A 71,060-nucleotide genomic window follows, 5' to 3' on the forward strand; every position below is an offset into this window, starting at 1 on the left:
TGGAAACTACGGGTAAATTTTACTTCCTCCGAACACACAGTTAAAACATTTACCAAAATTGTCCAAGGCCTTTTCAAAAATCAGCCAAGTGCTCCACGGCCTGCCAAACCCAGATTCTTTTCAGAGAAGATTTAAGACTCTTCCTTGTTTGAATTGCAGTAATGAACTAATACTGTGAGTGCCTCCAGCTGCCAGCAGCTGGCTCAGACTTAATTGCACCCGGGAGCCTTTTCCGGGCACAGCGGAGCCACCCTGCGCCCAGCCCAGCCTAGCGCCCAGCCCTGCGCTCCTGCGCCCAGCCCAGCCCAGCGCGGGCGGCAGGAGCGGCCCACAGGCACCCCAAATGTCATTTAATGCAAAACCGAGCAGGTTGGGAAACGCAAGCCAGTGCCGTCCATACAGACTCCGGTGGAGATGGCAGAGCCGCCGGCACGGGCTCCAGCGCAGCTTTCCTGGCTTTGTTGACAGGTACGGCTTTATCGCTGTTAAAACACCGTTTGTTGCTGTGACTTTTTTCCTCCCTCTTAAATGTCAACTTGAAAAGAAAAATTCGGGAAAGGTCACTTACCAGAGAGGCTGGCACAACTCCAGCCGCTTGGATAAACACATGTAGGGTCAGCTGCTTCGAGAGGGGATTTTAAACCAGTTATTTACCTGATTGAACAAGTGTTGTGCTTCTGCAGGAGGGTGAGACTTTATGTACCTTATGGGAGGCAATCCATCTCCTCACCACACATCCATCTGCTGCCGGTGTGGTTAACCCTTTGGGACACCCAGGTGGAGAAGATGCTTCACTCTGGATGCCCAATTCCCTATTCTAAGGGGGCACGAGAACCCGTCAAAACTCCAGGCTTACCCCGCGGGAACCGGGACATTGCTGCTCTGAGCTATGGATAGCTGCTCACCAGCAGCCCTGTGTGGCGTGGGGCTGGTCACACTTGGCCCTTCAAGCCAGTCCTGTCACTAATGCTTGGCTGGAAGCAACATGCCAGAGACTCCACTAGTGAGGAGCAGCAACACACGCACACAGGTGTACATGGAGCGGATCCAGAGTCAGGTGTGCTGGGTCCCATTTTTAGCAGCAGTGTGAGCAGAGATCTGCTGCTCTCCTCAGCTTCCCCTAGATGGAAAGCAAAGAAGAACTGGGACATCCCACCGGTAAAAAGATGCCTGTTTAGCAGAATGGGACGGGGTTTTCACCACCCCCAGCTGAGGAACTGGAAGACGGGAGCTGGGCACTGCAGCAGTGAAGTCAGCCCTGCTTTCCCTTACTGCCTTCCCAAGGATGCTTCAGCATCCAGCAAACACCATGCAAACCCTGGCAACAGAAACCCTTCCCCTGCCACCCGGACGTCCTGGCTGTGCTCGGCACTTTCAGTGTGTGTCGGAGCGTGCGAGGCACACGCAGTCCTCCGGCGCCCACAAGCCAGCAGCAGTCTGCCCCTTCGTTTGCAGGTCGGCATCAAATCTGGTAACTGCTGCTGCCGACAGCTGTACAACAGGGCAGAAATTTGCCTGCTGACCTGGGGAGGGAGAACATTTGGCAGCCCCAAGCACGCCCACTCTCCTTTTCAGAGAGCCTGGGCAGCTTACCTGAGGAGGAACCGCAGAGGGTTTCCTGCATGGTCTCACCGATGCCGTGGCTCTGGCTGCACCCCTCTGCCCAAGCATTGCTCCTGTTTCAGTGCCAGCGGGGCACGGTCTGAGCCTCAAAAAATTCCCAGGAACCAAAGGCACAGGTAGCGAGGGGCCGCTTTCGCAAAGAGGTCAGCAGGCACGTCGATAAGGAGCAGCCCCTCCGGACACGGCCTCGTCATGCCCTTCGGCTCTACCTGCCGCTGCTGCACTTCATCAGCGGGAGGTTTGTCTCTCACCTGCCACGTTTCTGACCCATCGCTGAATGTGCTGGCTGCAGCCAAGTCAAGGATTTCACTAAAATAAAAAACCTTTTTCCATTTGGCTTCCCTGTCCCAGCCTCCATCCCATGGATTCTCGAGGGAAACTTTGGAATTTCATTGACCAAAATCCATTGAGTTTTGCCCTTATTTATAACCAATCTGATTGTTTATGACTAGCACAGAGTGCTCTGTAGCATCCAAACTAGCACACGGACCAGAGCGGTTCCCACTGCTCCCACCAGCTGGACAAATCTGCTGCAAGATGGGCCTTCAAACCACCAGCACCAGCTGAACCAGTCTGGTCGATCAAGGTCCCTAGACACCTGCCATTCCCCAGCATCCTCCTGCTGCGCATCCTGCACCCGATGCTGCAGTGAGGGCCTGGATGAGGCTGTCCCCTACCACAAGCTGGGAAGGCTGGGGTCACTCCGAAGTGCTGGTACTAACCTCACAGCAGGCAGGGAACGGCTTTGCAGGCACCTGCTTTGAGGTCATCTCCTGCAGCCACATTCACCAAGAGATGTCCCATCAGCAGCCCTGGCTCGGTCTGGGGAGAGACCAAGCCAAGGCGCACACTGAGCCAGAGCGAGGTATTTTGGTGTAAGCACCCTTCCTGCAGCAAAAAGGTCTCTGTCTGTGATCCAGTTTAGCTCTGGTGGCAGTTGCTGTACTTACTCCTAAACAAAAGCTGAGCAGATAGCCGTGTTCAGGACAGCCACTCGGCTGCAGGCGCCTGAAGGCTTATGCTCACCCAGTAAAGAAACCAGCACCGGCCAGGGACCCCACGCCAGCCCCATCCGAAATAGCCAATGCTGCTCAAACCTAATGGCTCAAATCATTGTGGGCTGCGAACAGCTTCACGGCCTCCAGCAGCTGCTCAAAGGGTACGGCAGCGGGGCAGGGCCAAAGCTGCATGGTCTCCGTGCAGTGGGAAACCACCGCCACGAGGCTTTCAGGAGTTCAGTGAGACAGAAGAATTGCCAGCAGCAGGAAGAAGGACAGCCGCGGGTCCTGCCAGTAAAAACACAAAAGGAGAAGTCAGCCCACCACCACTTCCGATCGGATGTGTCAGCGCTGTCTGAGGTCCCCAGCACACCCAGCCCGCCTCGCAAGCGCAGCAGGAGACCCGGGAGGTCCCGAGTGAGGGGAAGTGCAGAGCCCCAGCTCCAGGGGCGCAGGGGAGAGCCAGGGAAAGTCACCCCGCGTCTGCTCCTCCCCGCACCAGCACTGTGCACCGGCCCATGCCTCAGCACGGAGCCCAGGCCCCGGTTACGTGTGTGCCGCAGCCCCGTTAACACTGTGTCCCGTCCTGGCAGCCTTCCCCGAGCAGCGGGTGGGTTTCCCTAAGATAACCACAGACAGATCGCCTCGACAGCAAGTGTAGCTGGGGCAATGGAGAGTTTCTTGCCCCTCTGTGCTGGCCAGGACAGACGGCTTCGGGCAGGCCTGTTCCCAAGCACAGCAAATTGCTCCCACTGGGCCCTGCACGCCCCTCGAAACAATTCATTTTTTGTGGAATCCAGTCATTTAAAAAAAAACAAAAACAAAAAAAAACAACCAGCAGAAAATCCTTCCACAGGCTTGCAGCAATATTTTGTCTGTAAATAATCTAGAGAGCAAGGTCACATTCCCAAGCGAAAGCGGAGCAGGGAGGGCGGGCAGGGGCGGAGGAGGCGCGGGGTGCGGGGGGATGTGCAGCCCCAGGATGGCCGGGCTGGGGGACCCGGGGCTGGGGGAAGGGGCAGGGAAAAGGGGACCCGGAGCTCTCCTGGGTGGCTGCTGGGGTGGTTGCAGCAGCAGCTCCGGCACAGCCACCAGCCAGGCCACAGGGCCCAGCTTCGCCCTGACGAAGAGCAGCTCCTCCAGCAGAAAGGAGATGTGGATCTCGCCCGGCTCTGCAGTGCCAGCTCCGGGAGCTCAAAGCCCTCGGCAGCAGCGAGGGGAGCAGGAGCTCGATGGGAAACCACCCACGGCCCTGGATCGAGTGTAGAGCAGCTGGCAGGACAAACAGCACCGGGATTTCTGTTTCACATCATCTTTTGCCCTACTCGCTCCCACATTTAACCTTTTCCTCCCATGGAGCGGATCTTCACTTGGAAAAAGAGACCAGAAAGACTGGAAGGTTTTCAGAGCAGCAGGTGTTGTTTTGCTCTGAACATCACCAAGGACAATACACAAGACCTCAGAGGATTTTTTTTAGGTTTTTGGTTTTTTCTTTTTAAAGATTCAGGCTAGCTTTGTGCTAGATTTGTGCCCTTTTTTGCAAGATTTTATGAGAATTTTTTTTCTTTTTCTGGGCCAGGGAAGGGTAATGCTGCTGTGGCAGCGTTGCCTACCCGACTGGCAGCAGGAGCGTTTCAGGATGCTGTTTCCGTGCTACGGCTGTGAGTGACTCGGGCTGAGCAGCAGCCCCACGCAGGAGCAGTGCTCACGCTGGGACGGCCAGCATGGCTACTGCGGGTGCATCTTCTCCAGGGCACATAAGAGTTAGAAAAGAGAAAAAAAGAGAAAAAAAGTCAAATCCTGCAGAGGTTTTCCAGACTTCTCACACGCCGGAAAGCTCAGGGGGTTCTGTGGAGTTTTGGGATGGGAACCGTGCACTGACTGGCTGACTCTGCAGGAGGCAGTGGCTGTGTGACAGTCCCATTACTGAGGACACCATTCCCACCTAGTGGTGCCCACCTCGTATGGGTCCACATGAGGAGACCGGATCCAGCCCAGGGAGGAATCCAGCCCTCCTTGGCAGAGCTGGCACTGCCTGGATCACATCCCACATTCTGCCTGGACATGCCACCATCCAGGTCGGGTCCGAAACGCTCAAGGAACCACATCACGTGCAGGCTCCCCATGTAATGAAGTTCAACATTTAAAGCACTTGTCTGTATGGAGGTGCCCACCACGCACATGTTGGGTATCATGAAACAAGCACCTGCCCTGCGTGTCGGGCACCATCAGCTCTTGGCTGCTGCTGGCCTCGTCACTACTGTTTTACAAGACTGTTTCACACCCAGCTGGTGGAGTTCGTTCTTGCTCACGCATTATGATCATTAGACAGTCATCTAACCACCACCCACCAGTACAGCACCTATACGGCCGCTCCTTCGCGGCCTCGTGCTCGGCACCCAGGAGGTGGCATGGCCATGCTGCCCGGGGTACAGCCGCGCGTGGGACAGGACGACCCACAGACAGGCTGCCGGCACCTCCGGGAGTGCATCCTCTGCCCTGGGAGAGGCGGGAAAGCCCCAGGCTGGCAAGGGCACGGAGCAGCCGCATCCAGCCGGAGGAGCGGGAGGGTCCGGCCCGTGTGCCAGGAGGTGGGGCGCTGGGAGAGCTTTTGCTGGCAGCTCCCGGAGAGACGAGAGCTAACTCCGCACTGCAACACGGGGCTCTGCCTGTACTTTAGGCGTTTCCAGTGGGCTCATCATAAAGCTTCACAACTAACACTTAGAAATTAATTACAACAGTCTGGGATTCTCCGAAAGACACTAATAGCTATGAGGAAGACGCCAACCAGCCCATGAGCTCAGCACACTACAGACAGGGCTTTCTCTCTAGTGCTTTAATGAAGCCAAGCCCTGTTGCACCTTTACTATTTCGCATTGCAAATGAAAAGCGCCAGCAAGAGCTCCCAGTCTTGGTGCCAGGGTGCGGAGCGGGCTGCCCATAGCAGAGCTCCAGATGCCGTGCCTGGTCCTCCCCAGGATGCAATGCAGCACGGACAACTTCCCTACGGTTAGACTGAGCCAGGCTGCTGTTCACCACAGAGCTTGCTGGGTACAAGCCACATTTACAAAAAAACCCCAAGAGACAGTACTCAAAAGCTATAAGCAGGGTGTGGGGTTCACGCTGTTACTCACCATGTGCTGAGCTGTTCAGAAACAAATGAAAGAGCAGGTTGGGCCAAACACAGGAACTCCCTGAAGTGAACTGTTGTCACAGGTCAGGATCATTAAAGGGATCAAATCCAGAGAGCACAAACTTTCTGCAGTGGCTCTCTGCAGACAGGGCTCTCTAATTCCCTGCCCTGCAGCATCTCTTACTACAGGGCATCACGGATTTCAGTTGCCCCGCTGGCCGGCGCGGTCCCCAACTGAAGTAAACCGGCCATTTGAACAGGTTTAATCCTTAACTAACAGAAACATGTAACGCACGTCAGCACTGACACAAAACAGGTGAACATGCAGAAACCAGGAGACTGCCAATTTACGAGTATCAGTTACGGGCTGTAGCGCTAGAAACTTATCATGGGCTGGGCAGAAACAAATGGCCTGTTTGAAAGGAGAGCTATTTGACAAGGGAAGCCAGGCCCTCTCTTCCTTGTCTCATTTGAATAAAACAAATAGACCAAGCCCAGGCAGAGAAAAAATCCAACTAAACAATCTTGTTAGTTCAGCACAGAGCTGATGTTTAGAATTCCTACTTTTGACTTCAAGTAAATCAGGATTTTAGTTTTTTTATTTTTAACTCTGCTCTCATTTAAGAACTTCAGTTTGTCACAGGATAATTGTTAAAAGTTTGAAAGTAACATTTTAAAGTGCTCCTAATAACAGCAGCGTTTATGAAGGAATTACACTGGCTCTTTTTAAACCTGAAAGCAAGCCGTTGCCCAGCTGTGCCTGCTCGCCTCACACCGCATCTTGTCGTCGCAAGGACGACCCAGCTCGAGCCTGGCACAGAGAGCAGCCAGAGAAACATAAGTGAAACCCAGAAGTTTATTCTCATTATCCAAACTGAATGAACGCAAGAAATGAAATTATATGAATAAACGCCACAGACTTGATCTTTTTTTCTTTCCAATGATTGTCTGGGGGGTTTTTTGGCTGCCTGACTAGCAAGTCATTTGTAAGAGGGCTCTCTCATCCTGCCTGGGCTTGGGTACCACCCTGTAGGTCAGACCCTTGCTGCACCCCTGATGATGACAGCACGCATGGGCAGAAAAGGAGGCAGCATCAGCACCGATTCCTTCAGCGAGACACGCCAGACCAGATTTTTTGCATACCACAGCACGGCAGCTCACAAACTGCCATATAACACCATTCTGCAACTCACGTTTTTCGAGCTCTAACAGCTTGGTCTCATATTTTCCAAGTCAAAAAGAAACCCAGCGGCTAGTTCAACGCTCTTAAGAAGGCCGATGAATAGGTTACTTATTCCTTTAACGAGAAGGCAGCTGGGCTCCTGCAACCGCACTGCAACCTTCACCCATGGTTACAATGGATGCCCCTTCAGAAGGGAACCGCACAGGGAGCAGGTGCAGCGCCAGCAGATAACATTAACGGCTCCAGCAAGACCATTGTGAACACCACCATATACGGGAACCATCGCCTTCCTGGCCATCAGCATCCATAAAGGCCTCTGTATGGAGTGGAGCAGGAAGCACTCGAAACCGGCAGGAGAAGCCAGGCGATGGATGGACACCACTCAGCCAGCACCTTCATCACTTCCTTCCTCTCCCTTAAACACAAGACCCTGCCCAGCATTCGGGTGCCTCGAAGCACCTCACAACTGGTGGCTCCTGCCAGCGCAGGCACACCAGCAGAACCTACAGCAACTATGGCGTGCTAATCATTAGATCCGCCACCTGCCTGGGAAGCACACCGACGCTGAAGATCTGAAAGGGGTCATGAGGATTAGACACAGCCTTGTGCTTAAACACCACCTACTCTCCTTCTGCATTTAAAGTAAGGAACAGTGGAGTCTTGCTTCCCTTTTCTGAGGCAGAAAAGAGGATGAGCAGCAGTTTTCAATTAGAACACACGACTTCATTGAGACAAACGGTCAGGCTGAAACTGAAAAAAAAATAATAAAAAAATCAGAAGAGTCATGAAAATGCAGGTTAGTCCAAACAGCCCTGAAATCAATGGGGCTCCAGTGATTTAAGCCCTGGTCCTCAGTTCCACATCTCCATGGTCCCCTCAGCAGCAGAGGGCGGCTGGGGGAACACGGCTCCAGCCAGGACAAGCAGGTCACCCCCATGCCAGGCTCCGGTGGCCCAGCTGTGCCCACTGCTCTCGGGGTGGCCAAGCAGAGCACCCTTGGGTGCAGGCTGCCAGCAGAGACTAGAGCAGCCCAGCTCCAGGTGTTTGGGATACTACGGGCAGCATTGCTGCGGCACTGCTGAGCTGCGCTGCAGCCTCCTGACTCAGCCTTGCAGCTTTCCCAAATTACCCTGGTTCTGCTAGCTCTTAGGAAACCTATCCCCAGCTGCTCCCAGGCCAAAGAAGAGCGGCAGACACTCTTCAAGCTGCAGCTTGCGAAGGGTCAGGTCTACGCCAAAGAATGATGGCGACTTTATTCAAGGACATTTCCAGACTGTTTTCTTCTCTTTTCCAGAGCACTCTGTAAAAACCAGCATGACATCCTCTCTGCTATTGCTTTTGTGGTGCCTGCCAGATCAGGTTACACTGGAAATCAAGATACTGGTATTTTATCTTTGTCCTGCTTGATATTGGGGAGACATTGAGATCCGCAGCATGACGTTCCCACGCAACATTTGACCTCGTTGAGAGAATTTCTTGCCCTGTCGTTCACCATGCTTTTCAGCACACAACCCCCTCAGCAACCCACGTTTTGCAAACTACCTTCACTCCGCAGCACCAGCCAGCTCACTCCCACTGTAGCCAAAGCTTCAGGCACCGCAGCCTCCTGGCTGCCCAGGAGGACCAGAGGCACACAGCCGACAGCATCCAGCTGCCACAGCAGCAGGCGCCGTCCCTGTGGGAACTTGAGAGAGGAACTGAGCATGACAATCCCACACCGTGGGCTCTTAATCCTTTTGGTGAGAGGAGCCAAGCTGGAGTTTAGAGAACTGGAAGTCAGAGAACAAGCAGACGTTTGTTCAGGGCGGGCGATGCGAGGGGGAGGACCAGCAGCTCCTTCCCGCCTCCATGGGACTTACCATCCCTGAATGTCCCTTTTTGTCCTTCTCCCTGCATCTGTGGCGGGTTGGCACAACGCCACTCTGTCCAGCATGGGGCCACAGCCCCCGCTGCACCCCTGCCCCGGGGCCTAGTGGCCAGCAGAAGGAGAAGCAGGGTGGCCACTGCTGGCCCCAGTGATGCCGACCTGGTTGCCAGGCTGATCTTTCCCAAGAGGAAGCCTGCTGCCCAGCTGGTGCTCTTCCCACAAAGGGGCATATGCCCTCTGGAAGGGCAGAGCGGTGGGCTGAGGGGCAGCCAGGGAGAGAGGCTGAGTGATGAACACGCACCATTTTAACAGGCATTGGAGCTACTGGTGCCACAGAAACATCTGACTTGGAGATGGGAGAGCAAGACCACTTTTTAAAAGAGTTAAGCCCAACACCCTCAAAAATTACAACTGCTCAGTATTACTAATCTGAAAAGGGTTGAACTCCATCACCTATTGCTCAGTCGTTACCGTAACTCGTACCAGAAACTCCAGTTTCAGTAAAAAAAGCGTGCACGTGTGAAAGAGAGGCAGCGGCACATCTCGGCAGAGAAGAAACAAGAGCTCTGTCACTCTCTACAAGCAGGAGCAGCTCTCTGAGGAGCCTGTCTGCACCCAGCTATGCTGGTAAAATTTGCTAAGTTTTGGCCTGCAAAACCACCGGGTTATTTCCAGTCACAGTGGTGAAGATGGGCCTTTTGGACTGGATTTTCCCCGTAGGCTGTCTTACCCTAGTTCTGACTGCAGGACTCCTCTGCCGCGAAGACTGGTATCACGCTGCCCTGGTGCTGCTCAGCTCCTCGTCTCAGGCCAAGGCACCAGGAAGGTGGGTACAAACCCTGAAGGCACCCAGGTAACCACCGAAACACCGTCCGAGTACCATCACCCATCCGATCAAATAAGCAGAAGTTAATTTTTTTTAAAATAAAAATACTTAACATTTATTCACCTTTGAAGTCACCATAGTAAAATTGTACACGCTATGAGTAACCCAGGAACGTTATTAAAAGCTACCAGAAACATAAGGCAATTTGTACAACCATTGAAAGAAATACACAGCATGTTGAAAATAGAGTCAAATATTACTCAAACAAGACAACGCTTGATACGCACTAGAGTGACAAGAATCAGCATTAAGTTTTAAACAAAAATAAAGATGTAATGGCTACAAGTATTATACAGTGATAAATACTTCAAAAATATATTAAGATATATGGAAATTCTCGTTTTGTCAAGGAAATCCAGAGAAATTCCAGCCTCCACTGGATTTCAATATACCAATTAAGGTTTAATATTTAAATTCCTTTCCTTTCAGTAAGAACCAGTACTGCAGCCATTACTGTATCAATACTTATCTTCTTGTAGTGTAATGAAATCAGCCTTATGTTATATTAAGCCCTGATGCCTCTCACATCGTGGCCAATAATTGCTCTAAATCAACCATCGAGTTGCCTTTCGGTAACAAGTGCTGTGCATCGCATTTGAAGCCATAAACCACGTTAAATCACAGTCAATGCTCCCCCACTTTACAGTATTAATGGAAGGCGGGTTTGAAGGCTTGTCTCTACGTAAATGAGACTTCTCAAACAGAGGGTTTAGTAGCAAGTCCACCATAACGTTTTCCTAACATTACATCGAGCACTCAGAAGTTACAGTACATGAACCATGCTAAAGTTTAGGTTACACCTTCAAATAGAAAGTCCAGAGGATATTTGGAGACGACAGGTTTTGAACATGCACAAATGGTGGTTTAGTACACATTTGTTTGTGCTGTTACCGGGTAGCGAGTGAAGCAGTTTATAGCCAAGGATTTGGTGAGACAGTTTCCCGAGCCAGTTTAAAAATATAAACTTCTTCTTAGAGGGTCTGTTCTAGAGAAAATAGAGTGAAATCTGGTAAATTGTCAGTTTTGAGAGTACTTTCCCATGGCAAGATCCGTTCATCAGCCTACCGCACAACCAAGAGAAAAGCTAATCCTGCTATTCCAAACCCCGCCGCGGCCATGATTGCATTGCTTATGGTACTGCTCTGGTCTGCTGCCTGGGAGCCGTGGCTGCCGAAGAAGCGACAGAAGCCATCCTGGAAAAGCAAGAGAAAGGACATTGAGTTGGTTGGCTTACAATTAACAAGTCTTTGAGCACAGTTTGGTTCACACTCCCAGCACAGCGTTGTCAGCTGCAGAAGTCTCTATTTTAATCACGAAAGTCTAAGCCTGCTGCCTTGGGCACGCAAAAACGCTCTGTGAGAGTCCGAGCGCAAGGTGACCGAAAGCAACAGCTACAAGCGTTTGTATGCTTTGCTCAACAGACAATTGCAAACTTCCCATCGAGATGCTTGGCATGTCACTATGTTATTTTTGCCCTTTTAGGCGAGTTTCTGATGGGAGCTGCCAGCATTGTTCCCCCTCATTCAAGTTTGGGAAAGCATTTGAAACACAGGATATGGAAATTTTCACTTGAAAGACAGGAGCCTGAAGCCGGTCCCATGTCGGTGGATGCAGATGCGGGACTGATTACACACTCACTTGGAAGGGCCAAGTGGACACTGCTCAGAGCTGACCTATGACAGAGCAAAGCTGGCAGCTGCTCTCCCAGATCGTTATTTGCGATAATCAGAAGTGGCAGCAACACAACTCCAGATGGTCGTGTTTGAACTCCGCTCCGCAGATGTCTATGTAAACAAGTTATACTCTTAATTTCTTCCGGAACTTTGTTCTTTACACTTTAATTTGTGCGAACAGGCAATGCAATTTTGCCAAGTGACAGCGTACGTTGTAGCCAAGCACCACACCGTTCTGAGCAGTCAGATGGACCAGTGACCACTGGAAAACCAAGTTCATTTTGGTCTCTGGAAAAGTCAACGAAACCAGTGGCTGCTTCCCCCCCTGCCTTTCTATTTTTAGTGCTTATTTGTACTGGCATCAAATATTCCCCTAGGACTGAAAATAGGAAATGTGCAGTTCTGCGGGATGGCTGACATTTTGTTCAGCAACACAGGCAGAGCTGCACGGATGCCTTAAAAGCCCGTACTTTCAACGCACATCTCGAGCAGCTGAAGGGTTTACATCGCAACGTACATTAACGCTACTGCCCGCACGGTCCTGTGGCCCCGACCTGACCAGTTTCGGGACAAGCAGGAACCAGAGCAGCCGGTCTAACGGACGGTGGCTTCATACACAGGCGTATCGAACACCAGGCACGTCGGTGTTTTGTGTTTACACTGGGAGAAGACCTGTGTCAGCCTGCTCTCCAAAATCCAAAGACTGCGGACCTGAGGAGAGGGCAAACCCGCCCCTCACAAGCAAACACCATCGTTCCTGTATTTTTAGGAGGCTGCAGCTTGACACGGCAGCCGCCAGCACCTTTACAGGACTGGCCTAAGTCACAGCACAGGGCACCTACGGGCACCTTAAACACCCCAGCGCGCACCCGCTGCACGCCGCTATGAATTAACCAGAGCCCGCAGCCGCCTCCCCGCCGATGCCGCGCACGCCCGCCGCCGGTGCGCACCGCCAGCACGTTCCCCGGCACTACCCGCCTCCCCGGGGTACGCTGCAGCACGGCGCCGGGGGGCTGCCCTGCTCTGGCGACCGGGGAGAAGGGGCCAGGCCTCCCGGCGCCCACCCCAGGCCGCTCCGCCGGGCCGCACTGCCGGCTCGCCGCCCTCGGTCCCCCCGGGGACGCGCGTCTGCACGGCGCCCGGGCCGCCCCCGCCGCCCCGTCCCCACTCACCCATCCGCCGTGCGCCTCCAGCCACTCGCCCCGCTCCTCGGCCAGGTAGGCGGCCAGCGCGGCGGCCAGGCAGCGCGGCCCGTCCTCGCAGCCCCGCTGGACCAGTGCGGCCGCCAGCGTGCCCGCGAAGACCACCAGCGCCAGCAGCCGGCCCCAGTTGAGGCCGCCCTCGGCCTCCAGCTGCGCCGCCACCCGTTCCAGCAGCGCCGCCGCCTCCCGCGGCTCAGCCCGCGCCAGCGGCGCGCAGGAGCGGAAGAAGGGCCGCTCCTGCCGCTCCAGCTCGGCCGCCGCCCGCCGCAGCGCGGCCGCCGTGGGGCTGCAGGGCAGCGCGGAGCCGCCGCCGCGGTGCTGGAAGTAGTCCTCCAGCAGCAGCGCCGTCTCCTCCTTCAGCGAGCCCGGCATGGCGGCGGCCGACGGCGGCTGCGGCCCCGCAGCAGCAGCTGCCGCCGACTAAGAGGCGGGGCGGCCCCTCCGCCCAGCCCGGCCCGGCCCGGCCCGGCCCAGCGCGCTCCGGGGCGCGGGGGAGCCGCTCCCCTCCTCCGGGGCGGGGCGAAGCCGAACCCGGGGCGGGGGGAAGCGGACCCGGGGCCGGCACATCGCACGATCGCCGCTTCCCGAAGGGTCCGGCTGCATCCCTGGGCAAGGCGCCTCCGGCACAAAGCCCCAGGCTTCCCCGTGGAGTCAAGCAAAACGCGGAGTTACCGGATGCTGACTGTAAGATGCTTTTTTTCATGTGATGCGGTTGTTTCTTTTCCACAGTAACGGCCCGAGCCTGCATTCTTTGCATCGGAGATCCTTCAGGTTTTCTAGAACCATAGATGAGTGCATTTTGTATTTACCAAACATGTGGCCGTTCGGACAGAATTTAGGATTAGGACCTTCACAGTGCAAAGGCTGGGCCCTTCACCATGGGTGGTGTGAAATGTCTGAGAAAACACCAGCCAAGCGGTGGCATTTGCAGAGGGCACAGCACCAGGGAGACATCTCTGCCAAACACTGCCCCTGCATCCCCGCTGTGCCCTTCGAGCTGTGAGTACCATTGACCGCTTAATAAATCATCAAAACTCCCATAAAAACCACCCCAAGATTTATGGCAGGCCCAGCACAGGTGCACCCAACTCACACTTTCTGTTCAGCGCCTGCTTGCAGGGGAGGTTCAGACGGTGGCCTGGTGCAAAGCGCGGCTGCCACAGCGCCGGCGCTGGGAGAGGTGCTGCCACAGCTGCCTGCGACTGGGTCACACAACGGGCCTGAGGTGCCCAACGTGCCAGCACAGGACTGCTCGGTTTCACTCCGCCTACCTGGAGCTACAGCTCTCTGTTTCCATTTTACGTCGCCATTAGAAAATCTAAAAATAGATGGTTGGAATCAATTCTATTGCGATTTCTCAGATGACTATCAAGAATGGGCCTGAGTCATTCCCAAGGCAAACTCTTAAGTTTCACATCCCCATATTTGGCTTTTGTTTTGAACAGGAAACCTAGTCTGTGTTTATGTGCTAGAGCAGTAGCTGGAATGATATCTTTACTTTTCACCAGTGCTTTACACACATGCTTTTCTAACTAGGGTTTTCCTTACGATTGTTAATCCTGGAGCAGGAATTTCCTATTGCATTCCTCATGGCAGGAGAGCAAGAGGGAGAGGCTGCTCTTTCTCTAGCAATATCCTCTTCCACCCTTCCTGTTTATGTAACGTTTTTGTTTAACAGAGGGGGCCGTCTGACAGTGACTTTGCCCTAGCTATAGCTCCCTTGCTCTCCATATGTTTAACCAGGTTACAGCACGCTTGTGTAGTCCGTTGAGACGTTTTTCCTTCACCTCCTGGCCTGAGCTGAGGAGTGGGTCAGGAAGGTAGGGCCAGGGCTGTGTCTCCGGGATGCGACACTGCTGCTTCACTGCAGCACCCGAAGCTGCACAGCTGTTCGTCAAGCTGGGACACGTTAGGAAAAGGACAAGAGGCAGGTTAAAACCACTCCCTCTGGAAAGGAACAGAGCCGTTTCCAAGAAACAAATAGTTTTACAGACCAAAAGAGGGGTCTCAAAACACTGGGTTTTCCAAAGCCTCCCTGGTCAAACTTTAGCGAGTAAGAAATATAATGGATACTTGAGTGCCCTGTCCCTCTATCTTCATTTATCTGATGGGAAGTTGAGGCCCATCCCAGTTCATGGCTTTCACCGTTACCTCAGGAACAAAACGGTGATTTTCACAGGTTACAAATCCGTGCAGCCTGACTTAGGAGTCCACAGGCAGTGGCCCAGAAGTGCAAGAGCCACAGGATTTCTCCCTGCAAGAACAGAAGTGCAAGATGCAAGGTCAGCCTCATTCTCACTGGAACTGGTGACGGTTTGGTCACTGATGTTGCTCAGAACAAGCTAGCTCAGCACTTTCCCCAGCCCCTCAGGAAAGGAAATTAAACAATGTGCCTAAATTAAAGTGGTGCTTTTTTCAGTGTCTAAACCAAGCACTTCCACCAACCACCTTCATGCTGACCACAAAGCCTACACTAAAGTGGAGAGGACAGCTGACCCCAGCACGGCTCTCCTCTACTGACAAGGCAGAACGCTGAACTGGTGCATCTCAAGGTGATCTGCAAATATGGTTTATCCAAAAAGTGTTAGCCCAAGCCCTCAACAGCGTCTCAGTGCCTAGCTTTCACTGGCAGCCCACTGCCATGCGAGGAGAATCCTGCACTCCCACAAAACACACGCACTAGGAAATGCAGAGTATTCCTGGGTATGGTGATGAAGATCTGGAAAGAAAGCATCACGTTAGCTGTGATCCTTCCGATGAGGAACACACAACCTGAATTCTGGCCTCTTGACTGCAGAAGGAGCTCAGAGGGAGTTTCGGGTACTTTCAAGGACTACTCGCTCTCAGTTGCAGTGGCTCACCTTGGGTGTTTCCAGAAGATATTCCAGAAGCGATTTTGTGGTAGATCTGGATTTCACCCTAGATTTTTGCAGGACAAATGATCTAAGAAACTGTATGATGCAAAAGTAAATGCCAAAAAAACCCAGAAAAAATAGCTACCATTACAAGTACCTAACTGATGGGAAAAACAACTGTATACATGTTCTCAATATGTAAAATACAATTTATTGTATTTAGGCCATTCATAAGTATCAACACAATGTAGTATGTTTGAAACAAACATCTTAGCAATAAATACTACCTAAACATTAATATTAATCCTTTGATCAAATGTGTACAGTGTATTGACTTAATATTGCACAGTGAGCTCTATATGACATTTCCATAGTGCATTCAGTTTGTAACGGGATAGTTTGCCACAAATATTGCAAAGCATCAGAGTTGACTTTTCCAAGTGAAAACTGCTCTACTATTTCATTAGGGACTGAAGGCTGATACAAATGTTAGTGTCCTAGGTTAACTGGTGATGGATTCATGGAACCTAATGTTTTCATGAATGAGGAGACTGTGTTTCTAATACAATTTTTATAGAATTGTAAAAAAAATCCCACTTTCAAATAGAAGAAGGATATTATCATCACACTTAGGTGAACAGCCAACTCCAGTGATCAAGCTCACTCAAGTGAGCTTTTCTCCTGTTTCAACTTAAATATAAATAATATCTTTGATCTTTTCAGAGATGTATCTCACCACTTGCATTTCAAAGACCAGACCACGCAAGCCCCCAGCATCGCTCCAGCACTTTGCTCCCTATTTGCCTCTGCTCACATTAGACTCAGCACTCAGCATGAGCAGAGGTGATGCACTCTAGTCTCAATACTTTTAAATGTATAAATACAGATATAATTTCCCAACAGTTCTATAACTAACTGTATCTCAGCTTTATCTGATTAAATCTTCATGCTACAGCATCAGCTCCACATGGGGGTAGTCCTGCCAGTTTGTATTGCATTACTGTGCTCACACGGAGGGCTGGGTGCTGGCAGCAATGTGGCCAGCTCTGCTGCTTCCCCGAAACCCAGCAGGCTCCTGGATCAGGTGGGCTCAGGTGCTCTGCAGAGCACAGTGTCAAACACTGGCAGGACTGTGGCTCACAGCAGGTTTTCAACAACTCTGTTGTTCATTCTCAAGTCCAGCTATGACAAAACCACATCCAAGCCCGGGAGAGATTACCGTTAAAGTAAGGACTGTACGATTTGGCTTGTAAGGTTTGACCTGCATTTGCATGAACTTGCACTGCTCTGACATTGCACAAGGACCTATAAATGGGCTTATACTGTCTCAATATATATTTAAGCTACATTGCCCTGCCAAAGTGGTATGAACTGCTTAAAATGCAAATAAGAATCTTGATCATAGCATGACTATGACTGACTTGGAAAAGATCTGACCATCAGTATAACATTGCTTAGTGCTTAGCATGTAGTATCCCTTACTGCTTAGCATGTAGTATTCCTTTAAGTAAAAGAAAATTCACTCACCAAGTGATACAATTAAAAATTTCTAAGAAACTACTGGTTAAGTATTACCTCATGATTATGTAAATCATGTTTATATCCCTCCTCTTTGCAGTTTATCAGTTTGTATATATTTAGATTCTTTATATTCAGATAACAGAGATGAAATACTTACTTCTATCTAAAAAGACAGTAGGAAAAAGCAGGGATTGAAAGGACTCCTTTTTTGTACAAAAAATACATTTTTATGACAACAACCAGTACCTTCACAGTAGGTCCTTTGCTCCTCTACTTACTACCAAGGTTCAGTCATCCATAACGCCATCATAAAGTATCAGAATTGTTTTTCTTTCCATTTTTCAACACCAAAATTCAGTGCGCTACTATGGAATGTTTCCAAAGTCTTATGCTACATCCTGATAAAATCAGGAATCTTTTTTCTTTTTTTCTTCTCCCCCCCGCCCCTTTTTTAACTTTAAAAAGAAACTCAATTCATGCAAATAAATACATAATGTGCACTAAAATACCCAATTCTATGACATAGGTGACTTCAGAGAAAAGTCCCTTTATAATTATCTAAACTAGTTCTAATAAAAGAAGATAGTTTCAAAACAGAATTAAAAACATTTCATTTTACTACAAGTTGATGTTTGCTATGTGTTCAAGCAGACTACATTCTCTACCTAGTTGTGTTAATCTGTGGGTTCAATGTCACTCTTTTGTAGTGTAGCGAATATTTGATTTTGAGTGGTGGCTTTTTTATGCAGTTTTTGTAGTCCAGGGTTTCAATCTTCATTTGCTTCTGCATAGAGGATCTCAGGTTAAGCCCAGATCTGCAGAGAGAGAGTTAAACAATTGTTTATAGCATTGACTATTCTATCAAATGTTTAATTAAAATTTGGCAAGGCAGACAGATTAGTGGGTATCAATGATATTATTTAACACCTAAGTTCAAAATTTAACAGTTCTGCTAGCGCTTTGTGGGAATTTTTTTTAATTTGGATTTTCTGTTCGTGTTTTACACTGTGCGTTTATATCCTCTTTAGTCCCTCTAGAGTCAATTTTCCTGTAATAACCCTTCCCCCTCACCCCCTTTTTTGAACAATCAATCAAAGGAAGAAGCACCCAAAGTAGCTGCTCCCAGCACCTACCCGGAGAGTGTGGTCCCAGGAGCCCGAGCAGAACGCCGTCCCATCGGGAGAGACTCGCAAGGTGCTGACACGATTTTCGTGTCCAAACAGAATGGACACACGGGACCCTTTCAGCACATCCCAGACATTTATGGTGTAATCATTATAGCCTGCAAACAGTAGGCGACCTACAAATAGAATGGGATTTTACAAAGTGAGGTCTTAAGAAAGTAACACGTCTTGACTGCAGCAAGGGCTCTCTGCAGGACATCCATCCCCCAGCAAGCCACAACCTCGCTTTCCCGCGCCACCCTCCGCACACAGCGAGCCCTGGCCACTGCTTCCCCTGCTCCACCGCTGAGCTATCCATACTAAATGCTGAACCAATTCAAATTTACTAGTTAAAAATACAGTTAAAATCGAGTTAAATTATACAGAATCTGTTCAGTGATTAGAGATGAGGGATGACTCCAAATCACGACAGACTGAAGAGCACTTCAACAGCTAATGCAGGGTAATAACATTTTGCTCAGTCTTCACGCAAGATGTTGAATACAAACGGTTGAATGATTAGTAGGCAATTTGGTAAGTGATTCATTGTCCCCATAGGGACAAGCTGTGGTGCTTGTGACCATGACAGAGACATTTGCCTCTGTCCTGGGCGGAGGGCAGTTTGCCACCCACTCATCCTCACGCAGGGTGACCATAGGAGCTCTGTTTGTGCTGAGGCAGGAGAGAGAAGACTCGAGCTCATGTCTCCAGATCTGTAGTGAAAAATGGTAATGTCTCTGTCTTCACGCTCCTCTAACATGCTTTTACTGTCTATTAATCATTTATTATCCTTTTATAAATTATTTATGTTACGTGCGCTTAATAGTCTAGTTACATTTCGTGTTTCCTTTGAAATGTTTTTAATCATTATTGTGAAATTCTAGCCCAGCTGTAGTTAATGGCAAAATATTTCCTGACTTCAGTAAGGCCAGGAAAATACTTTTCATTGCTAGAACAAAGCAATAGTCAGCTAGGTTATTAAAAGAGTAACTATTTTTACAGAGGCAAAAAAAGGCTGCCATGTATTAATGTTTCTTTTGGTATTTAGTATTACTTTTAACAACTTTTAGTAAAAAATGCTTTCTCAAATTAAACTGACAAAATTTTACAGTCCGCCCCAAATCCCAACACCACAATAATCTCCAAAGTTCAGATCTTACCGCTGAGAGAAAAGTCCACACTGGATGCTCCAAAAATGATGCTCTCTTTGGAATAAATTGCTACTTCTCTGTCTGCACGAAGGTCATATAAACGACACTAGGATTAAACCAAAACCAACACACATGACTCAGTAAAGGCTGGAGTCAACGGCTACTACGTTTCATTGAAAAAACCTGAGTGGGAAGGACTGCAGCCTAACAGGCATCACGGGAAGTGGCTGCTTGGCTTCTTTCCTCTTGCTCTCCTATCTGCTGTTAACTGGGACTCCTCTGGAGCCTAACAGGGATCTAAGCAACACAAAGCTGTTTTGTATAAACTGAGTGAAGAACTTGCTTTTCCAAACCACTTCTCTAGCCTCCTCCTTGTCCTGCTATAAAGAGATGAGTGGTGGACTTTGGACCATGGCTACCCACTGAAAGTCCCCCCACTCTCTTGCTTCCCCACTGTGGCATCCTATGGATTAGAGCATCCTGCTGCTGAGGGGTGCATGAGGAGAGCCAGTCTCTAAGAGAGCAGTTTAGCCACAGCCAGAGCAGTCTGGGAGACAGAGGATTAAATCACTAGTCATCTTTGAGAACATGGACCACATGGCATGGTACTCAAGACAGTCCCTTGGCGTGGGGAAGCCTAGATGCTAGTCCTTGCTCTGAGTACGACAGGATAGCAAGCAGTCCCTGCCCTACCATGAGGCCTCTCTGTCTAAAAAGCCTATGTGGAAATAATTCAAGGGAAATAATACATTTTTATACAGATGTTTGCTTTTCATTCCTCATAGAAAATCCCCAATCACCTCTCCAACCTGCACCTCCTGTTTTCTATGATTTGCCATCATATTTAGGCTTAACACGGAAATAACGTATAAATAGACGAGATTTGGTTGCCATTCAGAAAGGCAGTCTGTTAGTCCTGAAATCAAAATGCACTTTTGAAACTGTTTGAACCGAAAAACTTCCTCAGTAAATTTCCACTGGCCAGATGGGTTTGCTAATGCTAAGACTTTGCTAATGAAAAATGGCTGGTGTTCAAGCCTGCACATAAAGAAGAGGCTGTTTCATTCGCAGGGCGATGTGAGGCTGCCAGGTATGTGAAGTCCAGGTCTCCCAGAGCTCCACACTGATCAATTATTCCATCAGACAGTCCTGATAGGGAGTCGGGTCACCGCAGGTGACAGCACTGCCATGTGAGCACACTTTTATGGTCTCCCTCCAGACAGTCAGGATTATCTCTTCCTCAAAATCCCTAAGTACATAAATCAGGTCAAGGATATCAGTCAGTGTATCAGGCCATAATGCTGAAAACACCAACCTCTTAATTTAAAGAATGAAGTAGATGGAAACCACCAAAACCTCTGTTAAAAGTACAAAGATGGAATTCCCCATTCTCCTGCTCACATCAGGGGTGTCAGGAGTAGTTAAGAGAGAAAAATCCCATCAAATAAATTAATAAGCACAGGAGTCCAGGGCCTGTGGTACTGGGCATAAAAAGAAAGCACTCTCATTGGAATTTAATGATGGACAATTTCTCCATCTCACTCCCTCGGCATCTCAAGTGCTCACAGTACCACATCCGAATGTGTGGAGTGGCACTGCACTCTCTGCAGAGCTAGAGGTATTAATTTGTAACAGCAGCTTTTAGGACCTAAAAGCAGTGTATGCTCTCTCCAGAAGAGCCTTCGAAGGTCTCTACACCCAGTGAAGACAAAGGGAATGTTTCTATTGAGTTTAGCTAGTATTGGAGGAGACTTAAAACACGCTCCGAGGGCACAGTACTTTAGAAAGAGTCTTCCCACTCATGCAACTCGGTGTTTTCTTTGAATAAACAGGAGAAGCAAGGTACCATGTGCCTCCCAAATGTCAGCTCTCGAGTTACACTTACTGCCAGCTCAGTTCCTGCAGGCTGTGGTACAGGCAGAGCCTGGTGCCCTATGAGGACCCACCAGCTGCAGTGAGAGCCACCAGCCATCTGCATCACTCAGGGGCTCTATGGTGCCAGGAGGTAAGTGGCATTTTGCATACAAAAATGACCAAAATTACCTGTCAATAGTACTGTGCTCCTCCTAGCAGCTTGCTCATAGATAAGAAACATCCATAAGAGCTATCGTATCATCCAGGATGACCTGGATGCGGTGACTCATGGCAGTGAAGAGCGTTGGCAGTGAGTCAGGCTGACAGGGAGGAGGTGTACGTGGCCAAGGCCACCCTGGGGCTGTCTGACCAGGTCTGTCCAGCTGAGCCCACCGCCCCTCTGCTTGCTGAGATGTGCGCACTCACATGCAGCCTGCCTTCATGCCCTTGCGCTGCTTCTTCTGACACAAGCTGCAGCATTTCATCTGGTTCCTCCAGATGATGTGACCAACAACTATATGAAGCCAAATCTCTTCCAGTAAGACAACTAATTTTGATCATGAAACTTCAAAACACAGAGAATCTGAAATGAGTATTTGGACAGTACCTCATGTAGAAAAGTTTGCAGAGGTGACCTACAAAGTGTTACTAGTTTTTCCCTATAGCATTATATATAGTAGTTAATACATATCATATTATATTCTAGCATTATTACTTCTGCAACTTTAAGTGACTAAAGTATTTGGGAATACTAAAGTGACTAAAGTAAAGTGACTAAAATAAAGAATTTGGGAAGTAACAGAACTTCCCTAAATTAGGTTGCTGAATTAACATACCGTGGCATCGTCTGAACCAGAGGCAAAAGCATCTCCACTTGGGTAGTATCTGTGCATGAGTAAAAAACAGACCAGAACACATTACACTGAGATCATAGAATCACAGAATCGTTAGGGCTGGAAGGGACCTTCAAAGGTCATCTAGTCCAACCCCCCTGCAAGGAACAGGGATATCTCCAACTAGATCAGGTTGCTCAGGGCCTCGTCCAACCTGGCCTTGAACGTCTCCAGGGATGGAGCATCCACCACCTCTCTGGGCAACCTGTTCCAGTGTTCTACAACTCTCATGGTAAAAAATTTTTTCCTAATATCCAACCTGAATCTACCTCCCTCTATTTTAAAACCATTACCCCTTGTCCTATCACAACAGGCCCTCCTGAACAGCCTCTCCCCATCTTTCTTGTAGGCCCCCTTGAGGTACTGGAAGACCGCTATAAGGTCACCCCGGAGCCTCCTCTTCTCCAGGCTGAACAGCCCCAACTCTTTCAGCCTGTCCTCATAGGAAAGGTGCTTAAGCCCTCTTATCATCTTTGTGGCCCTCCTCTGGACCCTCTCCAACTGGCCCATGAGGTCAGACTTCAAAAATAGAACCAGCACATTGCTCAACATCGCAAATGTGCCCTCTCCCAGAAACATACTGACCTGACACTGTTGATATCTGAATCGTGGGTTTCAAATGACTGGATGCACTGACCAGACCGCATATCCCAAACCATGGCTTTCTTGTCACATCCCTAATAAGGCAAAAAAATTCACTACAGTTGTGCAAACAGTAACATTCACCCCTCATGTTCCTGATACATGTCATCACGCCCAACCACATTCAAAGGCTCTGAACATCACAGCTCTGAGAGGATCTTACCAGCAAAGCAGCCCCAGAGCTGGCTGTTCTGGTACCCCAAGCCTGGTGCAGTTGCAGGTGGAAGCGGAGCACACCGTGAAGGCTGGATCCTCGCAGTGCCGCAGACCGGCACGCGTACAGGGCAGCTGTGCAGGGGGGGCACAGCCAGCCCAGGTGTTTGGGCAGGCAGTCCCATGCTAACCAGCACTCACAGCCCTGCTCTGCTGGTTGGGCTCTCATACCTGTGTCTGCAGTCCCACCGTGCCGCAGAGCTGCATAACTGACTCATCCCCTTACCACTTAACATGCCCAATATAAAAAATTAATAGTCAGCATTTAAAGTTTTATAACTAATTCTTCTCATACACTGAAATAGAAAATTAAATAAGTGTATCCGGAGGGTCTCCTGCCCAGTCTCCCATCAGAGTTAACCCTTGCCATGGCTCTGCACCCACATGCTCAATGGCTTGGCTGAGATAAGGAAAGAAGCATAACAGCATTTCATCTCATTGTCAAGCTCTAACTTGCCCTTCCAAGCTGTGCTTTGAAAAGATCATTTAACACTCAGTGCTTGCTGCAAGGTGCTCAGCACCCTGAATGCTCTGGGTAAGGGGCTCAGCACATGTAGTCTGCAACGTCCCCAGGGCAGGAACTGTCTTATACCCATGGGGCCACACTCTCAGCTGCCATGTCTCACTGCTGTCACAATCGTGGTGACAGGAAAAAGAACATGGACTTTTCTTCTAAGAGTGATGGGATATTTTAATAAATCTGACCCTGCTGAGGGGCAGGCAGCAGGCAGGATCAGCTCCACGCGGCTGCCGCTCCTGTCCAGCTAGCATGTCCTACAGCAGACCGTGCCACAAGTTCTTTATTTTTAAGCAAATATGATTGCTAATTAGATTACGCGGTCTCTTCACAATTCACGTATTTTTCTCTTTTTTTTTTTAATTCTCTTATTAAAATGAAATCCCAGTTTTTTACTTATTATGTCATTATTTAAAAGAGCTAATGCTCCTTTGTACCAAATCGTGGTTTCTGTGCAGAGGAAACCACACAGGGTAGAGAACATTTTGGACTCAGCATATTTCCCTCTCAAGCCTTGCCACAGCCCGGGCCCAGGCCTTCGTATTTCTTGCATGTGCACCATTCTTACTGACCTCTCTGGGAGTCTGGGGGCAAGACCAATCTGACGAGCTGGTGCTTTGACTCCTAAGGTTTCGAAGGAGAAACCAGCCACCACCTGCGGAGAAATGGCCCCCTGAGAGCTATCCAACTCATCCCGAGGAGCAGTGATCAGAGGGCACTGAGCACAACAGTCCAGGAGGCAGCCCTGAGCTCACCCTGGAGGGCTGGGATTTTTACTTAAATCGTTCAATGTAACAGCATCCACTCTACATGCTGATGTACTGGTTTTGCTTATTCCAGCTCAAGGTTACTGTACTGCACAGGCACAATATACAGAAAGTCTCTCTATGCCACCATGCCTTCAGGTTGGAGTGTTTTGGTTATACCTGCACTGACGCAATGTAAGACAGATCCTCACTGAAGTGGTATTTTGCATGTGATGAATTAAGTGAGTCCTTGTAAGCACAAACATGCCCAAGCTGCTACATCGACACAAGTATGACATATTCTCTTAGCAGTACCAGAGCTGCTTGTGATTCTTTGCCCTATAATAAGCTGAGCTGTTCCCAGGGATAATGAATCTGTCCTTTCTGGGAAGCGAGCTCGGTGACAGGAAAGTCCGGGAGGAGTAATGCACTCAGATGGAATTAGCTTTCAGTCACGCTTCAGAGCAGCTGTGCTAGCAGCAGGCAAACTGGGCCAGTTTGCTGGGCTCTGCTCCTGATGGGCCAGCCAAATTTGATAAAAGAGTCATAACAGAAGAGATCCAGGTTTATTGGTAGGGATGAGACTGTGACTCTGAGCACAAGTGGAATCCCCTAATCCATGGTCAGCATCCTCTGACAGAAGGGCCATTTCCACCAGCAAGCACAGGACCAGCCCTGGGCCAGCACTGGTGGGGCTCACAAACCAGGTACCTTCAGCAAAGTTATGGTAACAACCTGCCTCCAGTCAGAGAGGTCACCTCTCTGCTCCTGCCAGCTCTTACCTGCACACTCGACTTCTGCTGATCAGAACCAGCAGATCAGCACCACCTCAAAAAGGAGCCAAGTCCCATCCCGCTCACCTTTATGCTTTGCTTGCTTCACTGCCAGGCTGCATGCCAATGGCTCGGCTGTCCAGGGACAGGGATCCCTCAGCAGCAAGAATAGATTTGGAAGATGCCCTGGGTACTTTCCTAGACTAGTCATGCAGCCCCAGTGAGGTCTGTGTGTTCCCCTGGGCCAGGACAGAGAGCGGGCAGCATTCGATGGATGAAGGGGCTTTAAATGCCTCTGGTACCACTGGAAGGCACAGGGGGCTCAGCGACAGCTGAAGATGTGGCCACATCTCATCTCCCTGCTCCAACTTGCAGTGGGTTTAGCCAGCGCCCAAGCTACCCCGTGGCTTCTGGGGAGCAGCTGAGGGACACAGTGGCACGCACGTTATTTGCAGCCTTACGTCGATGCCCTGAGCACACCCTGGCACACCCCATCTGGCTCCAGAGAGCTGGGCACGAGAAAGAAGCCAAATGCAGGAGGTATCTGCTGTGCCGGGCTCCTATTCACAGGGGCTCACACCTCCGCCTGTGGTACAAGCCCTCTGCTCTAACTCTGAGCCTTTCCCTTCCCGGGAGAGGCGTTGTTTTGATCTTGGGCTGGATTGCTTTGGTGTGGGGTGGAATTTGCTAAGTAAGCAGAACTTCAGTCAGACTGGCTGGGTGGGTTTGACCCCACAGTCAGGGGTTTAATTTGCTCCAGCTTGGAAAACGTGCTTGCAATGAGTGGATTGCACTGGGGCTTCCAACACATACTCCATCACTCTCTCAATAAGATCATGAGCCTCCTGCTTTGCTGCCTTTTCCCTTCCACATTCCTTAATTTTATATGATGATAAAAAGCTTCTGCTTACCCCAGAGACAAATGTATTTCCCGTTTCAGAAGGGGCCAAGTCCAGGCACAGGACATCAGCTCCATGACCGTGGAAACTCTGTAGAAGCTGCCCACTTTCAACATCCCACAGAGCGCAAGTTCCATCTCCACTTGCTGTCAGGATCTATAGGATGTGGGAAGAACAAGTCAGAACACAAAAATCAGCAGATGATCAAGTTCAAAAAGAAACAACTGACATCCTATACATACACCAAGGACACCTTTAGTTTAACAAAATATGCAATAAATCAAAGCCATAAAAACACAAGGTGAATCTAAGCACAGTTTATGGTTTTTAAGGAGAGATGTTAGAATGGAAAGGAGAGCTGTATTGACGCAGCTATACCTACACAGTGTTTCAATAATGGTCAGTTTTGTGCAGTGGGGTTTGAAGCACTGCTGACGGTAAGGATCTGCTGGCATTTCCATATCCTCCAAAAAGGAGGCAGAACCAGACTGGTATTCCTGGCTGCCCCTGTAATTAACCCTATCCATATTTAGGCTGCTGGAATTCAATTCGGGTAAAGAGAAGAACTGCTAGAGTTAAGTATACCTGTTTAACCCTCTGATTTTTTTTTCTGTTTGAAATAGCCAGGTTAAACCCAACTAATTTGGCTTAAGACATGGATTTTCTGAAAGGGAAGTAAGCCTGTCTAGACAGTTGTTTGACAAGTCCATCACCCCTCACTTGTCCAGAACCATTTGTGTGTGAAAGGGCTTGAACACACACTGACCGAACACAGCTCCCAGCTTCCCTCATCTGCTACACTGTTTGTAGCAAGCACATGTGATCACTGCTTGTTATTGTGGCTAATCCTGATGATCCTCAATTGTTCAAAATTTCCCCTTGGCACCCGAAGCTGTTATGCAATCACAAATTCCGTAGGTTGGAAGGGTCCCTGTGCACCAGCATGGAAGGATGGAAAGGTGAACTTAGGAGGGCTCTGTCTTGTACACAGGTTTTTCTCACGGAGGGTGAGGAAACTCAAGGCATCCCCGTGGGTACTTAGAAGTTAAGAAGAAAATACTCTTAAAGAAAAAAAAATGATCACACAATCACGAAACCATTCACAGAGTTGCATAAAGGTTAAACACTGAATATGTTTGACAGATGCTCCGAAAACTCCTCCCATAAACAGAAGACTGCAAAGTTGCAGAACAAACTGTTCCGAATCCTGCAGTGGAGAGACGCTAATACTCTGAGATGGTAATAGCAGAAGTCCTGACTTGTCTTTCTGGCCAACTTTTGAAGCTAGATCAATGAACTTCTCTGTTCTAAGGAACATTTGTACTTGGATGAGGAATGAAGACGCTCAGCTCTGAGGATTTGCTTTTGTAATGGCATGTAAGAAAGATAGGAGAGGAATAAAAGCAGCTTAAAGCCTAAGGGAAGGATCTGTTGGCAACCCAGAGTTCCAGCTAACACTTAAAGGGAAATGTTATGGACTCAACTTCAGGGTATTGCTATTAAAAAACAAACGAAAAAAAAACCAAAATCCAACACCAGAAGAGAATTAACTATCTTTGCTCCGAGACCCCGGCTGCCGAGGGGGTCCGGCAGCGCCGGGGGCACCCGCGCCTGGCGGCCACGGGCAGCGCCTGCAGGCGGCCGGGGACCGCGGGCACACGGACACGGACACGGCCGCGGCCCCGGCCCCCGGGAGCTGCCGCACCGCGGCCGGGCAGGGCGGCCGCCCGCGCCTCCGCCACCGCCTCGGGCCTCGTCCCGCTTCCCAGCCCCGCCGCGCCGGGGGTACGGCTGCCCGCCCTGTGCAAAACCCTCGCGATCCCAATTAACTGCTGCTGTTAATACGCACGGAGCACTGTCACACCGCAGGGCCGCACACACCTAATTTAGGAAGCGAGGCTCCCGCCTAGGCTCTCTCCGGCAAGAGCGATTCGGGGCACCGAGGCACGCAGGGCACCCAGAGCTGCCGCTCAGCGCTCGTCTCAGCCCAGGCTGGGAGCACAGCAAGGGGCAAGGATGTGACCCCCTCTTTCAGCACCCACACAGCCTGAGAGCCACTTTCATCAATGACAAATCAACCCAAACCTCCTCTCTTTCCATCGCCCTGCCAGATGCCCATGGGCACGCCAATGCCTAAGCTCCTTCTCCGTCTTTCTTTCCTCCGAGGGAAAACTGAGCTGGAGTTTGAGAGCAGCCAAGGCAGAGCAGCAGCATTCACAGCACCCAGCAGCATTCACAGCACCCAGCAGCGGGTGCTGCGGGGTGCTGGGCTGGGGGATGCCTCCAGCACAACCTGGGGTTGCTCCAGGACAGGTACCACATCCCTCGGGGACACAAGCCGTGAGAGCAGAGCTGCTTCGTGCACAAGGGGAAAAACTCCTGCACAGCGTGCTTGTTGCACTGTGCACCCTCAGAGCTACCAATTAATTTTAGTTCTGAGGCCAGTATGAAAAAGGGAAGAAGGTAGAAGTCTGGGCTTCTCCAGGATCCCCCATATAACAGTGTCTTAACAGAAGCCTGGCCAACCCACTTGCTTGTATTTGTTTCAATAATACCATGCAGTGCTATAAATGATCATTTATAAGCCTATCAATCACAAGAAAAATTCTTTTTGAAGTCTTCAGAAAAACGTCTGTATCACTGACTGTAAAGCACCTAAATCCACTGCGGTATTATTTAACAACAGTAATACATTACCTTCAATATCAATGCAGTTTGCTGTATTCAATATGGAAAAAAGAAAGACCCAACTTCTCTTTCTTCTTTTATTATCAAAAACAAATAACTACTTTCCTTTCATAGGATTTTATCACGACGCATACAGGTACGGAAAAGAAAACAGAATAGTGGGTGTGTATCTCATCAAAACCATTCCACTTAATTTAGACTGCTCTAATTACGCAGGGCTCCTGCACAGTGAGGTCAGGGCTAAGGAAGCCTGAGCACTGGGTACCTCCACTGCTTGTTTCCATGGCAATGGACTTAAATTAGCACCTCGCAGTCATTACAGAAACCATAGAATCACAAACAACATACTCTTGGGCATCTATCTCATGTCCTGAAATAGAAGCAATAAGAGCTGACATTTCCTTCCGAAGAGCTCCAAATATCTGGAAGAAGGGGGTAAGGTATTCTCTTTCTAGCCCCTTTGCTGACACAAAGAGCAATGAAAATGCTCCCTTCTGCCATTTATTTTGCTGCAGAGCTGCACTGAGCAGAGCTTCAATTAAGTTCAAAAACCAGAGAGGACAAGGGGATTATCCTGGCTCCTTTCATCATCTTTCGCGTTCCTGGAGAAAGAGATCTTTGAGATATTCACTACAGAGGAAGGCTGGCCTGGTCTCAGAAGATCTGTACTTAGTTCCTGGCTTTGCCTTTGACTCCCACTGAGGGCCTCTGTGCTCCAACGCCCCCCGCTGCGAGATGGGGACAGCATCACTCCTTTCCCTCGAGTGAACACACCACTGCACATACGGACAACAGGGCCCTGTGGGGCCATCCTCAAGCTCAAACATCTCACTTGGTACAAACAAAATAATACTAAGAATGAAAGCAAAAGCAAAGTTGGCTGGACGTCCAAGACAAAGCAGGCAAACAACACTGTCTCCACCAGCTGGCACAACACATACCCAACCTAGTCCCGTCTCATCTGGGTTTTTAACTATATGTATTAGTTTGAGCTCTTAAAAGCACAAGCTTTTAAGCACAGAGCCAGTGAGCAGAGAACACACAGGTACCAGCAAGCTCCCTCTGCAGAAGGGACAGGCCTTTGCAGGGTGCAGGCGTGACAACCTGGCCACAGGCTGGGACAAGCATTTCCTTACGCCAGCTTTTGCAGTAGCTGCATTGCCCCCAGCGAGGGTTTTCCAGCAGCCCTTGCAGGGGGCAGGACACGGCCCTGGGTGCCCCAGGTGCAAGGAAGGTTACTTGCACCACATACAAGTGCAGCTCCCGTTAGGTGTTGCCGGACGGTGAGCAGTGGGTAGGGAATGCATTTACCTGCATGTCTGAGTTAGTGAAGCTGCAGGCAGACAAGTAGTTTGTGTGCATTGCAACCGATTTCTTCTTTGCAGCCATATTTTCATTTTTGTCAAATGTCAGAGGGTACACAGAACACTTGTTGTCCAGGCCACTGAAGAGAGTAATAATAGCAATAACAGAGAGAGGAGAACTGGTTAAAACTGCAACAAAAAAGGAGAGTGGTGATAAGAAGGAAACCACCTGTCAGTGCTGCGCTGCCAAACCCTTACAAGCACCGACTTCCCTGTATTGTGCTGTCCGGGATCTCCCTGTGCAGGGAAGCCCCAGCTGCCTCACCAGCCTGGCTACTTTACAGAACTTGAACAGCTGCGCCTCAGTATTTTTTACCCTCGTCGAGTTTATAAATGGCGCTGAATAAAATCTCACGAAAGCATAAACTGGGAGGTGACACAGCAGCCACCTCTGGGTTCATGTTTCACATACAGCCAAACTGCTGTTTTTCTGTCGACATCCGTCATTGCAAGGATCAGTAGCTAAGCATTGTTATTTATCTACCTTAATAAATTTGACCTGTTGGCTCCATAGGAAGAGATGGTACAGCAAGCAGTGGGTGTGAAGACAGGGCTTTTAGAAGAGTTCGGAAAAAAGGCAACAGAAGCACTGACCTCTGTAGCTGGTGTGTCCTCCCTGAGCAGTTGCACCAGCTAAGGTGTTTCTCCCAGGCCAGGTGCAGGACCCTTTTCTAAAGGGTCTGACTGTGTCTGACCCTCTCCTAGAGCCATGGGAGATCAGCCCTGCCCTGGTCCCTGGCATCCCAGCACAGCACCAGGTGCCGGTTCCATGCCTTATATTAACGTGCACAGCACTTAACTATCAGCACAACAGAAATACAGAATTAGGTAGTGCAATGCGTATATGCCCTTCCTGTCTCTCTCACAAGTGTGAAGACGGAGCTTTCTTGCCATTCTTCAAGTTTTAGTCAAAAACATAGTTTCCAGTCTCTCTCTCTCCACACACATTTACAGAGCCTGCCTGCCTGTCTCAGTCTGCTGCCTTCTAGATTTGCAAGCTGCACAGGAAAGTCTCCCTTTGTGCCTTTCTCTCACCCCAAGCTTGCTTTGTCTGTCTGATCCACCCAGTCCCTTTTTAAAAGATGTTTTGCCAACATCTTGTCTCTTTGTTTTCTGCTCTGCATAAACTCAATTTTTTCAAACCTGAGCCCTCAGAAAACTTGGAAAAGATTATCAAGGATGGGGTGACTTGTCCTCACTCCATCTTGGCAAGATCTATTCATGTGCTGGTAATCATTAATGACTAACCTTCTCATGTTGTAGAAGAAAGAGTGCAAAGTAAGAACAGAGTTAAAACCACTCTCTCTTAAAAGATATATCCAACACACACATCCAAACTGGAACAAGGAAGCTGCATGCATGCAGGATTCCTGACCCATGATACAAACGCTGAAAGAGGATTATTTTCCGTGCTTACACAACAAATGTTATTGCACTGAAGTCAGCAGAGATAATGTGTACAAGCCATTATGGGAACCGAATCAGAGGTACTGAACATAGTTCTTCCACCCACAATCAAGGCATGCAAACTTCTAGCTGTCAGCATCTGAAGGCATCGTGACACAACTACAAATCAAGTTTCTCTGTATAAGCAGCTGTGGAAGCTGGGAACTTACCCACAAGCAATGGCACATCCAGATGGGGCATATGCACATGCCATCACCCAGGTACACGGCATCGTCACTGCGTGTTCCTGAAACACAGCATCTCTTTAAACTGGGATGTCACTATTTCTCTAATCAGTGTAAGGAAAACAGTGTAGAGTAGTAAGTTCAGTATTTCTGTGGGACATCCTTAGGGTCAGTGAAAAGTGCAGGTGTTTCCCCCAGCCATAACTAGCATGTAAGGCTGGGACAACCCTGTGGAATCCAGCAGAGCAGCAGGAGGATGGCTAGTCCCTCCCTGACACTTTTCACCTTATTCATGAGCCCCAAACTGATCACAGAGCATGTTTTATTTGGGTTACTCAGTGCTGTGAAAGGTCCCACTGCTGCATGTGTAAAAGTGAGTTACAACCAACTTGTGTTTTCTCACTGTGTGGAGCGGGGTGCCGCAAAGCAGCTCTGGCAGGGCTTGGAGGAGCAGCAGCACCATTTCACAGCAAACACCATGGCTGAAGGATCCCAGGGTGATCACACATGGCACTTGGTACAGGAGTTACCCAGGGAGGGCCTCTGTTTTGCTGGCTGGCCTTTGCCCCCAGCTGGGAGCCCTCCCTGTCAGCAAAGAGGCTGAATCAGAGCTTCCTGCTGGAGACCATGACAGGGACTTTGCTCAGAGACAGGTCAAGGGAGGTGGTTTGCCCTGGGCCCCTTGGTTTGAGGTGCTGGTGGAGGTTTGCAGTTATCTCATCATCCCACTGCCTCCTGCGACACCTGTGAGCCCTATGGCCCTCCATCTTATCCCACTGTCATTTGCCCTGTGCACAGAAACATGACTTTTGCTGAAGCTTCACTTACCTTGTTGGTAGTGAAGGAATCCCATACAATCACCTTCCCATCCTAAATGAAAGCACACAAACAGAGAGAGAAATTGAGGCCTTCCAGAGACATGGCTGTCAGCTCACTTCCCAGATTTGGGGAAAACTCTGCTGTTCATTTCCAGCCCCCAGTCTGCTATGTCACGAAATTTTTGTCTCCATTTTAACAACAGCACAAAGGTCACAGCCCAGCACCAAGGTGACACTCCTTGGTAGTGTGAATTATGTCTTTGACCAGAAGAAAAGCATCTCCTCCTCACTGAAATGACTGATGTCAGCTCAAAAGAACAGGCTGGGTTTTTTTTCCCTTTTAGCAGGTTTATAAGAACTGCGCTCACCTGCAGCATGTGCCATGGACAGCACCATCTCCTCAGGCAACTGCTACCAGGGAGCCCTCACTCGCCTCCTTTCAGCCACAATGTGTTTCTCTCAGCCTGTAATCACCACCTGCAAAGCTGGTCATCTCTCCCAAGTCATATCTGCCAGCGGCTCAGTACGGGGCCTTACAAATACAAGAGGCGACCTGTATTACAAATCACTTGCCGAGCTGGCAGCACCCATGGGGACCATTTACGGATACTGCACTGTTTATTCATCTTCCCTTTCCTGTCTTTTCCTAGTTTTCCCTTTACTTCTCTCTACACTTACTTAACCTTCAATTATCCGTTGATACGATCTGCTAAATAGCCATCGTAAGAACACTCCACAGAGAGCAACACAATCACTGTGTATGCCAGCGACACTCATGCCAGCTACTTTGCCTTATGCACATAATATTGTTATCCTCCTCATATCATGAAAGTGAAATGTTTATTACTGAGTAACAATTGTTGCTGTACCTGGACTCCCTACAGTTCTTAAAATAGAGTAAAAAATACAAAAATGCATTAAAACTTGCCTGTTCAGCTTTCTGATCTACACACTGACGTTTTAACCACTTTAAAAAAATGTGACATTAATTATTTAAAATTATTCTCTTTGCCGAGATCACCATGAATGGTAAAAACTCACAGTAACTGAAGGTGGCTTGCAATGCAGATTGCCTATTTTTATCCCTCAAGTGAGACCACTGACAGATTTCATATAGGTCAATGAACAGCTGTGAGATGCAATGAGCTCGCTCACTGCCATTCTGGGCTCAGGACGAACCAGGGGATCTAGAAAGTAATTATCTCATTACCTCCCCCAGCTCATGGGACTGGTCTTGAGCAGGTGTTAGGACTGTTTCTCAAAATGCTCAAGTAAATGCAGTAATGTTGGCAGGATGTTTGAGGCTTTCAAGGTCACACCAAACATACAGACTGCAGAAGAAATTTCTATGCACAGAAATCTCTAGGAGAATCAACATTACCTGCCTTCCCTTTTCCTGATTATTTTCTCTGAACACATAAACTGAAATCGTTACTAAATATTTTATCTGCAAAGAACAAGGAAATAAAAGTGGCCTCAAATGAGTTCTATTTTCTATTGTAAGGAACACGAGGAAAATCTATATATGACTGGACAAAAAATATGTAGAGTATTAGCTAGAACAGGTGCAGCAATGCTCAAAAGCTTGGATTTGTGCTCTCTCAACAAATACATTGCCAATGAACTACTCTAAGGGCATCTTGAAAACATTTAGACTATACATGGGTAACATCCACAAAGAGCAGCACATCGCACGGCCAAAAGATCTGTATAGTGCCCAACGGTAGCTTTGAAAGAGATCTGCCCAACAGCATACCTGGGAAGAGCTCACAATTCTTCTCTTGTCTTTGCACCAGTCCATACAGAGAACTTTATTTCCATGGCCCTTCAGGGTCCTCCTGGTCTTCATCACAAACTGGCCCAGCGCCTCCACACGCTCTGCCACCTGATGAACTGCAAACAGCTGACGGTTAGAGAGCCCCGCTGCAAAGCTCTGCCCTGGCGAGTCTCTGTGTTTATCAGTAATGTCACCTGGAGGAATTAATCCATAAAGTTTGAATCTACGGTGCAAGCCAGCAAACTCTGTTTTACAGCTGGCAGGTGGTAAAACCAAGGTGGGTGGTGTATGAACATATTCACTGGACAAAGGTAAGGATGAATTCACTCAGGGCTTGAATTCCGGGGCTGTTGCAACTGAAGCTTTTGCAGACTATCACACCCAAGTATAAACGGGAAATAGATCTCCCTCTCGCCCCCTCTTCCTGGGAAATCGTCAGCCTGAGCGAGGCTTGAAAGTGCACAGGCAGCCTCCAGCCTAACACATGCCTCAAGGTACTCAGCAGAAGTGAAGACAGCTACTGGGTCTCAGAGGAAAAATCATACAAAAGAAGGCGGTAAGCACCAAATCTCCAAAGTTTCACTGGTAAAACACTCGTTCTGGATGTGCGACTCCCAGCTGCAGATGGCTCTTGGCACCGCAGCGGTGGTGCAGTGTAATACAGGTACCAGCCACTGGTGCTAGCAACTCCTCTGCGGTGCCATCCCTTCTGGTGGCCAGGGGAGCACCAAGGGCCAGGACACAGCTCTGAGTGAGCAGGGAAGTTTGGCATTTGCTACAATAGTGTGCTACCCAACTTCTCAACAGTGTCCACGGACATCGAGGACTTCATGCGTGGGTCAGCTTTTTCTTTTATGGGAAAGACAAACAGTGAGGGCAGGCAAGCAACTTTCCTGAGTAGGATCCTCTGGTTGTGAAGAAGTCAGTTCTTCCGTACCTCATTTAACAGCAGTACTTTCAGTTGATATTCTTAAAAATTCAACAGATTTACATTTTCAATTGTGCAAAAACTCACTCTGACGTAAGATTCATCCCACTGCAACTGACATGACTGAAAGGTGCCTCGTAACCCTGATGCTGGGGTCATCTGCACATGTCCAGGAGAAAGCACCATCTGAGGAAACCTGTTTGCTCTGCTCCAACATTGTTCACAGAGTGTGGAGCTGAGCAAGACCATAACGTATCTTGGCACCCTGTGGCAGCTCTGACACACTTCACACAGAGCATCAGGGAGGGATGGGAGTTGTTTCAAGTCTCACAGCAGAGTGGGGATCTTGGGGCAGGAAACCCTGGCACCAGAATTAAAAATGACTCTGTCAAGAGAAGAGCAAATAGGATCCAGTGCTTCCCTGTGCTGTGCGTTTGTCCATGCTGAAACCTAAGATGATCCAGCTGCTGTTAGTTAAGGGGGCAATGTCTGACTCAAACCTTTTGAAACAGACGCAGAAGCTCACATACTTTAATGAGTTAGCAGAGGAAATTTTAAGCTTTTCAATGCCATGCTGGAGGCTGAGCTCCACATCCCACATGGCAGGTGATTGCTCTGGAGCTGCGTTGCTGCTTCACCCTTGGTCACTTTTCTAGAGCTGCAAGAAAGCTCATGGGCTAGGAAGGGCTGTCACAGCGAGAGAGCAGGCATCCTTAACTTTGAGATCATTCACTGGCACAGGGTCAGGGGAGCAATTTCTGCCTAAGGCAGAGACTGATTTCTAGGGGATTAGTTTTTCAAGAGTTGTCTTTCAAAACCACTAGCCCCACAGGCTGTGCCAGAATAATGTTCTCACCTGAAATCTCTGCTTGACCGATCTCATCCAGCCAGGAGACAAGTGCTGTCCACCATTCCTGACAATTTGTCCATACCATCTCAAACCGCAGGTCAGAAGCAAGTTTCTGAGAAAGTACCATATAAACCTACTGAGGAAAAGATATACTTCCCCTACTTTTGCCCATGGAAACCTGCCAAATGTTTCAATCAAAATACATGAAAACACAGGACAGGAGGTTATTACGGTAGCTGGAAAGATGCTTGTGTTCAGAACATATCTGAAAAAACAAACGTTTCACAGACAATGGGCAAAGCGTTTCCATTATGTCAATGCAGCAGAGACTCTGCGGAATTGTCTGGTTTAGCCTTACTGATTCTCTGAGGACGCTTATCTGCAACCACAGCCATAATAATCCTGCACCCGCCTAGCACAGGTTTTAGAGTCAGATAATTATTTTGAAGCATTCTCCAAAATTGTTTCAAGATAGTTGAAAATTATGCACTCAGGCAAGTAGATGAGCTAAAGCCAATAAGTAGCTTGACTGGTTTTACAAAGGTCCAGATAACCCAGGCTACTTTTCTAAAACATATCGTTTGGCCTGAACAGGAGGCATGGACTTGATTTGGTCTTTGATCTTTTCTGTGCTGGAAATCAGTTGGTCCTAATGGTCTCTTCCGGCCTTAAAAATTTATGGATCGCATGAACAGAACAAACTGTTTTATCTACACATAAAATTTTAAGTGGTGGAATTCAATTCCCAAAATTATAAGACTGCAAATCAAACGCATGTTTGGTATTTCCTTTTTATATCTACATTTTTGAGAACTGCTGTTCAAAACCAGTTGAACAAATAAGGGCAATCCTAGTTCAGCCAGCTATTTGTTTTGGGAACTGTAGAGGGAAAGTCATGATCAGAGAAAAAAAATATGAAAGATACAATTTTAGACTAGAAAAAAAAAAGAAACACCCAAAACTGAAGAGATGTTTTATTCTGAAAGTTACCATCTCTGCAGAAATAGTTCTTGGGGATAATTTAAGTGAAAAAAAGGTCTGATACAGAATCATTGATATAAAATATCATGAGGGAGCATTGTTCTACAGCAGCATAAGTGTTTTGCCTTCGAAATCATGTCATGGCTATGCAAATACAGCCTTCCAACAGTTTACAGATTTTACATATGACAAAGACATAAATATCCTATGACTATCAATGATGCAGTTACAGTATCACTGCAATCATAGGTAAAACTCTTTGTGAGCAAAAATGGATTTGAGCATATGCTCAAGGGGTCTGTTAAACAAAGGTCTCGCTACTTATAATATAGAAATTACACTGCAGGAATATGATGATGTATGGTAACATTCCTGTAATGAGGCCATCTCCATTTGTTTAATGATTCCTATTAATAGGAAACTCATACGATTGTCTAATTTTGACAAGAAAATGCTTTATTTACTCCAGAAAAAATTCTTTTAACCCTCTCCCATCTGCAATCTAAGAATGTTTGCCAGTCCCTCAGTCTTACAAAACACTAAGAGCTACATTACTGGATATAGGCTCAGATTCATTTTCAACATTTAAGGCACCAACACAGATAAAATAAAAGTTTTAATGACTCACTAATATTGCTAATAAAGTGAGCTATATGATTTCAGAGGAATATAGTAACGTATGTATTTTTTATCTCAGAAAAAAAAATGCACCTGCAATATATTACGTCACTGTAGTCATAAAAATAAGATAATAAAAGTATTTTTATGTGTCAGGACAGATGAATATGAGGAGCTCCATAAAGTTAGCTTATTTTTTCCTGAACGGGGCGGGGGCGAGGGCAGAGTTGAAATCTGCCCATTTCTGTTGCGTTAACCACGGATCTCGACACTGCAGCTGATAACGGCGATTTGCGCATTGACAGCTCGCGCACTGACTCACCCCGCACCTCTGAATCAGCACTGGCTCCCTGCGACTTGTTTCCTTGGGGAAAGGCGGGGAGAAGGCGCTGGTTTGTGGAAACAATTTTCTTTTTTTAAGCCCTTCCACCTTGCCCGGAACCCTGGCCTCGCTACAGCAAATTCCCATCAACTTCCACAGGCTGCGCTCAATCTTTGTTTCCGCCACTAAGACGCGCGTGAAACCGACGCGCCCAAACGTCAGCGCGCCCCGCGGGGGCCGTGTCGCGGCCTCCCGCCCCCCGCGCCCCCGGCAGCGCGGCCCGAGCCAGCCCAGACCCCCCGGCGGCGCTGCGGGCCGGGCCGGGCCGGGCCGCCGCTCCCCGCCCAGGGAGGCTGCGCCGCCCGCGCCCCCGATCCGCTTCCTCCGCTTGTTCGAGCCGCCCAGCCCGCGCTCAGCTGCGCCCCGGCGAACGCGGACAGCCGACTGTCGCGACAGCAGACGCGCGCATCGGGGCGGCTCTCTGCGCGCTCGGCTCCGGAGCGGGACGCCTGCCCTGCCCTGCCCTGCCCGGGCAGGCGGGCCCCGCGTCCAGCGGCGCCTCTGGCTCCGGGGCGGCAGCCGCGCGTTTGCCCGCGGAGGCGGCGAGGCCGGGCCGGCGGTGCCAGGCGGGCGGCAGTCGCTCCCTGCCCGGGGCAGCCGGCAGCGGCCCGGCCGTGCCCGCGGCCCTCCCGCCCCGGCCCCACTCACGCTCCACGTCGTGCAGCTTGGCCCGCTCCTCCTCCAGCTTGCCCTTCAGCGTCTCGGCCTCGTTTTTCAGCGATGCCAAGGTCTCGTTCTCGTGCAGCCCCTCGGTTGCCATCTTTGCAAAGGAAGCGGGGAGAGAGACGAGATGAGAGCGGGAGGGAGGAGGAGTTTGCTCGCCTGGCTCCCGGGGATGCTGCCGAGGCTCCTGCTGCCTCAGCAACGGCGCCGGAGCCGGCCCGGGCTCCCTCCCCCTCCCCATGCTGACGTCCAGGGCCGGGCTGGATGCTGCTCCAGCCCTGCGTGCCGCCAGCACCTGGCCACACACCGCACGGGAAAACACCCGGGAGAGGCGGCAGTCCTTGCCCAGCCCCGCACGGCAGGCAGCACTGCAGGCTCCGCATCCCTGCTGGCCTCCAGGCAGGCAGCTGGGACCAGCATCACCTCCTGCCCACAGGCTTCCACCAGCAGAGAGCTGCTGTACATCCCAAGCCCTTTTCACAGCCCAAAGGCTTCATCTCCCCAGAAATACACACAAAAGGGTGTTTCTGCTTTGTACCCAAACTTGTTTGTACCAGAAGTTGCACACCCTGTGGAGGAAGGAGGGAAAAAAAAAAAAGTCATCAGTCACCCCAATAGCATTTTTAAAATAGGAGACTGGGAAGACATGGTCCTGTCCAGGCTTAGGCAATCCCAGCTCAGCTCCATCATTCCCTTATACCCCTGGGGGTAGGGGGGACTAGGAGACTCAGTCACTCAGAAAGTCTCTGGCCCAGGTCCTGTGCCAGCAGGACAGATGCAGTGGTGTACACTCTTCTCTCTACTATGCTTTCAATTCCTAATTTTTAAATTTGGTGTGATCAAGGTTTTTTTTCTTCTTTTTCAGCCCACCCCCACCTTTTTTTCCCTTCCCAAACCAGCCACATCTTTCCCCTGCACACAGATAAGGACATTAACGTCTGTGCCCTACCTAGGCCTTAATTGGGACCAGTTTCCAAAACCCCAAAGAGAGCAAAGAACCCTCCAGTTTGGTGTTAGTGTGAGCCTGGGACACAGCTCCTTGGCTCTGCTCTGGGGAGCAGCTGACGCTTCCAGAGAAAGAGCTGTGGCACAAGACCTTGTGGCTTTTTGTTCCCTGGAAGGGGAGTTCCTTGAAAACGTCCTCTTCTTATTACAGTAATTGTTCTTGATCTACGGAGTAACTTTGCTCATACTGACTCCCATTGTCTCCCTTTAGCCAGAAAATAGACAATCCGAAGGCTATTGTTCAAGCTGGAGCTGTGCCAAGATCGGAAAGTGAGATAAGAAAATACGTGTTTGCAGTTGTTGTTTAGATTCTGGGCACATCCTGGACACGGTGTGAGTCCTGGAGAAAATGAAAGTCCTTTCCCACACTGGGCTTAGCAGCAGTGTCACTGTCCAACTGGGACACTTGGGCAGAGCTGTTGAGGTCTTCAATGCCACTTGGGAGGCCGAATTCAGGCTGGTCTGGCCCCGCACTCAAGGTACCTCTTAGTCAGTGGATCTGCAGGCAGGAGCTGGGTCACTTCGCTGGAGAGTCAAACACACTGGATGTATTTCCAGTCTTCTCATTGTCCACAGAAACCGGTGTGCCCTAACCCCATCAGCCTGAGGGCCGTGTAGGCAACTCTGAACTGAATTGATCCAGTTACATGCAGTATCACAAAAAAAGTAGGCAGTATAATCTGTGTAATCTATGGATTTCACACACTGCTGAATACAGGAACATCCTTCAAAGCCCCCCAGCGTAAAGAGCACACTGGAAATGTCTTCCAGCACATTGGCAGTGCCAAGGAAATAAAAATTCAGTATCTTTAAGGTGATACTAAAATAACAAAAACAAGCATCTTTTAGCAGGAAAGTGACAGGAAGCTTCTAGTATGTTATCTTCATGTCTGAAAAATTAAACTTACTCATATTAAACTCAGTAATGCAGCTGTGTCCTGTGGGAGCAGCAGGGGAAGGTTTTGAAGAGGAGACTTAATTTTTGAAGGATTTTAATTAATGACAAATGCCCTATTTCTTACACCTGATAAGCGTGGAGAGGCTCAGAAGTTAAATCCAACAAAAAACATAGGAAATTTCTTTGCCTTGGTAGGAATCCATCAGCTCTAAGGAATTTGGCTTAGATCATGCCTGTATGTCAGATAGCTGGCACAGTTCTGAGAGTGAAAAACCCAAGCTTTCTTGCCTTACTGATATGAACAATCTCACTGCCTTGGGGAATGGGATTAAAAAGTCTGCAAAGAATAACACGGAAGGTAAGAGTCTTTGGGAACCATACCCATTCTGACTGATACATGATACTAGTCCCAAGATGACAGGGATAAGTAGAGCCATGAGGTCAAAGAGAAGCCTCTACTGAATAGTAAGCTATAGAAGTGTGAGATACATAACATGTATTTCATTAGTTTCAGTAAAAAAAGGTATTTAGCTCATCTGACCAAGCTGCTTAACTACCCGTGTAGTCATTAGCTAACCATGCAAAAAACACAGGTTAGAGTAAGGCCATTTGGGAGCTTTAAATACAATGAACCAGGGTGGGATTAATTTAGAGGATAACAAAGTACTAGGTCAACTAAAAAAGAAAAATGTTACCATTTAGTAAACAATCAAGGCTTTTTCTTTCTCCCTTTTCATAAAACCTAACCACCTGAAGGCAATGTACTTTTAACAATGTAAAGCAAGTTCTTAAAAAAAAATTGAAGTAGTAAAAAATTTGTTAACTCAGTATTAAAATTCACTATACTGAAGGCGTGTTTAATCTGAAACAGCAGATCAATCAGCAGCAGTGGATGAAGTACAGGTCCTCTTAGTCTGGTATCTGCTTTCTGATGAGTTTCAAAACATGTTAAATGTAGGACAAAAGGCTGTGAAAATATCCTGCACGGGAGATACGATATGCGGAATATATGGAAAAGCAGTAACAAGTAACTTAACCTGACTTCGTAATGTTATGATCCATTAATTGTGCAATAATGACTGGCACATAAAAGTATTTGTTGCTGTAGCTTCATACTGACCACCAGCATTCCCTAGAAAGATGGAGACTTCCAAACTGACTTCTATGTGCTCAGCAGCCATGAGCTTCCAAGTTCCCCTCAAAACAAGGATAGCTTCTTATAAGACAGCTTTTTTCTCTAGCTCTTCCCAATGGAACAAATGCAAGCTGACGCTTGGCATCATGTATTTTGACATAACCACTCCAAAAGTAGTCAGCTTTCTATAGGATTATTCTATGGAGCTGCTACAGAAACATTAATCACCAAGAACTGTGGCAAAACCAGTTGTTCCCGCAATCATAAATCTACCTTCCACACATGGCAAATAAATCAGATTGTAGTGATGAGGATGCATGGAAGAAAGTTGGTACTGTTCCATTAATAAAGACACTGGGGAAATGCAGGGTCTAACAGCATGTCGCAAATTGTTGCCTATTTCAAAAGTTAAGTCTTTAAAGTAAGTTTTCACTCTCACTAATTTACCGGCTGATCTCTTTTTAAATTGTAAGCTAATTTACTAATACTTCTGTGGGGAGACTAAACCAGCAAACATTGATTGAGTTTCTACAGATTAGCACCAATCTCCAAAGCAGGCAAATCCCCAGACGGAAAAGATTGTTTTGTCTAAAAGGCAACTAATTGAAGCAGGACAATCTCAACAGTGGGAATCAGCAATTTCTAATTCTGTTATCCCTCAACATATGTTGGTTTTGGGGAAATCACAAAGATTGGCCGATGAAAACACACGTGTGCACCTGCCGGACTGAAATTAGGAGTTGCATGTGCAAATGAGAAAGTTGCAAAAAGATCAGTCAATTATACACCACACTATGCACATGCATCCACAAACACGTGCACAAATGTGGCAAGGATATGTTGTGCGTTTTGACATAAGCCAAAGCATACCTACAGCTCTGGAAAATCAATTCAAAAAAGTCAAGGATACAGTTTCCATACTCATACGTATTTCAATACTAGTGCAAAGAGTTCTCTGTGTTCTGAATATTTGTTTTTAAATCTTTGACAAAATAAATATGAAGAAGCAAGCTAAAGCCAGATCTACCAGAAAGCCCAAGATCCTACTGCAGTGGTAACAGGAAGCCTAAGAGGCTGTTAGGCATTGACGCAATTCTTCCTGAAGTCTCAATATGCTTCCACCTAGCAGCTGTTTCAGTTGGTAGAAGTCTTAACTTCCCTAATGTAAATAATAAGGAGAAAGTTGCAGGAGCTGTAAATAACAAACAACCAGTTTCCTGCAATTCCAGCATGCCTTTATCAAGTCATGCAAAAATTTACTGGATAAATAGCTATTCATAGGCTGTTAGCCAAGAACAACCTGAACAAAGCAGCAATTTCAAAGTCAGGAGAAGCAAATAAACAGAGAAGGGACTGTCTTTTGTCTTGCAGTCATTATATCTAAATTTCCTCTTAAACAATGTAACATGAGAATGTGCTGGGTCAGCCAGTGAACTGTACACACTGCACCACCAACAATCACCGAATCAGTGCTCTCATCTGCCTATTTTACAGTGTTTTGTAAACACAGCCAGTTAAACCTTTTAGCGTTTCTGCAGAAATCAGTTCATCTGACGCTTAAATACAACAAACTGTTGGACCCTACTCAGTAATGGTAGAGGGCGATTCTGGGGAGGAAACAGTGAAGAATGTCTCCTCCAACTAATAATACACAATGGCTCAGGAAGATAAAATAGAAGTACTCCAAGTTGGAGTATAATCAGGACAACAAAATTCTGAAGTTTATAAAAGTTTTGCAGACCAGCTTTTTGGTAGCCACAGAGGTTCATGACCTTGGCTTTGTATTTCATCTAAGAAAACCCCACTGCGATCTCTCTAGAACAGTGCTCCCTAGCAGGAGAGAGGAATATCACCTCATCAGTAATTGCTGGAGATTAGAGAGCCTTCAACATCATCCCTTCTTCATGTGGGTATGCTAGCAGGACCTGCTAGTCAGGCTAGCAGGTTTGCTAATCATCTCCCTCATTACCACCTTCTATGGAGATGCACACACAAGGTGACAGAAGACACTTCACTGCTGTGCAACGTTTTCCCACCTTATCCTTATTGTAGCTACTTCCAGCTCTCACTCAAATACTGCACATAGCATACAAGACGACATGGTCTCAGTATGAAATGTGGGCCACGAAGGAGTTCTGACAGCACTTCACCTGTGTCATTTTTATTGAGACAGACTAGATGAACTTCATATCCCCCAGTCACTAGTGAAAGAGTTTATTGCAATGGTTTCATCTTTTTTTTTAAGTTCTGTTAAAGGTATCGGGAAACACTCAGGATTGCAGGCCAAGCAGTCTTGCACACATACGCCTCAGAGCAGAGTTTAGACAGGCATATAGCATCTGCAGAGCTAGGGGAAAATCTCGAAGTCATTTTCCAATCAAGGATCATAAAAAGCATCCTTGAACCCCGGGGCCACCTCTGTTGCAGGCTCATGGAAACACCAGGTGTCTGCAGAGGCGTTTGTTCAGCAGTCTTTATAGGCCCAGCAACGCTTATTTGCTATCCAGAAAAATCCAACATAACAGACCATTAACACATCCAACCCCCATTTTTTGCAGTCTTTTCACATTCTGGCTGATAAAATCAATAACGTACCATTTCCACACATAGTGAGCAGTAGCTGAGTTGTTCTGATTTGATGTAAACAGCCCTAAGGGGCTTCTCATTGTAGCACTTGTCACATGGACCGAATACAACTGCTAAAAAGGTCTGGTCACACATCCTTGCGGTTCGAGAGAGCTGAAAGAGACGGAGAAGAAGGAAAGGGTGCATTCCGGTCCAGCACAAAGCTTCCCACTACTGCTCTGCTAGCTAATGCATCTTGGACTTTATATAGACATCCGTAGGCTGGATAATCTCTCTCTGTGACTAATCTCTCAAGCTTGATGAACTGTGACTATAGGCAAGACAGTCACATGCTCTGCAGATTATATTTTTATGAAGAAAAATACGAGGCAAAATATATATATTGTGTTATAACGTGCACTGATTACATATCATTATAAAGTGCACTGTGCTCATGGATTCACTACATGCAGGAAATTACTCTCAGTTTTTACTTAACTGCTGTCAGCAGACAGTAAAACCAGAAATGCCAAACAGCTGGATTTGTGAGAAATCTGCACTGATCAGTATTTATTGTTTTTCCACTGCATTATGAAATAGTCAGTATTATGCATTATTTTTAAAGCCGAAAAGATGAGCTAGGATTCAGTAAGCAGCTACAAAAATTATTATGAACAATGTGCTGCTTGAGCAGAAACTGATGCTTCAAGCATACTGAAAGCTGGGTCATTATGAATCCACTTTTGTTCTCAAGCCAAGCATCTCTAAGATCAAAAGCACTATCATCAACAGAGAATTAAAAACTACTTGGGAGTCAGAAAAGCAAACAAGAATAATAATATAGTGTTATTTTTCTCCCTACATTTTTCACCACTTCTAAAATGAAAGCTTTTACTATTATTTAGACACTTACATAAATAATGAGTTTATGGTTAACAATTAGAAGAAGCTATTGCAAGAGAGATTTAAATGGAGCAAAAGAAATTCAAGAGCTATGCAGATTTTAGAATTTGTTTGGCCGGACATTATACGAAAACCAAACCAAACTTCATTTTATGTATCTGCCTGCATTCTGCTGCTTATTCTTAAGTATTTCAGTGGACTACTTGAAAAATGAGATGATAAACTTAGAAATCCTGTCCACACTCAAGTCAATAATAAGTTTTGCTGTTGTCTCCAGGAGATGCATAACTTCATCCCAAAATAGTGGTAAGCAATCTGTCCTGAAAGGAACTACAACATGTTAACCTGAAATTTGCATTGAGTTTTCAATCAGCTACATGCAGTCAAGGTGCATATTCCACGTGATGAAAAGGAACAAATATGTCCTGAAGTTTTTAATGCTTTCTTTTGCAAATAGTGAGCCCGAGACCACAAGCTGCCATCCTTTCAGGGAGCTCCGTGCTAGTATTGCTCATAGCTTTGAAGTGACTGCAGCACCTGCGCTCAGTTCCACTAGATTCTTAACATTGGACATTTACAACAGAATAGCTTGTTACTCCGAGGTGCTTACAACTAGTGGTTCCCACTGAAGGCAACTCAGGTGACATCATCACACATTTACATACTTGGTGTGAAGCCTCAAGACACCAGGCCAACTAGACCTTGGGAGGAAAACTTTAACTTCAGAAAAAGTGTCAAATGAAGCTATTACAGGGAAAAATGCCATCTTATTTGAACAAAATATCGTTACTAGATGTAGAGACTTTAGACAAAGATCTGTTAGGCTTGGAATAAATACTCTGGGCAGAATTAATCTTTGATAGTGAGAACTTGCTGGAGTAACATACAGGGTGAATCATACCTGCTATCAGTATTTTACTTCAGACAAGATTATGACACACTACAAAATTTTCCTACAAGAGAAGCCAACAAAACTTCTGATTAATTAAAAAGCAATATTATACCTGAAATTGCTTGGGATAATAATGGATTTGTACACCATTTTATAAACTATTTTAAACTTACTAGGTTTTTGAAGTCACAGTAGATGCTTCAAAATAGTACCACGGTGGAACATTAAGAAATATGCTACATACAGAGAAATTCTGTACAATTAATCTTGTTGATAAATATGTAAAATTACTCACCTTTTCAAACAGCAAGAACCTGGAGATTCTCAAGATGAGTGAATAAGCCTTGTGCAACTGCTAATGCAGAGAGGCAACCTTCCTATTAAGTCTACTTAAAGGGTATTTAAAGCTCAGCCTCTCTGGTTGTACCACCTCAGGTCAGTTATGTACTGACGATTATAGTTTAAAGGCTTTATTTTAACCACCCTCCTTCAGAATATAGACTAAAGAACATAAACTATTAAGCAAACTAGATCTTACCTGCCTGTTCCATGTAGCAGCAATTTTTGGATGGTTTTCAAACACTAAAGTTTGAACATACTGGGGAGGTGACCGATTTTTTCAACTATCAAGTTGATGTTCTGACAAATAACACTGGCAATGTTAAGTCTATCTCGTATTCTTAACAAAACTTAAAAGTCAAACAAACTGATTAGTGTCCATGCTGGTTCTTCCTTGGATATTCTATTACTATTCACCTTTTTTAAGAGAATAAATTTAAAATCAATAAGATTAAAAATTGCTTTTTTTCACTTTTAAAAAATTTGGGGGAAATTTATGAAAGCATGTCTGAAAAATTTAAAAAGTGCTGAAGGTCATATCTACTGTTGAGACTCTACTGAAGTTACTGAAATCATGCCATTAGATGTTTGCATTTGATAGTCAAAAGGATCTGAGACAAAATGAAAACAAAACAAAACAAAAAAATTAGGTCTCAGCCCAGTAGAGACTTGGGTAGACGTAACCTGTCCTGATCTTTTTTATTATAATATTATGGGAACGCAGGACTGAAAGGGACCACCTGTTCTTCTGAATCCTGTTCCCAGAAACTGCAGGAGTCACATGTCTAAACAGATCCAAAGATACCAAAAGCATCTTACACATCTCTCCATAAGCCATTTCAGTGCTTTCCCACTGCAGTAAAGGATCATCATTCAACGTTTTCCCATTTGAATGAAATAGCTTTTTACTTCAATATCATTCTAGGAAAGGTAACCTCAGTGACATCTCTCATGCATCTGCCTTCACTAAAACTGCTCCTTATATTTAGAAGGATTACAGATAACAAACCTACACACTGGTTGAAGGCATTAACATCAGCAAAAGCAAGATGAGTTTCTGAGAGCATACTACTGATCATTTTGAACTTTCTTTTAAAAAACATATGTTGTCGTTTGCATACACAGTGCTAATAGCATACTTCACACAAACCTCTCAGAGTAACCCAGCATCAAATTCCAGAACAAATTTTCCTTGATCAATAATTTTTGTCATAAAGATAGATACGCCTTCTGACACTTCTATGTGAGGTAGACGTAAGAAGGGACTGTGATTTTACTCATACCATACCAGGTAACAGACACACAGCTCCAGTAACTGTAAAAAAGGCAATATATAAATTACAGCAACAAAACGTGCTTGCATTAGAATATTTACAGAAATTCACAAGGAGCCAAGGACAGTATACTATTCTGGAAGGAAGATAGACTATATTACAGCAAAGCAACTAGACCATTAAATAAATGTTTGTGGTGCAATACAAGACTGATAGCATTCACTAATGTTCATAGTTCCAAGTAACTTTTTTCAAATAATCCCATACTGAAAATGTAACTATTGCATCACTCGAAGCACTACAAATTGATTTAAGTTACTTTATTTAACAGATTAAAATACTAGTCTACCTACATATCTGTGGTATTTTGTACAGCTTTTATTGCTATTGAACAAAACACAAAATTTTTCCTTCATATATTTTGAATATATCTCTGTGGATATCACCATGAATATGTCACTGTACACAGTAAACAACAAAGACACTACATACAAAGAATGATTCTTTATATTTACAGGCTGTTCTGTAACAGTCCGTAAATTAAACAAGCAGTACTAACACTGTATTAAAAATAATATTAATTGTTTCTTCCTGTAATATTTAAATTAACAACATTAATTAATTAATTAGAATCTGTTAAATACTTAAAAATTCTAGTACTCTATTTTAATAACTATGTCTAACAGACTAGCTAGAAAACGAGCATTATTTACTGAAGACATTCTAAGAGCAGTCATCACTGTGGTGAGGTGAATGCTGTTTCTCCAGTTGTTCTAGCAGGGTCCAGTACTAAATAAAGTTACTGTTTGCTACATTCTGACCACAGGGAGAAGGCTGAACAACGCAAAAAGGGGACCATTTCTGCTTCTAAGGATCCTGCAATTGAAGTGAAACAAATAAAGATGTAATGTAAAGAATTAAGTTTGGTTTATCAGTAAGACCAGACCAGAGTAGCAGCATTTACTTCTACTCAGTGTCCGTAGCGGAAAAAGGAAACCACCAAAAAAGAAAGGGAGAGAGAAGATGTGCACACGTGTGCATACTCAGTGTGTGTTCTGAAATACACTGCACTAGAGATAGACCCAAACCAGGAGATGGTCCCTGTTTTTTAAAGAAACAAGCTTGTAATTCAAACCTGCATCCTGACATGAATTTTATATGTGACTTTTCAATTCTAATGACTGAGACGAAAACCCAGTCTTGTCTGCAGAGAACGAAACTGAAATCTGTCTTCAAGAAGAGCATCTGAGTCCTTCTGCCCTGGCTGAAGAGCTGTCTAGTGTGCCTGAGCTGCAATGCAAGCATTCTGTGAGCCAAGCCAGCATGCCTACAAAAAGACAATGTGGGTTCGTAACAGCAATTCTCTTGGATTGATCTCAGTTCCCCTGTTTCAATGTAGCTATTTATATTGATTTTTTAAAAAACAATTGTGGAACCACTTTCCTTTCCCTCCTACTACAGTCTTCTGGAGGAACTGTTATAAAAAGACTTCTTTTATGAAAGGAATAAAGAAGTATAGAAGGGTGAAAGATACTGTAAAACAGATCTAGTGCATCAAGACAATGAATAGAATTACCTTGGGAAAAAGATCTGTTGTTACAGGAAGCGAAAGCAAGTAAAACTGTGAAGTAATAATATTTATCACATGGCAGGCTTCCCGTCTGACTGGTGCTGAGAGGGCACCAATGCAAACTCATCAGATAAATGCTTTTCTTGTCAGGTTTGGGCTAAAAAACTGTATCATTAACTTTTGTTCAGCTGATGATATAAAGTCATCATTGCAGGACTGTAATGAAGAGAGAAGAGTAAGAAAAGAGAGAAGAAAATCGCAAGCTGAAATTATTCCTACTTTCTAAGTATTGTCTCAAGAATGAGTTTTTAACAGCTTAATTCACTGCAAGCTGTCAACTATCCACCAGCTGAAGAAATGAACCATGAAAGCCTGCCTGTCTTTATACAGTCTCTGAGGAAATAGCAATGCATTGGTTTTATTAAACCCTTGTGAGGAAGCCAAGTCTGAAGCTGCTGGGGACTTGTATCATTTCCAAGGCATATGGAGAGGGGGTGAAGGGAAACGTCACTTGAAAGAGATATTTGGTATCGAGCATCAGCTGTGGAACATCCTCACGATTGTTTAGCATAGCCTGAAATTATAACAGAAAGGGTAAGAAAACATTGCATTAAGAAACAAAGTAAAAACAGTACATTGTTTGCTTCCCATTGCAAATCTTGCTTTCACGTGATGTTAAGGAGACTTGTTTTGATCAGCTGTCTAGAAGCTGAACAATTTAGTAATAATATGATGTAAAGGTCAAGCATAACTACGCAGCATCAAAAACTGTGTGCATCCTGTAACCTGAGTATGAGAAATAATAGTGGTAGTTCTTACCTGGACTTTACGAACAAATGATGGAGTTACTCTTTTCTCAAAATCATCTATAGGAGTGTATGAGTTGAGGATCTTAACTATCTGTTCAAATTACAAAAGACTAATTTAGTATGCCACGAAAAGCGAGAAGATAAAAAGAGGAAAGCATTAATATGAAATCTTTATTGATATTTAAGGGAAGTTTCAGCAAATAATTTTACAATAAAAAGAGAATTTTGACTGGTCATATAATGAGTTGTTACATATACCATAATTGCTATGATGCATTTCCAGAGGTGTCAGCAGGATCAAGGAGATGTAGAAAAAGCTGACTTGATTAAAGGAGACAACGAAAAAAACCCATGAGAAAGTAACGAAAGTGCTTTGTGGAATAAAAACAAGGGATAGAACAAAGCAGCTAAGTATCCACCTCAAGAGCAGTTAAAATGCTAACCATTGGGAATAAGAAATTAAAAATTCAATTTAACAAGTGGTAATGTGGAATGCTGAAGAATGCTGGTTTTATCAAATGAAAGGCCAATAGGTCTTTGCAACAAATTATTTTAGATAACAAAGATTCTGCAATTGGTGCTGCCGTAAGAAAACAGATAGCTCATTTACCTGCACAGTAGAAAGAGATGTGCAGTGTTCACATATTTCCTTGGCATCATCATCTGTGATTTTTTTGACCTGAAGGAGCCAGGCTGCTTGAGATAAAGGCTCCAAAGTTTCTTTAGCATTGCTGCTTTGAAGATTCTTGTCCTTAAGCCATTCTTCCAAGTAGCTGATATTACATCTGGGTTAAACCATGGACAGGAGAAAGGTCAGGTTCCCCCCAAAACGCAAATTACATTTAACAGTTCTAAATAAGAAATACTCCTCCGATGCAGCGTTCAAATGCATACATTTTAAGTTAAAAACCATACCTGTAGATCATAAAAATCAAGCAATTAATAGCTTATTGATCTGTAAGTTTAATCCTTTGTATATTTCAACAATTTTTATTTTTTTATTTCTTAAATCTTGGATAATAGAAAGCAAGTCTTTAGTTTAGCTGTTGTTTACAGAAAATTACTAACATATACTGGCATTGCCTATTACACTGTAGCACTGCATGTCTTTAAAACATTAATTTATAACTGAGCTTATACAGGAAAAGAGAACAATCTTTGCACATTACAAAGCAGGGCTGGGCTTATAACTGATGACCTAAAGGTTAAAGCAGCTTTCTTCTAGTAATATTCCCAGATGGGTCAAGATTTTACTGATTTTCTTTCACCTTAGTCTGCAGACTGTCTAACAGAGAACAAATGAACTGTATCTTCCACAAAACAGTTAGGAGCACATTCTTTTTGATGCTCATAACAAGACAGACGATGCCTGATTTAAACCCTCCAAGGCTCTGTCTCAGTGCCTTTCTCATCACAGAGCATGAAAAATGCAAGTCAGCTTTTGTCTGTCTGCCAGCCATGGGATCTTGCACCTGTTTACTACAGTAAGAAAGAATTAAAAATACTATTCGTGACATCATGAGTGAACTAGCATGGAAAGAATCCTAAACATGTCTGCCTTTCAACTCCAGACTCCAGTTTTCTCTGTCTTTTCCTCCATTAGTGTTTCCATGGAAAGAACAATTATAATATGTTATGTTGAGAAAGCTCAGCCCCAAAGGCAAAGATCTACTTTTTGAAGAGCAAAAAAGAATTGGCTAATTCAGCAGAACAGTCACAGAAAATCCAGTTACTTAGAGATAAAGGACGTTACATAAAAGTGTTAAAAATTCGTTCTCAAGCAACTGCTTGTTGAAACTTCACTGGCTTTACCTTATCTGCATTCCTTTTCTACATGAGCACATGTCCTTGCGGAGGAAGAGACTATTGAGGGTGATAGCTCCAATCAGAAAGAAAAGCTGCTTCACTGCCTGCTTTAGAAGCTCAGAGTCCAAGCCATTCTGGCACATAGTACTATAAAAATAGCTGAGCTGTTGCAGGATAGAGGTCATTGTGTAAGTATCTGTGTCATCTATACTAGAAGAACGTTTACGGAACCCTGTAGGTTTCAAGCCAGAAATTCCCTGAAGACTTTCATATTCCAGCATGCCTGGTACTGAAAGACAATAGAAAGTAATGGGTAAGACCAACACTTGTAAGGCTCCTTTCAGTTACATTAACTTAATTATTGCACAAAACCTACTTTCAGGATGTTTTAAAAGTTAAACAACACAAGAAAAAGATGATACTGACAAAGGCTTGTGGAGCACACAAATTTCAAAAAGCGCTTTGTTTTTGTAGAATGTCGATCAGTTTCAAAGCATTATCCCACACCAGGAAACATTGTACAGAAAGGGTCTTTCCAAACCCTGTGGGGATATACCATTGAGTGGAATTTATATGTGCAGAAACACACACAGAGGTACACATATGTACGAATGAACAGGAGAAAAACATCTGTCCCACGCTTGGCCTCCTACTCCAAATAGGATATAAGCTCTATTTGCCTCCTTCACAAGCTACATTTAAGTCTGCCTGGGTTGCTGCTGTCTTACCGATCATGGGTTGAATGTTGTTCTCCATTACAATGATGAATTGGTGATAGATACGAATGGCCAAATCACTGAGAATCTGTCTGTATTCTGAGAGATCAAAATGCTTCAAACAGTTCTTATTCTGACGTGGAGTGTTACACTTCATAAATTCCTACAAGTAAGTTGTAAAAACAATTATTAGAAATCACATAAGTATGTATTAGAGTAACTTATCCCATCTCTGGCTGATCACAGTCTCAGAATGAGTCAAAGCTACAGCTAACTTCAATGGATGGGCTTCCTGTACTTAATTTTCCAGTTTATGTTGATGTATACTCTGGTCCTAAAGCCTAAGGAAAAACATGCATAGATGTCAGTGAACATTGGAGCAATTCCTAGATCACTTAAACAGAAAGCAAATTCCAGCCCTGACCCTCCCTCCACAACCCCTCAAAAAAAAAAAAAAAAAAAAGACAAAATGCAGCTGTGCAAACTGTGTCGGAAAAAAAAATAGTTACCATTTCATTGCTGCAAAGGGACCTCATTTTTGGACTTTTCATCAGGAAAATTTTGACTTCAAAAGTCTAGACTGAATCCTAACTTGTGCAAAGTTTTGAATGTTCATTACAAATATAGATTAGAACTCTAAATTCTGCATTCAGACCTTTCCCTACTGTTGCAACTAGACTATAAAAGACAGTAATTAATTAAGTTTAAATGTTTTCAGTTCTCCACTGCTCTTTAAATGTTATCGATACGACCACAAGAGGGAGTATTGTTGTTCAGACAGTACACAGTTACTGTGATTCCAAGGCTTTATGGTACCTCTTTCCTTTTATCCTGAAGGCTATATTCTTATGTGTCTATGCAATTTCAGTTCAGCCTACCTAAGTGTATAAAACCTAGTAATAAAATATATTAAGAGTGTGCAATTTAAAAGAATTTAAAAGAATTCTGTATTTCAGGATAAAACTTAGCTTAAACAAGCAAGTGAAATAAGGGGGGGCGGGGAGGCAGGGGTGAAAGGTTATTTTATTGTTTGGCTCCTTTCCTGAGATTTTCTTCTGTAATCTCATACTGGTAGAAGTAGGTGTTTGAATGGTCACAATTATAAAATAGTAAAACTGGTTTTTATATACATACATAGCTGGACATCTGAGGTCCAGCTCACATTAAATTCCTGTGGAAGCGTTTAAACTAAGCAGCAGTTTCCACATCATGTCTTTAACCTACTTTTGCACTTTAATGTTTCCCTGATTTCACTTGATCTGTTAAGTTCAATACTGTCTTATTATTTGTGTAAGACACATACCACCACTGCAGAGCAGTACGAGTATTTAAGTATCTGGAAGGAACAGTGGTGAGCTGGTGAATAATTACCTATTATCACTATTTTTAACTCCAATTAAAGACTGTCACAAGTAAAGTAATGGAATTATTTGATGAAATAATTCCTACCTCTTCCCCGCTGTACTGCTTCAAACAGTTAAGAAAATAGTATGTATTGGAAAGCCAAAAGGACAACATCTCAAAGTCTTCTGAATGTTCCTGAAAACGATAAGTAACACCATCTTTTAACGGTATTGTCTCATGAAGTTAATTTCATACCTAAACCTAAGACCATTTCAGAATTGGTATAATAGAGCCCACATATAGCAGAAACAGCATACAGCATCTATAACATGCTAGCTAAACAAATCATGCTGTGTTTTCAGGCTAATATACCTATAGCAAAGATCCCTCTTTTATCTGGTAAACACTGTTTAAGTCTTCTTATATGACAGACTGGCTACGTAAGCCTGAACCTAACAGTTTTATACATTTCTATATAGAGTGTTGTACTGTACTGGAGGCCTTCCTGCAAAAAAGTGTTAACAACACCTGTATGCACAAATGAAACTGAACTATACAAAACACAAATGTAACTATGTGTAAGTATTTTTTATTTTTGTTAGCTAAATAAGCACAAGCTTTTCTAATGGATTAACTGTGGTATGAGGTTGTTCATGAACAAACTACAGGCATTCTCTATACAAGACTCAACGACATAAACCATAGTCCATTCCTGCCCGTGCTACAAAGCATGCCTGGTGTTCTACTGCATTATAAATCCGTAATAAAGCATTCACGTAGGTGAATTTGTTATGTAAATGAGACAACAGGCTAGCAATTCTTGTTTATAACTTGATTTTGTAAACTGGCTGGCAATATAGCTTTAATCATTTGGGTACTAATGCTGCAGTGCTAAATGACATGCCAAAAAAACATTACACTAGTAGAACAACAGTGTAAAAACCTCTTAAAATTCCGATACCTGCCTGCCACCAAACATACTAACCTTCATTTCTGTCCGTGCAACTTTTACCAGTGCTGAAAGCACAGGTGCACTTCATCTAATTAGCTACTCATTGTAAAATGTAAAATACTTTAAATGCTTTGTTGACCAGCTCTTCAGATAAAAATAATTTCTGTTAATGCAATCTGCGTTCAGCACAGTAGAATCTTACCTGGAGGCTTTACAGGGGTACTTCTACAAACTTCAAAAAGAACGTACTGATGATTGTTATTCTGTTATAGGAATACTAGCAAATGAAAGTGTGAGCATTCCCCAGGTATTACTACGTATGCATCTTGTAAACCTTACATTAACAATCAAAAAGCACAGTACAGCCAAACATAATTCCTACCTTAACAACTTGTTTGATACCATCAATAGTTATATTCATGAAAGATTTCAGCATGTCAGCATCATTCAGATAATCTGCATACCTCACACACATGAACAGAATGTGAGCTGGAAGGCCAGGTATCATATTAACTACAACTCCACGTGGCTTTAAATCTGCAGAAAGGAGAGTCATCAAGTTTATTATACAAAAATGCAATGATTCAACATATCATTCTGAAAAAGACAAGCACTATGGGGTTCATTTCTTCAGTGACTAGTCACTTGATAATTGATTAATTTCTTGTTTCTGAAAACTTCTGTAACAGTATTGTTTGCATAATAGCATCAATGAAGTCTTCCAGAGTAATAGGAAAATACTGTAGCAAATTCTAAGGTCCAGCATGGGCTACACCAGACAGGACAACTTCAAAAACCAATTTGCATTTAACTACCCACTGGAGGCCCCACCAAATTCTGGCATAGCTTAATGATACACCTTTGTTCACGAAGATACAAACATTCACAAGAGTGAAGGTGAGAAGAAAAGGAAGATGTTGTTTCCAAGCAGTAGTTTATAAAGGTACTAATGTACATGGAAAATTTGTCGAGTTTACTATTAATTGTAAGCTAATGCAAAAAGCTGGTTGGCAGTAAGATCAATATTGTGACATAACAAACTTAAAGAGGAAAGCAAAATTCTTCCACAAAAGAAACATGAAAGTACAGTTCCCTTCAGTGAAGAGAATGATATGAAAAGGACAGACAGGAGAGTAATCCATCACACACAGATATAAGCCAAATGACTTACAGACTTAGTAGATGACCAGGAAGAAAGTAAACTCAAGTCCCTGGAGTACTCTTGAGATTTATAGCTTTATAAGTGAATAAATAATAAGAAAGATAATAGAGTCACTGTTATGTGGAGTAGGACAAATTATTTTTACGCAGATAAAGCACTTCTGTATTTGAAATGACTGGCAGTAGAAAAAGAGCAATATAGAGACAAGTCATATCGGTGGTAAGAGTGGAAAAAAAAGCAACTTTGAACCTAAGTGAAATATGGCACCTTGTAGTTTTTGTTGTAGTGTTCTACACTGAATATCATTGACTACTGATAAAATTTGAAATGTTACTAAAATACCGAGGATCAGATTTTGAATTATCCTTTCTTCATCTTCTTTTTTGTACTCCATCATTCCAATGTACTCTTTCGACAAAGCTGGCACATGAGCTTCAGCTGTCAAAAAACAAAAGCACTGTTACCTGCAGGTAAACAGCTAAGCTAATGTTCACGTTAGAACAAACTACTGGAGAAAAGCAGTTTGCTCTGTAATAAACAGAGTATGGGCCCTGGTCACAGTAACGTTCTTAGCTTGTGGTCCCAAGCATTATGAGTTAAATAATGTTTAGATTATTAATGTGATTAGTTTCACTGGATTCAGTGCAATTACTTGCACTAATAAGACAAATAAACAGCAACAATATAGCTCTACATGAGGCACTTTTGCAATGTTTTGAGGTGTATTCTATTGTGAAGAATTACTTGGTATATAAGAGCTTGTACAAACTAATTTCAAATCAGGAGCCATCAGCCATTTGAAGGCTGACAGGAGGAGCGACTCATCTGATGCAAAACTAACGCTATGTTGGCTCAGAGACAGTTTGTGTGAGGGTATGTATCAACTTCTGTTGACAGAACCTGATGCCCCGGCTTAATCTTTTATCCTATAGTCTAGGTCTCATATGCACCCATTATTTTGCTGGAAAAAAAAGATACAGGAAAGGGCTTTTATATAATTTCTATTGATGGTTCCCTGGCACTTTTTTCTGAGGTTTTAAAATTTCTAACCCCATCCAGAACCCCATCTTCTTCTTGTCTTTAAATATACTTTCTTTTAAACACACACCAAACATCCAAATCTATATTAAAATAAATAAATAAATAAATAAATCATACAAGAACTTACTTTTTTCAATAGTCTTGGTAAGAGTTTTGATCTGATCCTCCAATTTTTTTATTATTCTATCTTTCATGTCTAGTTTTTCTTCAAGATCCTGTAATAATCAAAGTCAGTGAGTTCAGAGCAACCACAATTACAGAAAGTCTTCTACTGCTACACGTTTTTGCCACAAAGAGCACTATGACGTGCTTTTACTTATATTTGGTGGAAGAAACATGAAACCTTCATATCTTTTTTCTCCCACAACGAATTGAGAAAACATCCTGCCCATATCATGAAACTATGATTTCTTGCTTTTTATCCTGCATTTCAAGTACAGTTTCTTAATGACAATTTCACTTCCTCACCATCTTTTCTACAGTAAGTCGAGTTGTTTCTTGCTTTATCTTGCTTTTTACTTCATCCTGGATTTCATCTTGCATCAAACCATTGCTCAGCCCCTCAATTTCTTGGGTTGTGACTTTCAGTCTCTCTTTTTCTTTTATGTCTGTTTCATTCCGGGCCTCATTTGTTCTAAGAATAGACAAATAGGAAGTTTAGTCTCTTATTTTTCTTTTGTTAAAGCACAGTCATATCATACCTGTCCATTACTTATAACCGTTTACAAGGTTGTAAGGCAAATCTTGCATTGGATATGGTAAAGAGTTTAAGTGACTTTGTTACCACAGCTTATGGCAACTACTTTTCTTACATTGAAAAAAATAATTAAAAAACCTCCAACATATATATATATATTTACCGTCTTTGTGTTTTGTCTCCTTCTAGCTCACAATGCAGCCGATTAGACATCTCTTTCATTTTTTCCATCATAATTAGCAACAAAACCCAAAACAAAAGAAAAAAAAAACAAAATCACATTTGCTTACAGTTCTGTACTAGTATTTAGTAAATCTCTTCTTACCCTCATAACTTTGTGTCATTTAACGAAATTGAATGACATGCCAGACAACGTATTAGAGAAATACCTGACTACTCCACACCACACAGAAGATTATATGGGATAGGGAATTCTGACACCACTAACTTCTTGCAGTTGGTAGTGAAACTACTTGCAAATTTTAAATCAATTGCCTAGGATGATGCTACAGTTAGGAGACTCAGAAACCTCAGCAAAGTATGCTTTCCCAAATTGAGGAGAACTTTCAAACAAGCAAATTTAGCAAGAACTTTTCCCTCTGTCTCCCACTCTGAATTTTTCAACACCCTCTAAAGTCCCCCTCATAGAGTATGCCTTAAGTTTCAAAACATCCTTCCTTTTTCTGATTGTTTCCAAAGGGCACTCTCCAATACAGATATTCTTAGCAGAGCACTACTGAATGCACTTACAGACATCCAAATCACAGAACGGAATGTTCTAAAAAAGGTTAAAAAAACCCAAACACATACTAGCATACATTTTATTCTTTAACAACAGAGATATAAACTACACATTTTTTCCATCATGTTTCATCATTTTACTAGCAAGGAAGTAAGTAATAAAGCAATGAAGTTATCAGCAATATTGCTTCAGCTTTTAAAAATTCAAATATAGGGAATTCATCATGTTCATCTTAAACAACTGTAAGACTAGGGACCACGTTAGTACTTTACCTTTCAACTTTACAGTCTGTTCTTGAAGACGGTTTTCAAGATCTAATTTTTGATTTTCAAGTTCAGAAACTTGCTGTTTAAGATCTGGGATCACCTTTTAGAGAAAAGGGAGATTTGTGTATTTCAGCACCTTCCTTCTTTTCAAATGTCTGCAATAGTTCCTATGACACTGGAAGACCTTCAACTGCAAATAGTCAAAGACTGGAGAGACACTGTGAGGAAGTTACTGATACCTGCTTGCCTGACTTGTTTAACTTTTCTGAAGGCATCTGTTGCTACTCTTAAAAATGATATAGTAAGCGAATTAAATGTTTGACTGGCCCAGTACTACAGTTTTTCTGTTCTAGTTTAAAAGAAATTACACTGCAGCTTTAATTTCCCTAGCTCAATTAACAATAGAAAAGCACTCAATATGTTATAAGATCATTTTCTAAAATAACATTATAAGTACCTTTTCCTTATATTTTCAATTTTAGTCACTTTGTTTTGAAAACATTTATTTATTTATTTTTCACTCAGCAGAAAAATCATATGGTATCTGCTATCTTCTGGAAGAACATCACTTCCCTGTGTTAGACAGGCTTTACCCAGCAGCAATACTTTGACTCTTAAGCCTTGCCTGCAATTTGTTAGCAACTCGATATGCTCAGCTGCCCTCTGGTGGGGAGAGCCCCAGAGCTGCACAAATCTGTCACCACCACAAATCCCACAGGCGAATGGTTTTTCACTATCAAATCACAGAACTTGTCAACCTGAGAGACAGAAAGAGTTTTAAAGAGGCTTCTGGGAAAAGATGCTAATTTCTGTCCTCTGACTACAGGGAAGGATGAAGTAAGTAAATTCGAACTTGAATGCCTCAGCACATGAAAACTGAAGCTGGTTGCTGTGGGTTGATCCCAGCTGCCAAACACCCACAGAGCTGCTCATTCCCCCACTACTCCCAACCCCACTCCCCAGCAGAACAGGGGAGAGAATAGGAAAAGCAGAAGCGAGAAAACCCAAAAATCCCCCTTCTTCTTCCTCCACCTCAGATTTTACAGCTGAGCATGCCATTACATGGTAGAGGATATCCTCCCGGTCAGCTCGGGTCAGCTGTCTGCCCTCCCAACTTCTTGCCCATCCCCAGCTTAACTTGCTGAGGTGGGACAGAATAGGAAAAAGATAAAGCCTTGACACTGTGCAAGCTCTGCTCAGCAACAGCCAAAATGTTGTGGTGTTATCACCTTTTAACCAAAAATCCAAAATGCAGCATGACAGGGCCAGCTAGAAAGCAAGTTAACTCCATCCCAGACAGACCCAGTACACTGCTGTAATACTGACCCGTAGAAAGTTACAGCATCACAAAACTGCTTTTTATTAAGTCTGAAATACCAAAAGCGTTCCATCGGAAAAATACACGGCCTGATCAAAAAATAGTGATTTTTTTTTTCGGTTATCAGACAAGAAGTTTAACTTGGGTAGGTATTAAAAAAGGTATGGTGAGCTAACTTTCTGGTCACTGCTAAACCTCTGACTCTTTTTTCAGTTAAAATGCTGTGTAAATAAAACCCCTAAATAAATAATTGTTTCTTCATGACTTCCAGTATAAAGCTGCATATCTGTAGAAATTATTACACTCCTCAAAAGTTCCTTACATTGTTGAGAAACTGCAAAAGCACAATCAAAATATTTGCATGAGCTCAGCAATGGACATCCCGGCAACATTTTGAAGCTCCAAACATTTTTTATAAAATCTGAATATTCAGCCACATAAGTGTACAAGGCTTCAAACGCATTCTGAAGACTCCCAGTGTCTCCCTAGCTATCGACAACAGAAGCCAAAGCCTGTGTGTGCATCACGCACCAAGCCAGAGGTGGTAAAATGGTATTTTGCCATTCTGTGATTAGAATAAAATCTCAATTCAGGTTTATACAACAGAAAAGGGAAAAAACCTCGTGAGGATGCTCCAACAAGTTGATACACTCAGACAATAAATTTGGCTGCCTCCTAACACACCTCCCTGGCATGCAGGGAAAGAGCCTGTATGCATGTGCAATCTTAGATGGTCTTACCTGTTTGAGCCTTGATTTCAAGGACATGACCGCAAGATTTTGAGGGCTTTGTGCCACAAACATGTTTGGTTTGTATTACTAAGTAACAAAAACATACTATGCTTTACTACACCTTGATCTTACCAGGTTTTCTGAAGTTAGCCTGCTAACTTCAAGTCGAATACCATCATTTATATCATTTTCCTCTCGAAATAATTTTTGCAGATGATTAATATCTTGGCTAAGATGTTCAACTTTAAAATTCAAACCTTCAATCTCCTTTTCATATATTTCTTTCTGAGACTGGAAGTGACTTTCCAACACTCTGTTAAAAAAGGGGAGAAAGAACATGCAGATGTAGTACGACCTTGATGCAATGGGTCAAGTTCAATACAAAGTGAAAACAAAAGTAGTGTGGTTATCGTGCACGCATTCCATTACATCACCCGTGCATTAAGGGAGTTGAAAGTTATGCATGATATCTCAGAGGAAACACATTTCCCTGACTGACAGATACACACTTATCTCATTGACTTAGTAGCTCGTTAAAGTGATTTTAAGCTACTCAGCCAGTCACAGAACATAGTGTTTGTTCACTTCTTAAAAAGATGTTCAGTATTGCACTGTCAAATTAGTTACCCCCTGATCTTTCCGTTTATTTTCTAGATCACAGCTTGGAGTTATGAAAACACCGAAGAACTGAACTAACCTTGTAGCTTTTTTCAAGCCCTCGTAAGCAAACCACAGTTCTCCATCCTCATTTAAGTGTTCCAAATCCTCTGTAGAGAGTCTAGAATACAAGGCAGTATCATTAGTGTGCAGGTGAACAAAAAGGAACTTCTTAAGCTTTTTTAAAGGGACCTCAGAACAAAATTACCTGCTTCTTACATCTTCAAAATCGTAACTTTCAAGAAGCTGTGCTGTAACTTCTGACATCTTTTCTGGAAAAAAAAAAGTTTATTACACGAATAATTTTCTCTGCATATTTCAAATTAAGTTTGATTATAAAAATCAAACCAACCTCTGCCTAAATCTAAAAGGTTCTTTCCTAAATCTAAAGGTACTCAGTAAACATACCTGATTAACTGCAAGAATATGATGAGGGAATTGGTTCTACTTCTGACCACATAAGGCGAGTTAGATAGGTATACCACCAATATTGTTTTTTTTCCTCTAAACACATCGAACTTTCAATGCAAAGTTACGTCTTTTAGTTTAGAATCTGGACAATTGCTAGAGTTGTGTAGATGATTGGTAATGTAGTGCTAGGTTACTACACTAAATGCTGCAGATACAGGTTTGCTCTACAACATTGTTAGCACTGAACAAAATGCACAACAGTAGTGATTCTTATTAAGTACCTTTTCCCAAAAAGAACCCAACTCATCAAGTTATTTAAGTGTATTTGATATTTATTGGATCTAAGGCTAAAAACAGTACAAAAGAAAGCCAGATAATATACTGTTTCCATATTCTTGGGTCTCTACAAGCTACGTGCTAAATTCTAAGTGACGTTTAAATTATTAGTATTAATTTTTAAACACAAAGGAAAAATGTTTGAAACCAGAGTTTCTTCAAAGGGGTACCCCACAGCTCAGTAGTCGTGATCACTTTGTAAAACTCACCCATTGTTTTTTTTTTTCCACTTGAGAGGAAAGGTACGAATAGAATGAAATCACTATGGGATGGGAAAGAGAACTGTTTTTTTGTCAAAGCTAACATGGAAGAAATCAATTTAATCCTGCCTGGTTCACATTGTACTCAGTAAACTCTCTGAATTACCCAGCATGTAGCTTACCCCTCAATTCTCGCTTCTGTGACTGGGCCTGCTTTTCAACATCCAATTTTTGTGTCTGCAGCAGTTGGATTTCCTTTTGCAACTCAGGTATTTTCTGAATCGGACAAAAATTATAGACTGAGACAAGGAGTGAATGACAAAGGCTGCGTATCATTTAAATCATAAAGATAATTATAATAAGAACAAGTTCATACAGTAAAAGGCTTAAAATGTGTTGTGTTCAAGGCATCTGGTTCTCAGGCACCAGAGCAGAACAGTAATGTGATGTAGTGAAAACGTATGTGTTCATATCATGGAATTGACTCAGAGAAAAAGATACAACTTTACACGAAAGTACTATTTTCAAGATCAATTTATAAACTATGTTTATGAAAAATCTCCTGAGAAACTATTCATAGAATGGTTTGGGTTGGAAGAGACCTTAAAGACCACCTAGTTCCAACCATAAGCAAGGACACCTTCCACTAGACCAGGTTGCTCAAAGCCCCATCCAACCTGGCCTTGGACACTTCCAGGGATGGAGTATCCACATCTCTGGGCAACCTGTTTCAGTGCCTCACCACCCTCAAAATGAAGAATTTTTTCCTTATATCTATACTTTCTTGGAAAAAGGAAGAAAAAAAGATCCAAACATTTAAACATATGGCACACTTAGTCTTCAAAACATGCACTTATTTCATTTCTGCAAGCAGTAACTTACTCATTTTGTGTACTGCATGAAAACAAGGCAACACAGTGGTGTATGAAATACAGCTTATTAACTTATTCTAAAAATGCACTGGAGATTAAAAAAAAATAAATCAGTGAAGATAACCTATAAACACCCACATTCTCTACTTGCTTTATCTAGCAAAGACTCCAAAATGAAACGCATCGTACTTTACCTGTGCTTGTTTTGTAAGTTGTCCTACTTCCGCTTTCAAGCCATCCTGAATGACAATTTCTTGCTGAATTTGATGTTGTAGCTGAGTTTTTTCTTCTTTCAGAATCTTAATTTCTCCCTTGAGCAATTCAATCTCCTTTTCATAGTCCTGCCTCTGATTTTGGAAATCCTTCTCAAGTGTTCTAAACAAGACAACAAAAAGGTGGTTTTATTTTTCTACATTCATAAGTGAAAGAGTGGGCTTTGATTCTGTTTTAATTTGAAGGACATGCTTTATTGAAAAAAACTTAAATGAACCATATTTACTTGAAAATGCTACCCTACATCCTCGGAATCAGTCTACAAAACAGATGAAAATGAGATGAGAATGTCCCTATATCTAATTCAGATATTGGGACTGAATTCAAGGTGAAATTGATTTTTGTCCACTTGATTCTCTGACTCTCAAAGAGTTAGCCTACCTGAGCAGCTTTCCACTACATTTATGGCCACAGTCAGCACCGAAGAAGGACACAGCAACAGAAAGCCCTGTGTCCTTCTCAGTGAAACATTGCAAGAAGCTTTCCATTTTCTACTAGTCCCTGCTGGAACGGATTGGCTTCCAGCAGAACATAACTAATGGGCAAAGCAGAAAAAATAGCAACAAAGTCCTCTCGGTATAGTTTGAAGTTGTTTGCAGCTGAAATCAGACTGAGCTGAAACACCACACAGCTACCAACCCTCAGGAACAGTGACTGATCGCACTCTTCACATTTTAGAGAACAGCACTTGTATGGTACCTAAGGTTCTCTGTCTTACACTGGAAAGGCGTTACTGGAAAACAAACACTTGATCTGAGAAAGGCATGCGGCAAAGCAACAACCATTGCTAAATAATAGGATTTTTAATACTGCGAAAGAAATACCAAAGTGGGGGGAAGTTTTTCCCCTATATTTTTAACCAAATGTCCTTTACAAACACTGCCTTTTCTTCAGGCTGAATCTTTCAATCCTGTCCTCTAATACTCACTTCACAGGAATTCTGACTGGTATGGTCAGCTGCTCTTCCAGCCCTGACTGAATTCTGAGGATACCTCCAAAGAAACCATTATGATAAGGCTTGCTTTCAATTCTCAGAAAGACACGTGAAAAGACAGGAAACTGCAAAAGCAAGAACAGTCTCAAGTCTACAGTATAGCTCCCTGCATGTGACTGACCCACAAGCATGTGCTTTTTCTGAACTGGACATGAAGTACTTCAGTACTATCATTAATGCCCAGATTCATAAGCAATATGAGCATAATACATTTATGGTAAGAGAAAGGAAGGCAGGGAAAGAGGAAAAAAAAATGAATCCTGTTTCAAAGCAATTGAACTCAGCTTCCATACATCCTCTGATTTTCTTCTTTTTGTACATCATTGATGAGTTGCTTCATAAGATCATCCATTTTCACTGTAAAAAAATATGTCAATGTTTCAGAGAACTTCACGCAATTATGTGCATTTATTAAAACGGTATGACCACAATGAGAAGTTTTGTTTTAATAAGCAATCCCTGACATATTCTAAGGTTGAAATTATTCTTTCAAGTGCCAAAAATTATCACAGTAAATTTTACAAGTAACGCTATAGAGAAAAAAGGTTTCTGAAACACCCAAGTATATTTGATCTCATGTGCTGCCTCTGTCCTTTGAAATTAGATTCTTAAAAGCAGTATATTAAAGGAACTAAGGATGAAACGACACTTTGAAGGAATGCATGTGCATGAGACGGGAAACTTAACAGGAGGAGAGCTTTTGCTATTGAAAGAACAAATTGAATGTAATTGTTAAATTAAAAGCATTTGCACTACACATTCTAAGCAAGAGAAGCTTAGGACCAACTTGTAATTTACTGTAAATTCAGCATTTGTATTGCTTTTATTAGAACAAAAGTCATTTACCTGTGCTGAAAACCTGACTGTAAAACTTTCCCCCACTATAACTCCTTTAAAACTCCTTTTAGTTATTATACCTTTCATTTCCTCAGTTTTTTCTTGGAGCTTTATTTCTAAGGTCTTTTTCTGTTCTTGTAGCTCTTTATTCTGATTCTCAAGTTTTAAAATTTTCTGTCCACAAAAAAAATAAGCATAATACAAATTAAAAAGGAGGAAGAAACATGTCACAGAAGGTCTTACATTTTAACAAGCATATAGGGACTCCCTTCCTTCCCGGTCACCCCCTCCAAAAGTGAAGTTACTGAGTAACTCTTGAATCACACAATTCATAAATCCAGTAACTGAAAAAATTATTTAAACCAAAATAAAAGCACCCAGATGGCAATTAAAATTTACCTGTTCACTGTCCTGTTTATATTTTTTCCCTTTCTCTTCGTATGTTCTCTTTTGAGCAGTTAACTTTTCAAGATCTAATTCAAGTTTCTGAATTGTATCCATGTCATTCATATGAGTTGAAGCTAGATTGGTCAATCGTTCCAGCAAGCCATGATTTTCTCTACTCTACAGTGAGCAAGAGAGGTTAAAAGAAAACAGAAAAAAGCACATCCGAAATTGTTCAATAGAACTTTGAAGGAAGCACCTGACCTATTTCTGCTCACTATCCCATATCAGTCATGACTATTTCAACCAAGGATTGTTCCCATCAATTAGTTTAAAGCCACCATCTCAAAAGATGATTTGGCTGGTATGGTGCTCAAAAAAAAAAAAGCTGCGAAATAAACATAATATGGAATTCCCAAATGTTACTACATATGTTGCACCAGAGCAGTAACACACACATCCTTCATCCTGATGCAAGTAATGCAAATCAAAGATTGGATGGATTACTTCAGAAATAGTAAAAAAGAAAAAAAAAACGTTCATTGCAAACTCTTCTCATTGGCACAACTAACTCAAAAACATAAGAAAATCCTGGATGATTCTTCCTACCCTGGATGTAGGAAGAATACTAGTGGTTTATTATAAAGGACCATATCCCTTACATATTCTCCTGTCCTGTCAAGTGAAGTATGGATATTGTAATTCACGTAAGCCTCTAGTCAACATGAGAGCTCTAAATAAAACAGGTATGATAAAAAAAAATTAGTACAAATCATAAACTGACTGCTGTCCCTCACCTGTTCTTCTATCTTTTTCTGCAGTTGCTGAACTCTGTACGAAAGCTGGATATTCAATACAAACCGACGAATGTTCTGAAATCTGCGCCTGGCAAGCCATGCGCGGGCATGTTTCTGAAGGATCACAGCCTTATGTTCTTCAAGCATCTTTAAAATAAAATATTAACATCTGTCTGTAATTATCTATGTCTCAACCAGCATCAATCACAACATTCTGTGAATCTACGTACACTGGTAATGACAATGCTTCTCATGGAATTATCAAAATACTGAAATACCCAGACTGCAGACGCATTTGAACCTCTCTAGTAATCACACTAAATCATCTGCATCAAGTATAAATCAGACGGAGCCCTTGATAGCTCAGAGATTAGATCTAAGCTACCGTGCATCAGTATTTTTATGGTAACAACATAAAAGTAGAGCAGAAGATAAGAGAAACAAACATACAAAAGGTAAAGTATTAGGGATCATTGCCCTTGTCTCCATCTTTCTTACAGAACAGCAGCTGTTTCCAGTTACTGAACTAAGATTTTTGACAGGCTGTACCTTCCGATATTTTTTTCTTGCTAGAAATCCTCTTGTGTAAGCTTGAATTGTTACGGCAGCCACATAGATGAGCTGGCAAAGTCTACGGACCAGGTAACCCCGACAGTATTTCTGAATAATTATAGCTGCCCACGTTCGCTTCAGAGTTCTTGCAGTTATAGCTTGCCTTAATTGAAAAGACAATAAAGTTTACTTAGGTCACGTTAGATTTCTCATGCTTATTCCCTTGGTCAGCCAAATCTCACACAAAAATAAGAAGATACTCAAAACAGGCATCCATTATCTTATACACAGCTTTTTCTTCAATCAAAGTGAAAGAGAGGGAATTATCCACAAGTTTTGAAATCTGTTCCACAAGCAATTGTTCTGATGGTCTTTTTGTGAAAATTTCAAAGCCTACATAGAGCCGTCTTCCTCTCGGTCTGCTCTGTGAATGACTGGTGCACTTTCTCTGCTGCATAATTCCTCAGAATAATTTGTACACACTAATTTGTAGACTCTTGTAAATTGTGTTTCCTCTCTGTTACCTGATTTCTTCTCTGACTCTGAATCTAAGCAATAAGCCCAAGTCGACAACTGGGTCACTCATCACTAGCTAAGGACTGAGCTTACAGGTAGACAGGCCTCTCAGGAATGTGGCAGGCACTATTGGAACTCTGCTGGAGTACTTTTTTCATACCAGCTGAATAACTTTAACATTTTCAAGTCCACAATTACAATCAGGAGGAAATGGAAATACACCTGAATTGCTCTTTCGTAAAAGTTACGCTTCCAAATCAGTGTTGGGTATTAGCTTGCCTTCTATATTCCTTCAGGCAGAGCCTAACAACAAATTAATTTATCAGACAAAAGTACCGTACAGTCCGCTGCCCCCGGAAATACTGCTGTATTATAACAGCTGCTTGTTTTATGCGAAGGAATTTCTTCCGCTGCAGCCAGCCTCGAACTCTCTTTTGGATCACGATACACGCGTGTCTCAGTTTATCTGATCGCAGTTTTTCTAAGTAAGCAACCTGTCCTGCTCTGAAGAAAATTTTTGTTCTCCCAAACTGGTATTGGTTACGATCCTGAAAAAGAAACAATAGGTATATTCAGTTTTTAGTTTATTATTGTAGACCAGGCACTCTCTTCCTTTTACAAATTGTCACTTTAGGCAAGCTCTTCTGAAATGACATGATCTTGCTAAATAAGAATATCCTGTCTTCTTTGCAGATAGGAATAAATGAGGGGAAAATCCACTTAGCAGGAAATAAGCAGAGAATTTAATCCAAAAATCACACCCTAGTGATCTCCAATTAAAGAGAGGATCTGGACTTACGATTAAGGCCTTGAAAGCAACCTCTTCACCCCCTCCTACAAGTCTGGTTCCTTGGGCTCAACACTACCTTTTGGTGCATGTCTGGCCTTGAATCAGCAAGCTGTGTGGGCAAAAATTCAGGGGAGAAGCTGCCTTTAAGCTCATGCCCTCACCCTTGGCCTGTGCTGGAGCTACGCTGCAAGTACACCTGTGTTTGGTCTTACACATCTCTGAGTCTGAACTCGGCCCTGACATGCTGGCTTGAATCGTTGGCTTGACTTGGACCAGCCTCATCACTACAGCCTTGTCTAACCAACAGGAGCAATATGCAAAACACCACACTTTTAGAGCAGTTCTCCAATATGCTGCATTCCACCATCAAAAGCCCTCTTCTGTGCATAAACTTCTCATGCTTGACAAATGTATACCATTTACTGTTCAATAGTTTATAAACATAGGTAGAATATCCTCCAATTTACAAGTGAAGATATTAAGCACAGAGAGGTTAACTCATCCGTCTATGGCCATGTCATGACTGTGTTACAACACAAGGTTATTGACTTGCAAGTCTAGGTGCAACACACTAAATGAGGAAAGACAGTAATAACAAAACTATCTTTTCTGTGTGAGGAGTGGCAAAAGAGACCTTTTATTAATAACAGATGCCATATTACGTAACGGGTCAGTGCATACATACTAACCTGGATTAGCCGCTGCAAAACAATCTTGCAAATCTGCTTCTTATCATTTATGGAGAGCTCCTGCTGAGTCATAAGAATGCTGTAACGGCTGAAAAACTCAATGTAAGTCCACCTGGAAAATTAAGTTAGTAAATGCAATTCATTCAAGAGACACCAAAGTATTTTTTCAACACAGAGAGGCCCACTGTTATCCCTACCTGGATGGGTAGCTCTGTGCACTAATCCGAATAGTTTCCAAAACACCACATGCTCGCAGTTGCTGAGCCACTCTTTTTGAATCAAATCTAAAAAAGCAGAGTCATATTTTACATTTTTGCTGGGTTTGGCATGCTGTAATAATTATAACCATTCTACTAGCTGGATTTCTATTTCTGACCGTAGGATGTAGGGCTCCCTACTTTTTATATGATGTCCTACTTTGTTTTCTTTAAATACGTGATAGAGAATATCTGGATTTTCTTTTTCTGCCTCAAAACAAAAGGAAAACTATATTTATTTCCTCTTACGAAAAGTTTTGTTTCTTTTCAATATTAATTGTGAAAGCTCATAGCACCAGTGGCAAAGAATCATGCCACTCTCAGCACAAAACATACATAGAAATAAATTCCCTCAGCAGTCTATTGGGACATAACTCTATGTACACTTTAGCACACTGATTATGAACAAACCAGGATTTACTCAAGAACATCCAGCTTCAAGATTACCAACACAAGGCATGGATAGACCCTTTTCAGTTCTGGACCACAGCTGATATGCCCACAGAGCACTATGCCACAGTCAATCCAGTACTAGCCAAGAGATCCCTGTGGCTGACAGATGACTATGTTGTTCCTTCACAAACTTACGGTAAGCTCTTCTAGTCTAATTCAGACATGTTTTTGTATTATCCAAGCTACTTCCCCCCTCATTGCTATTATACAGAATAATGAGGACTCACTGCAGTGACAGTGAAACAGTGCCATTTGTAACATGTTTTGCATGCACAGATTTTGTCTGACTTCAAGAAAATGAGCTAATGCATTTTAAAAAATTAATTTACAATCAAAGGTTGCCTCTTCCCTCTTACTTAGATATGACAAAAGCTTTTATTTCACTTGTCATTACACTACCTTCCAGCTAAAAGCTGTATAACACAAACTAGATTCCACATGTGTGCCCACAAACCAGGTCAATAGCTGCATCAAGGTTAACTCCTGTTTACAGTTAGTGGTTATCAAACTAGACATAGGAATTACGCAAACTATCTGGCATATATGATTGTATTATAACATTAAAATGATATAAAATTGTGGGGAAAAGCCAAGGCCATGCTCAACACTGCTGATAATAGCATTTAAATAAAAATTACACCTACTGCAACATAAAATGCAAAACCCATCCATCTTAATGCTTGGGCCAGGTATTGCAGGACTTGGAAGTGGATCCAATTTGGCCCTCAATCCTAAATCTAAATTCAAATCATAAAAGGAGTTGTGGGCCCTTCTTCTCATAACAAATCCCATGCTAAATACAAAATACAGCTCTTCTAGCTGCTAAAAAGAAAAACTAACTCTGTTCCAGTTGAAACCAGGACAGTAAAGAACTTTTAAGGTATCAATAACTATTACTGAATGATTCTGGTTTTGTAAGATGACAATATGTTTTTTACTTCAGCTGTCTTCAAAGGAAAAATATGTTCTGTATGGGAAGTCGTTGAACAAGAAGAATTTAACTTGCTGACATGTAGCTACTGTGAAACAGAAAAATGCTCTTTTAATTTTTAAGGTAATATAATAGCTCACACCACTAACATACTTACTCAAAAGGCAACTTCTCATCATTTGGCTTTATGCATCGTACATAATGAGGGGTGGTTGCATTGAGCGTCACCATAAGTAATGACAAAGAACTCCGGAACTAGAAAATAACAAACATAACAGTTTTGCTAAAGAAACATTTACAGCTAAAGAAAAACTCAAATCTTAATTGTTAGGTTTTGGCTGGACACTGGGAGATTTTCTTAGGGTTTAGTTCTTAAGCCCAGGAAATTTATTGGTCCTGCTGTACCTAACAGTCTCCTATATATAAATTAAACACACCTACTTATACCCAGACC

General features: G+C 44.0%; 3 protein-coding genes across 4 annotated transcripts in view; all 3 read right to left on the bottom strand.

Annotated features, from left to right (window-relative positions):
• Positions 1-10,262: 10,262 nt before the first annotated feature.
• BCL2L10 (BCL2 like 10) lies at positions 10,263-12,937 on the bottom strand. The gene is made up of 2 exons (XM_086620456.1): positions 12,536-12,937; positions 10,263-10,883 (listed from the first exon to the last, which is right to left on the bottom strand). The coding sequence occupies exons 1-2, from the start codon at positions 12,935-12,937 to the stop codon at positions 10,752-10,754; spliced, it is 534 nt and encodes a 177-aa protein (XP_086476582.1). The 3' UTR covers positions 10,263-10,751.
• Positions 12,938-18,032: 5,095 nt separating this feature from the next.
• On the bottom strand, positions 18,033-44,251 carry GNB5 (G protein subunit beta 5). Its single transcript, XM_086620567.1, has 11 exons — positions 44,126-44,251; positions 38,478-38,589; positions 34,050-34,186; positions 32,304-32,345; positions 31,461-31,537; positions 29,792-29,924; positions 25,805-25,948; positions 22,588-22,679; positions 21,946-21,994; positions 19,265-19,361; positions 18,033-18,241 (listed from the first exon to the last, which is right to left on the bottom strand). Exons 1-11 carry the CDS (start codon positions 44,249-44,251, stop codon positions 18,033-18,035), a joined length of 1,218 nt encoding a protein of 405 aa, XP_086476693.1.
• Positions 44,252-49,494: 5,243 nt separating this feature from the next.
• MYO5C (myosin VC) overlaps positions 49,495-71,060 on the bottom strand; it is a 35,907-nt gene continuing 14,341 nt past the window's right edge. The window contains exons 16-41 of one of the 2 annotated variants that reach the window (XM_086620518.1): positions 70,764-70,861; positions 69,163-69,249; positions 68,966-69,077; positions 67,823-68,034; positions 66,968-67,133; positions 66,419-66,565; positions 65,637-65,801; positions 65,318-65,411; positions 64,694-64,757; positions 63,328-63,508; positions 62,444-62,537; positions 61,523-61,586; positions 61,355-61,435; positions 60,790-60,970; positions 58,615-58,708; positions 57,764-57,815; positions 57,372-57,537; positions 57,031-57,118; positions 56,205-56,300; positions 55,083-55,237; positions 53,854-53,943; positions 52,417-52,567; positions 51,695-51,977; positions 50,493-50,667; positions 49,893-49,973; positions 49,495-49,647 (exon numbers count right to left, since the gene is read on the bottom strand). In XM_086620518.1, coding sequence (XP_086476644.1) covers positions 49,495-49,647; positions 49,893-49,973; positions 50,493-50,667; positions 51,695-51,977; positions 52,417-52,567; positions 53,854-53,943; positions 55,083-55,237; positions 56,205-56,300; positions 57,031-57,118; positions 57,372-57,537; positions 57,764-57,815; positions 58,615-58,708; positions 60,790-60,970; positions 61,355-61,435; positions 61,523-61,586; positions 62,444-62,537; positions 63,328-63,508; positions 64,694-64,757; positions 65,318-65,411; positions 65,637-65,801; positions 66,419-66,565; positions 66,968-67,133; positions 67,823-68,034; positions 68,966-69,077; positions 69,163-69,249; positions 70,764-70,861 — 3,330 coding nt within the window. Of the gene's footprint in view, positions 49,648-49,892; positions 49,974-50,492; positions 50,668-51,694; positions 51,978-52,416; positions 52,568-53,853; positions 53,944-55,082; positions 55,238-56,204; positions 56,301-57,030; positions 57,119-57,371; positions 57,538-57,763; positions 57,827-58,613; positions 58,709-60,789; positions 60,971-61,354; positions 61,436-61,522; positions 61,587-62,443; positions 62,538-63,327; positions 63,509-64,693; positions 64,758-65,317; positions 65,412-65,636; positions 65,802-66,418; positions 66,566-66,967; positions 67,134-67,822; positions 68,035-68,965; positions 69,078-69,162; positions 69,250-70,763; positions 70,862-71,060 lie in introns of both variants that reach the window. The other variant, XM_086620517.1, reaches the window with a different exon arrangement.

Source organism: Tauraco erythrolophus, chromosome 14 (assembly GCF_009769465.1).
Source record: "Tauraco erythrolophus isolate bTauEry1 chromosome 14, bTauEry1.pri, whole genome shotgun sequence".
Classification (NCBI taxonomy): domain Eukaryota; kingdom Metazoa; phylum Chordata; class Aves; order Musophagiformes; family Musophagidae; genus Tauraco; species Tauraco erythrolophus.

Excerpts from the sequence above, each read along its gene's own strand:
- GNB5 (XM_086620567.1), bottom strand. The coding sequence starts at position 44,251 with ATGTGTGACCAGACCTTTTTAGCAGTTGTATTCGGTCCATGTGACAAG. Across the intron at positions 22,680-25,804 it reads GAAATACATTTGTCTCTGGG|GGATGTGACAAGAAAGCCAT; the intron begins GTAAGCAGAAGC and ends TTGCCTTATTAG. Across the intron at positions 18,242-19,264 it reads TGTGGACTTTTCTCTCAGCG|GTCGCCTACTGTTTGCAGGC; the intron begins GTAAGATCTGAA and ends TTCTATTTGTAG.
- BCL2L10 (XM_086620456.1), bottom strand. The coding sequence starts at position 12,937 with ATGCCGGGCTCGCTGAAGGAGGAGACGGCGCTGCTGCTGGAGGACTAC. Across the intron at positions 10,884-12,535 it reads TGGAGGCGCACGGCGGATGG|GATGGCTTCTGTCGCTTCTT; the intron begins GTGAGTGGGGAC and ends TTGCTTTTCCAG.